The 72,089-nt window shown below is 46.3% G+C and overlaps 2 protein-coding genes across 4 annotated transcripts; one reads left to right on the top strand and one right to left on the bottom strand.

Annotated features, from left to right (window-relative positions):
* Positions 1-14,442: 14,442 nt before the first annotated feature.
* On the bottom strand, positions 14,443-15,886 carry LOC139056963 (uncharacterized). The gene has a single exon (XM_070534745.1). The coding sequence runs from the start codon at positions 15,819-15,821 to the stop codon at positions 14,580-14,582; it is 1,242 nt and encodes a 413-aa protein (XP_070390846.1). The 5' UTR covers positions 15,822-15,886; the 3' UTR covers positions 14,443-14,579.
* A 13,859-nt stretch (positions 15,887-29,745) lies between these two features.
* LOC135905366 (kunitz-type serine protease inhibitor bitisilin-3-like) lies at positions 29,746-68,903 on the top strand. Of its 3 annotated transcripts, none has more exons than XM_065436393.2 (8): positions 29,746-29,823; positions 29,909-29,924; positions 34,225-34,301; positions 38,132-38,236; positions 40,219-40,245; positions 53,236-53,436; positions 63,954-64,139; positions 68,330-68,651. In XM_065436393.2, the coding sequence occupies exons 1-8, from the start codon at positions 29,811-29,813 to the stop codon at positions 68,581-68,583; spliced, it is 879 nt and encodes a 292-aa protein (XP_065292465.1). In that variant the 5' UTR covers positions 29,746-29,810; the 3' UTR covers positions 68,584-68,651. The 3 variants fall into 3 exon arrangements, with proteins under 3 accessions (XP_065292465.1, XP_065292467.1, XP_065292466.1); XM_065436395.2 differs by lacking the exon at positions 68,330-68,651 and adding an exon at positions 68,809-68,903 and having other exon boundaries at positions 29,747-29,823; XM_065436394.2 differs by having other exon boundaries at positions 29,749-29,823; positions 68,378-68,651.
* The last annotated feature ends 3,186 nt before the right edge of the window (positions 68,904-72,089 follow it).

The raw sequence follows: 72,089 nt of genomic DNA, 5'->3' as shown, positions 1-72,089 counted from the left end.
GGTGGTTTATCAGTGACCACGTCTTTGCCGGATTTCGAACGGATAATTGAAACTGACGTTGAAAGTAGCGGCGTTTTGCGCATCGTATAAGGGCGACGACTTTATTCCTTGCGCTTCTGTAGCTAGCGCGAAGCTCAGCATTGTTAGGAGTTCGTTTAAGGCGTTTCCACAGCAAGTCTCGGTAGGCGATTGCATTCATTATATCCACGGTAAGCCAGTTATGATTTCTTCTCTGTTTAGTTAGAACAACTCGAGTGCAGGCTTCTTGAAAGCTGCGTATTTTCGAACTGAATTGTTCATAAATAAACACTGGCACTCCGGAAACAATCAGCGAAGGCCAGTCGAACCTGCCAATCATTTCATCCAATTTGCGTTGATCAACAACGATAACGCGCGTCCGCCTATCTGAGCTATTTACTTTCCAACGTTGAGGTGTGTTAAAAAGACGCCTCAAGCTGAAACGACAGACAGTGAAATAGTGGTCTGCTAAGCGTTGCGTAATCACGCATGAATGCAGATCATGATTAGGCGCCCGTGCGGCGATGTGGTCTAAACAAGAATGCGTTATTCGGCCATTCACAATTTCTTCACGTGTGAAGGTGGTGACCATGCTTTCGAGGCCAAAAGCAGAAAGGGCAGATAAATAGTCTGACACTTGAGCTTTACCTGGGCATAATACGTCAATATTTAAATCACCGGTGAGGCAAAACACCTCCTCATAACTGAAACGCTTCAAAACAGTCTCTAATTCTATTATAAAGCGACTAACGCTGTTTGCAGGAGGCCGATAGATCGCTAACAAAGTAAGAGTGGTCTGAAGAAAGCTTACATTTAAACACAGGCATTCAGCATGAGCCAGATCTACATCAATGCATGATACTGTGTACTTTTCATTCACAAAAACTGCAATTCCACCCCCTCGACGGTGTAAACGAGTGATAAATTTTTCACTATAACCTTTTATGGCAAAAAATTGTGTGCTTGATTCGGGAATATTTATTTCGGTTAGCACAAATACATCTACAAAATTTCTGGCATCTTCTGCAATATGTTTAAACTCATCCCAGTATTTACGTAGACTGCGAATATTTATATTGACCAAAGTAAAGTCTGATTCGGAATTCGGACCGAATTCGAAATAATAATAATAATAATAATACCTATATACACTATATACGCCAGTCCGATTGAGGTAAAACACATCACACCTTCGGTGCCAGTCCTTCACAGAATGAAAGAGCTGATGAATTTTTTCCTTTTTTTTGCTGCAGCCGGGCTTATTGGGCTCGCGGCGTATTGTTAAGTTCCTATTGCAATACGACATGACAACACGGCAGTATTGGACTACGGCATGGTAAGAAATTTTGTTTGACAATCTGCGACGCATTTAAAGCAATTTTAGCTTACGGATGGATCTGAGAGTTCTGGCGAATTAAGCGAAAAATGGCAACGCCGTCCTGGCGCAGTTAATTTGAGACCATGAATCATACTGGAGCATGTTTGCTGCCCTTTCTTTGGGGCCTAGCATTATTGTTACTTATTTCGGTAGTTTTTGCGCACGCTCGCTGCGCGCATCTTTGTGACACAGTTAGCGAAAAGCAGCTCGGCCGTGGGACGCAGTATATAGTTTCGCTTGTCCTGAATCTTACTAGGACCAGTTGTGGACATATTCTCTGGCCACACCGCATCATTGTAATTAATTTCTGTGCTCCTTAGAGCAATTTTGCGGCACTTTCACCAACCATTCCTAGCACAGAGTCTTGTTCCCCTCTACGATGCTGGGTGTCAGAATAAATCGTTCCATGCTGGATGCGATGCTCCAATTTAGGCACCAAATCATAGACAACTCAGGCAGATCCACTAGAGCCATCCTTGGCATAGACTCATAGAAAGCTTTTGATAGTTTAGCACAAATAATACTTACCAGCCTAGAAGAGCTGGGATTAGGAATTATGTTCGCGATTTCCTAGGCAGAAAGGCAAAGCTCACCGTGTGTGACCTCGTCTCGGAACAGATTGAGGTTGGTAGCGCAGGCGCACCAGAGGGAGCAGCGATATCACCGATGGTGTTTAATCTGGCATTAAACGGATAACGAGCGAAACTAGAAGAAATAGAGGGCCTCAACCACACTATATATGTCGATGGTATTACTATATGGATAAAGAATGGTAATGATGGGTAGATAGAACAAGCACTCCAAAGCGCGATTGAAACAGTGCAACAATCCTAGAAGAAGCCTAGAAACCTAGAGGTAACAATCTTAGAGGAAACCGGATTGATTCGCTCGGCTGAAAAATGAGAATTGTTATTGTACAGGCCGACACGGCGGGGCCGTAAACGAAACAGCTACAGAGGGGCAGGCAATCTAGAAACTGACATAGAATTGAAAACCGAGGATGATCAGTCCGTACCTAAGGTTGATGGTGTGGTAAAGCTTTATTGAAAGAGGGACGGCTCATCGGGCTATTAAAGGTAATGGAGCTAGGGAATTGGAAGATGAGGACAGAGCAGGCCACCGAGGAATGCTTCTCCCCATGGTTGCACCATACGGAGGATTCCCGATTCTGCAGCAAAGGCGAGCAGCATTCGGAGGACACTGTCGGCCTCCGCCGGGGGCCCGATCCACTCCTTGAAGCTGGCCACTTGCCCCCGGTGCTTTCGTCGGAGGGCTGCATACTGTGGGCACTCCCACAGCAAGTGCCTGGCGGTTGGTGCAGCTGCAGTTTTGCACGCTGCGCAACTTGTTTTTATAGGTGGTATCTCTTCCGTAGTCTTGCCTGGAAGGTGTCTTCTTTCATTGGGCAGACGCCGGCGTACAAGATCATCTGGTGTCAGTACGGTACCGGTTCGGGCCTTGTGCACGAGTACTTGACACGCGTGCGACAAGCCTGCATGCAGTGGATCTTCCTTCGGCGTATCTTGTTGTAAGCGTTCAAGGGGCTGTTGTCGCCTCTGCAGTTGTTATAGGAAGGATTTATCTTCATTTTCGTCATTTTGTAGTGGCACAAAAGTTACTGCGTCGCTGCGGCGGTATAAGGTTAGTATAGGCGTGAGCCGCTTCCTTCCCTGGTGTTCCGCAGTGGCCGGGAACCTACCATACCCGAGTTTCGACTGCGTGCACCCTATGTAGCCTGCTGGTTGCCTCTGATACCTTCCTTGCGACAGGGTCAGTGTGGGGAACTCGTAATACGCTCAACGCCGCCTGACTGTCGTTATATATGGTAATTTGTGAAGTAGCTGGAGGTTCTTAGAGGGCTTCGTGCAATGTATCACAAATAGCCAGCAGTTCAACCAGGAGTACGTCTTCTGATTCTGGGTTACCAAATACGTGCTCTTGGGCACGCATGGTACCAGCGTCGAGGCGGTGTATTCCAACTGCGGTTCGCGTACCCGTCGGGTGGCATGTGGAAGGCAGCGTCCACGTATAAAGGAGTGGCAAAGGAACTGGCTAGGCTCTCTATGTGGAGATGATTTGAGTAGCACTTTATGCGCTCTTGATGACGGCGCGGGTCCATGCCTTTTGCAAAGCTCGTGAGTCAACCAGTTGCGTAGGTGTCTCCCACGGTGACGTCAGTTGGGCGAGGTCTATCACCGAATCCGGGGTTTTGCATAGAGCACGTGTATAGCGTGGCCCCGGTGAGTTGAGTGGTGTCAAAGCTCGTCTGTATTGCGCCAATCTTCGATAGTGTGTTCAAGTGGTGGCAATTGCGCACAGTATCGTAGATCCTCCAGGCGTGCGTGGCGGGGCAGCCCAGTGACAACGCGGAGTGCTTTGTTGTACAACACCTCCAGCTGCTGGACGTGTTTTTTCGTCAGTCTGTACGCAAGTGCTTCGTATGTCGCACGGGACACCAACGCAGCCAAGACAAGCTGGTGGGTTGTCTTCGTTCCTGCCCCTGCGAGGCGCCACAATATTCGTCGTATCAAATGAAGGAACCAGCACCAAGTTGGACGTAACTGCAGGATCCATATCTCGGCTTGACTGCCTGTTGCTATTGGTACACCAAGGATTTTCACGTAGCCTTCGATCACTGGGTGGATGGGCGAGCCCGCGAAGTGTAAGGCCACTTTGTGCCGGCGTTCATCGTTGCCACCAGTGGTGATGTATGAGGTCTTTTCGGGTGATGGAGTCATCACCGTGTTTTCCAGGAATGCTGTGGTCATGTCCAGGGCTGCTTGCAGTGTTGCTACTTGATCGATGATTTCTTCCTCGCAAGACGTTGATGCAATCTCGAACGGGAAGAGGTGAGTCTTCACTGCAGGTATCAGAAAACGATGACGAAGCAGGGCATCGTGATGATGAAAAAGGCAGAAAAGATTGTATTCCCTTCAATGGTACATGGATGTGACTCTCATCTCAGTCTCGAGCGGTTCTTCTTCTATCCTTTTTTGTCAGCTCGTGGAAAAGTGTGACACCGTTTCGGGGAAGAGGGCAATAATGTTGGCGTGGGAAAGCCCATTTTAATGCTTCTCACACCGGACGAGTCAATCTTAACAGCCGGTCCACCGCCACAGGAGGTACCGAAGGGGACTGCAGTATCCGAACACCTCTAAGAGACTGGTAGACCCCGTGCTTCTTCCTTCGTTTCGCCGATCGTTCCAAGGCCCGCCTGGTGACACCTTCTGGAAATAAACTACGCCCAGCCCAAAGCACGGCAAACAGCGAGCACCCAACCAACCAAGAGAACTGCCAAGTTCACACTTTCTTTATATAAAATCCTATGATAACCGTACCTGTAGTCCTCGCTCGAGGTTTCCGAAAACTAACAACGGAGAAACTCAGATTTTTGTGCGTATTTAACCAGCCTAATGCCTAACGTTTCTGTGTTTCCTTTTTCCGAGAAAGCTACGTTTGTTAAAAGTCTGAGAATGTATTGAAACTCAGCAATAGTTGCAATAATTATAAATATTTACAACGGACAAACAAAACGTGTTCAAAGAAAAGCAAAGAAGGGAACGGAAGAGGACCTGTACAACATTGTGCTTCACATAGGGAAGCTATGGCTGAGGCCGTATACGTTGGCATTGTCGCATCCTTTCCTGTACCTGACATCAAAGCTATGCTCCTGCAGAGTAAGGCTCCAGTGAAGAATTCAGCCATTCTTTGGGGACATATTTCTAAGCCATGCCAAAGGGCAGTGGTCAGTTTCCACTAGAAACCGGGATCCGGCCAGATAAAATTGGAGCTTGTGTACTGCCCATACCAGGCAAACGTACTTCTTTTCTGAAGTACTATAGTCCTGTTCACGGACAGTCAGCGTCCGGCTTACGAACACTAACAGGTGTTCCTCCCCGTTTTCATCACTTGCAGTGCACTGGAGAATGAAAGGAAGATTATAAACAGGCGCTCTCAAGACCGCTTTATGGGGTAAAGCGGTTTTTAAGTGGAGAAAAGATTTGTCTTTTTGCTCGGTCAGCACAAGTTTCACGGGTTGATTCTTTTGTAAACTGCGCGTGAGGGGACTCAGAATTTCTGAAAAGTTACGGATGTAATATTGATAATAACCCATTATTCCTAAAAAGGAACGGATATCTGTTTTCGTTACACGTCTTGGGTAATCGTGTATGGTGGCTAATTTTATCTCAAGGGGGCGTCTGCAGCCACGCCCGACCTTGTGACCTAAGTAGCTAACTTTGGCTTTTCCTAGTTGACATTTTTCGCCTTTCAGGGTCAAACCAGCCGCGCGCAATCTCTCTAGCACTTTCTTAAGGTGGTGCAAATGATCCTCCCAAGTATGAGAGAAGACTGTGATTCCATCTAAGTAGGAAAATCGTAGTCTTGCATTCCTTTCAGAACCACGTCCATTAGTCGTCAGAAACAAAATGGAGCGTCTTTTAATCCGAAACTGAGGACAAGAGGCCGAAAGGTACCCAGTGGATACGTAAAGACTGCGTAATGGCTAGCTTGCTCGGTCAATGGTGCCTGCCAGTAACCCCTGATTAGGTCTAGCGTGGATACATATTCAGCCGAGCGGATGATTTCTACAGTCTAAGAAAAACGCCAGGGAAGACGGGAGTAAATGGACAGTTAGTCCTAAAACGAGCGCTTTCCTCCGTCAAGGGACGAACTGCAGTACTCGTGCCGTGTGCAAATTTTGGAGGGTAAATGCTTAGTCCATCATCGGTAAAAGAGCAACGGGAGGATGAACAGCCGCACTTATTCCCTTTGCCCCGCGAGGAAGTAAGAGTGAGATAGAGGAGGAAATTTGTTTCCACTACTACATGCATCTCTTTACTAGAAGCGATAAATTAAACACTGCTTGCTCATTCCTTGTAAATATATACATATATGAAATTATAAATAGCCAACATTTTATATATATTTATTCCATTCATTATGCCATTGTATAACAACAAAGAATGAAGACGGTTTCCAGAGAGATGATCTTTAACGAACACTGGAGGTGCGCTAAGTTTGCCTTACCGTATCTGCGTCCAGGTCGGTATACTGCATGATGCACGTGTATGACATGAAACGGAACCTTCAACTAGCGCAATAATACGTAAGCACACCAATGCGTGATCCGTATTCAACGCGTGATATGAGATTTGGGCTCGCTCTCGATCGATCAATCCGTGCCCGCTTTGTTTCCTTGCTTTCATTTTCACTTGCGCTGTAATTGCGTTATATCTGTTTGCTCCAATATTGTTTATAATTCATATCAAAAACCCTCCGAAATGCCGACTCGGCGGCTTTTTTGTGGCTCACGTACGGCCCTGTGGAACAAGATATACTACCCTCGCTTTACAAGTGGCCAGGGCTTCTCGTGTACTGTAATCATGTGTGCGATGCACGCCCTCGTGTCTGTGCTTAGGTGTGCGTGCCAAACGAACATACACACATCACGAATAGGCATCGTCTCTGTAATTCCAGTTGCATATAGGGTAAACACGCTATCCCTCTACTGGAAGCCTGCTGGCTTCCAACTTCATCAAAAGATGTCGTAAAGATCGAAGGTGTTATTGTCTGTCGAGTACAGGTTGTAATATGCCATAGGATCAGCAGTCTTGTAGCTACATATATTACTGTATTTTCCCTTCTGCTACAGTCAGTGTACCCATCTCGTTGACGCAAGGCGTGCTTTGCGTTGGGGAAGTCGTGCTGGTGAATCCCGGCGGCGGCCGCCACCACATTCCAATGGGGGCGGAATGCAAAAGAAAACTCGTGAACTTAAGTTTACGTGCACGTTCAGAACAGTAGGTGGTCAAAATTATTCTAAGGTCGCCCTCTGTGGTGTGCATCACAAAGAAAACGTGGTTAATTTTGACACATTATCTCTCTCCCTTTTTTTTTTTGACAGTCAGTCGTGCTATTGTCTTCAGCAATATGCCCATTGACGTCCCAGCAGTCTGCAAAGGCGTAGCCAGAGGAGAGATGGAAGACACGTGCTTCAATCACCCCCCCCCCCGTCCCTCGCTCTCAAGGGGGAAAAAATCATAGATTCATCCCAAGACCCTAGTAGAGCTTGATCCATCCAGCAAAGCCAATACCGCCTTCATGTTAATAGGAACTGCACACGCAGCATTCAGGACATTGTTGCAATAGGGGGTCCGAAGGCATAGAATTTACTTTCCCTGGGAGGAGTAAGGGAACACAGGCCTGGACCCGATATCCAGGACATTTTACAAACAAGTTTAAATTACATAATTACAAGAAAATTCAAAGTAGTACAGAAAAAGTTCATAAAGAAATTGCAGCAGCCGATCACTCCCGCCATCGGTTGCTCGATTTATGCCCTGCGTGGTCATTGTTCAGTCACTTCTCCCAATCCGGCGTCAGGAGACTGATGACATCACGTCCGACCAATCCGGAGGTCTGTTCCACTTCCCCTCCGAAGGGAGCTTTGTCGGAAACACACGCACGTCACTGGGCACAAACACAGGAAGGTGGATCGTACACTGACTCCGTCTCCGGCAGGGAAGTGCCTATTTCGGTGGCTGACAGGTGATGGACCGTATTCTTGTTTATGGCCCAAACCTCTCCTGACCGAGGCACTCCCTTGCTGGCCATAAATGAACCCTTTTGGCGAGGCCATTGGACCGCTCCCCATAATCGCGCTAGCCGTGACCGGAGGTTGTCGCGGGGTGAACGGCCAGTCACAACAACATACAAAGTAAACTTTTGCATGTACTTACCTCTTTAAGATTTTTTTTCTCTCCTGAAGGCCATAAATGGATAGAACTGCCTCACTTAATCGGATGATCAGACTTCGAATTACCATTATTTTGCTTAGATCGCTGTTTACTTTATTGTTTACTGATGTTTTATATTCATCTGTATTGTCCGCTCTGCGTGAACCATGAGTCTGTAGTATCTAATAAATAAAATACTCACAACAATCCATTTAACATTTGTAGAATTTGTAATGCGCAGTGGAAAATGGTCACAAAGAATATAGATACCATAAATGTAGCGAGGATAGAGCTCTGGGAGATTCCATGGTGATTTGATGAATACTAACTTCATCGTTCCAATTAATGCATTCAAAATATCTCAGGAGATTTACATTTAAAGACCAACAGCAAGATCTTGCAGTATTGCATTAGGCCTAGTTTGCAAGACGCTCTGTACAGGTCCACACACTGTTTCAGCATAGTGAGCCTTTATATAGAGAAGACAGTTCGTTATAGTTGACCATGACATATCCAGCAGGGTGCGTTGTTGAACCCCTGCTTGATATTGATACACTCCAAACAACCTAACACACAGTTGCCTTGGAGTGTGGCGATATCGTCATTTCCATTTATTTTATTGAAGTCAATTTCTGGGTTAATTTTCCTCCTGATTTATGTGTCTCGTTTAACAAGAGGGCGATGAATAAAACATGCCGGCCTCAATGCTTAAACAATAGACATGCTATTGCCAGATGACAACTAGCAGAATACGACACCTTGAGGCACTCCATCCAAGAGCTCACATAAGAATAGTGAAGACATCAGCCATTGTCATCTGATATACATTGCTGTTAACATGGTTTTCCGCCACCGACGCCCAGGTTGTCTAGGGTGTGTTTCTGATGGGGTGACGGGTCCTCTGTAGAAGAGGGGGCCGCTTTATTTTGGTATGAACAGGTCAGTTAAATTCAACATAAAAGGAGCCATGTATGTCATCTTTATGGCTAGCCATGTGAGAACCCTGGATCACCAATACATGACAAGTGCAAGGGGGAATGACTATGGAGACCAAAAGACATTCTACTTGCTGAAGTGCTGTTAAATTCACTTACTATTCACGGAACCAGATTTCCCTCTGTGCTTTTTAAGCATCACATGAGGGCCCTGTTTGTACGGGATGTATTTGCACTTCTACACGTTTGCTTGTCGAGCTGCCTCCAGTGCTTCGAGTCGGTTCTTGAAAGTACAGGTTACGTCAATGGTGATCGCCTCGTCTCCTTTGGCAAGGACCAGATCGCGGCGGAGTGTCGTGACACCGGCGGGCCGGTTCTCGCGTGTCACCGTGAACTTTGCGGCGGCAATCTTAGCACGGCCAACAATTTTTTGTTGTGGTGGTTCATGTAAGCAGAGCTGTGGCTCATGCAGTGATACAGGACATGCGGAAAGGTTTCTTTTGCTTACTCACATACACTGCGGCGCTGGTCCGGGGCACGTGCCCAGGGCCTAGCTGCATTCAAGGGCAGTAGGTTGAGGCGTGCCCTGGGCACGGAGCGCCAGTCGTTGAACTACATGAGCATTGACATTTGTTGAGCGTGTTGGTAAACTGAAAGCATATTTAGCGCCAACAAACAAGGACGGAAGGGATACGACACCACAATGCGCTAATGTGGTGCATTGTCATGTCATCTCCCTTCCGTCCTTGTTTGCTGGCGCTAAATATGCTTTCAGAACTACATGAAGTAGGAGCTGCTGGAGTCTATGGCGGCACACTCCATCAGCTTTCCTCTGTTAGTTTTCTCGTGTAGGGCGTGGTCCTGTGCGCGTGTCATGTTAGCCCGGAGCGTTCTCACCACTTTGGTGCGATGCTTTGGAGTCAGGGTCTCCTTGCCGCAGGTGATGACGGCACCATGATCCTGCACCTTCCAGGAGGTATCCAGACGGCGGGAGGCCTTCCGTGGTTCAATGCATACCGACTGTACCTGGCTTGCTCTAGCTCGGAAGTACCTTCTGTCACTCCGCTCTTCTGTATCTCCTGCGAGATCGCCCGTAAGTGCGGCCCTATCAAAAAGTTTAGAAGGGATTTTGGTTAGCGCCAACTCCCGGATTTCGAGGTCTGTTGAGGTTAAGAGCTTGAAGGCGTTGCCCATGCGACAGGTGTCACTGGTCTCAGCAGCAATAGAGATGCCCGATGATCTAGCCACGGAATTGTCATAAAGGGACTCGTTTGCCGAGTTTGCTGGCTGAAAAAGTGTCCATTTGATTAGCGACCGGGGGCGTCGTCGAGAGGAGCCCACTCTGCTTTCCCCACAAGCCCGCACCGCATGGCGAAAGTAAGTGCGGGAAAGACGAAAGTTTTGACCACATCAATCCTCAGTGAAGGCGTGAGCATGGAGTGCAGCAGGCTGCCTCCGATATCGACCACGGCGTTGATAGTGCTGCTGTGTGGTAACAGAGAGCAGCCGACAGGATGCTCTAGAAATTTCTGTTCCTCGCGTCTCGTTTGGATGGAATTGCCTCACCATTTACAATGAATTGCGTCGGCCGGGTGCCTACAGGGGTTTTGCCAGAGAGGTGCGGACTTTTACATTGCGCTGGGTTGAGCTGAAGTCCCAACCGAAAGGCCAGGCTTGCCCCTACGTTAGTGTACCTTGCTCTAAAGTTTTCATGGGTCGTCCACCAGCGGCGTCAAATCGTCGGCACAGAGAAGCACGTTGGGTTGCTTTTCGCCTCCCCGAACTGCCCACACGACGGGTCGATCGCCAGGTTAAACAATAGGCCACTCAGTGGGCAGCCCTGGTGAATTTTGGCGGAAAGGTTGATTGGTGTGTTCACGCCGACCTCAGCCATGATGCAGGATTCGTTGTCGCGGTAGAGGTCTGCAACAATGGCGCACAACTTCTCTCCGGCTCCTCCTCCGCGAAGTGCATCAACGAGAGCGTTGTGCGCGACAGAGCCAAAGGCCTTGGCAAAGTTGAGGGACGCCATGAAAAGGTCTTCACCGCCAGCCTTTGCGGCGTCCAGGAGCTCCTGCTGCATGAAGTTGTGTTCGAACACGCCGTCGTGTGACTGGAACTCTTTCTGACACCGCGAGAGCAATTGGTCGCACAGCCACAGATGTAGACGTGATGTGAGGCAACCTGCATACGGATTGCAAATTGTGCTTCCAAGGGCGATGGGTCTCCAGTTCCTGACGTCCTGGGCTCACCCGTCTGGAGGAGAAGCGTCCTTTCCTTCCAGGCATGAGGCACACGCCGGTACCTGAGGCAGAAAATAAATAGCGGTGTAAAAAAAAAGGCATCAGGGTCAGTTAAACCCCAGTGCCGGTATGTAATGCGGTCACTGCCGGCAGCTGTGTTTTCGCATCTGCGAAGGCGCGCAGCCGCTTCTTCGTCAGTGAATTTGGCTAGAAAGGGTACTGTCAAGTCAGTGCGACGCGGTTTGTTCAGGAGCAAACTGGTGTCTGCTTCCCTGGGTGGCCTCGATGTGGGGAAGTGTTCCTGCAGTTTAGCGAGGGCGATCAAGCACTGCTCTGATTCGCCTTGCACGCGCGGCCTGCGATGTGGTGGTACAAGCTCTGAATTCGCTCAGCGTTGTCCGGGTTGGTCGGGCGGCTTCGGTTGCCAGCGGCAGGCGCCGCTGGAATTTTAACCTCTTGGGCAACTTCTGAGGTGGCATCGATCAGAATGGACAGAAAACCGGACCAGCGCTAAGCAGAAACGGTTTGCCGAACCAAGTCCCGCAGTTTCCTCGTATTCTCACCCATTAAGCACGTGTCGTCGATTGGTCCTGAAAGGGAGACTTGGTCAGTGGGCTCATCCTGTGAAGCAGTGTCGTTGTTTGCAACACTTACTCCTCTCGTGTGGATGGCAGCATTAGGAGAGAGTTCCTGCGCGGGAGATCCTCTGCCGATTGAGGCTGCTCCTTGCGGTCGAGTTTAGTGTCTCCGATTCTGCTCCTTCTGGCTGCAAGGAGGCTGCACAGATGAGGGAAGCTTCCGATGTTCATACAGCGGGTGTTGTCAGGGCATCCGGCGTAGTTGGTGTGTGGGACATATTCAGGGGCGGCCGCGTGACAAGGTACATGGCGTGGAAGCAGGTGTGGGCTCCTTCGACGAAGCCGGTGTCGTGGTCGTGCGTGAGGGGAGCCGATGTTAGCATCGTCGCTGGTCGTTGGCGAAGGAGATTGGCTTGCAGACAAGGCTTGCCGCACTACCACTCTTCTCCTGTGTGCTAACGGGCGATTGTTGAGCCCCTTCCTATAAGGAAAGGAAGACGGGCATTCAGTGCACTTGTGCGGGTACGGAATCCGTGCGGTTACTTCTTGCTGGCCACCAATGAGGCATCTGTGCGACGTCGGCCGGTGTCCAAGAATTTTCCTGAAAAGAAAGCAAAAATATATAATCGTTAGCATCCTGATGTCATGCTGCTGCTCGAGGTGTCACTGAACAGACTGCCCTCGGGATGCCCAGAATGCCGGTGAATTGCTGGCTGAGCAATATTCTTCTGTCCATTTGAAGCAGCTGGGAAGAGGAAAAAACAGTATCAATTCCTGCTCGTGGTGCATCGGCTGCGACCGAGGGCTGGCGGGGTTGAAGTCAGGATGTGGCATCCTAGTGATCGGTTAGCGAACGGAGAGGGGCTTGAAGCTGGCGCCATCTCGTCCGGGTTCGCCTAAGTGGGCAGCGGGAAACGAGCGAAGGCAATAAAGAGTAGCACAGAAAAAGAAAAAAAAGCAAGCGCGTTCGTGAACTGCAAGCTAGCGTGTATCTCGCTATTATTGACAGCGAATTGGCAAGTCTATCGCATGCAGGCGCGTGCACACACAGTCAGAATGAGAATGAAAAGAAAAAAAATACGCCGCGGTGCGTACGCGTACCGGAAAGAAGAATAAGAAAAAAAGGGGGCGGCTTGGGCGCGAATCGGAACTCGCTGCGGCGCCGAAACAAAAACTTAAGGACGTACTAGAAGTTACGACACGCAAAAGGAACCTTCGAAAAAAAAGCTACAAAGTAATGCGCATAAGCGAGAAGAAAAATAAAGAGATAAAGAAAGGGGGCACTACATTTAAACAAGGCCAGCGGCGAAGCCGGCAACGCTGACTCTTAGCAACTAAGCAGTTTCTTTCAGGGGTCAAGTTAGATAATCACGCTATACTCAAATACATAATTACCAAACGGCAAATGCATGCAAATACTACTGTAGAACACAATCATGCGCGCTCATGTGACGGCATTACTTCTACAGAAGAGGCAAAGCTTTTTACTACCTCGCAGGGCGTATTTCAACTCTGGTTTTGGCCAAGAGGCCTAGAAGCGATAGCCGCATTAACGGCTAAAGCATGCAGCCAGCCCGCCACCGCGTGAGCCGGTCCCGGAGATCACGCAGTTGGGGTCCGAACGGGGATAGAAACCCACAAAGAGAAACCCACAAAGACTGAAAGCAGCAGCTGTAATCCGGCTGATACAGTAATTATAATTGCGCAGTGAATGGGCTTGTTCCACGTTATAGGCAAACTTGACGCTCAGGTTGCAGTTTAGTCATTATTGCATATCGCTACTTGAACAAATTGATTTACCGATTCAATTTTCGTCAAGGCCGTAGGTTATCATAAATCGACGTTTTTATTAGTCGTTATAACAAAGAGCTCAAAGATTTGATATTTTATGTATTGCTTACTTAACTGTGAATTGTTCTCATCAGGGCCGTGATAGTCCAATGCATATTGCACATTAGAGAGTTTTAGTATAGCGTAAAGCAGCAAACGCAAAGAGTTAGCGTCAGCGTTAGCGTTGCGTGCACCACACTGCGCATGCGCTATACGTAAACGCTGCTGGAGCTCTTACGTACGTACGCTATTTTCAGGATTTAGCGTTGAACCATAGCCTCCTATATTTTTTCATGCCCGCTCACTGAGTGGGGGAACAAAGCGCGCCGTCCGTACCGCCTAGTTCATGCGCCCGCCACCAGACCGCGCTGCCTTCCCATACCCTGTGCGCTCACATTTCGCCCCCATCGAAATGCGGCCGCCGTGGCCGGGATTCGATCCCGCGACCTCGTGCTCAGCCGCCTAACACCATAGCCACTGAGCAACCACGGCGGGTTCGCAATAGGGTATCAGAAAATTTGTACGTGGTAGTTCATAGTGTTTTTTTTTCTCATTGGTTAACCTAGGTAGGATATTAGGCAGCATAGTAGCAAGAGCTTGGTGGCGCAAGCCACCGCCCCGTTCCAAAGGGGACGCTCATAACATCCATCCATCCTGTCCCAGAGCAGACGACGCGACGCCGCCGCTTGCGCACGCGCTCGTGGAGACACGTTTGGCGTTCGTATTTGAGATGGAATTATAAAATATAATCGCACGTTAAATTGATGTTCGTACACAATGTACAGTGGAAGTAAGCAACACAAAACATGTTGTGGAGAGCCAGCCCTTCACCAAAAAGCGCCGAACTGTGAGATCAAAGCTCACAGTTTGAGGGTCTTTCGTGACAGCGGTTTTATTTCAAACACTTTAGCCATGTCGTGTTTGTCTGTCGCCTTCATTGCAAAATTTGTGAATATTGGGCGAAAAAACTTTGTCAGCAACAGTTCCAGCAGGTTCTCTTGGTGTCCTGGCGTCGAGCACATCAAAGTTTTGTGCTCGCGGAGTATTGCAGCGGAATTACTCACAGCCTCCTTCAAAGGCTGATTCATGTGCCTTCTTCTTGCGAGAAGAACGTCGATAAATTTCTCTAATGCGTAGATAACCGCTAAAAGTTGTCCAGATGGGTAGATGAGTCCACCGCGGTCTTGGTGCTTTATCAGCGAGTCCGAGGGCGCCGAGGCGTTTGGCTTTTTTAACAGGCGGACGCACTCCTCGCAATTTATATTTTCTTGTACAACTCTTGCCAAGTAGCCGCCGACCATAGCCAATGCTGCGACATCTGGAGTAGGAAGCAGAGGCTGTCCTCGCTTGAGTCGCTCTGTGAGCTCTCTACATGCATCTGCAGGGAATTCCTCGCTGGTTCCTTCCCTTGTGTTTTTCTGTTGCGGCATCGTTGACAAGTAATCGCTGCCTTCTGCTGCCATTACGTTGCTCGTACCAGCCGCCGACGCGATGCCAGTCTTCAGAGTCTTCTCAATACCTGACAGAACAGCTCGGGCATCCGTTTGATCATTTGACCTTGCTGACTTCCTCAGCCAGCCAAAAAACGACTCGATTGGGTCAGACGACATTTTTCTCGTTAAAACAAAGTGAAAGCGCATCTCTTCAAGAAGATATCGAACGCACTCAACATTTGAACGAGTCGTCATCACCAGGCCTTCGTAAGTCTCCTTGGTTAGAAAGTTCTTCGCCAGGCACTGGCTTTTGAGATCGGCCAGGTAGTCGAGGAAGCTTGTTTCAAGCCAGATTAACCGTTCATCGCTTGTAAATTCGAACTGCTTGCAATCGGCATTGTTCTGGTGTATGTGCTGGGTACAATTGCTCACATCCATGAGCATGAACCAGCGGTGCACGGTGTCCATAAATTCAACGGTCGGTCCGACACCCGCGAAACTTGCGTCGCATGTGTGGCCCGCTTGCTCTTGCAGGAGCTTCATTGCCGCTGTCACCGCAGGAGACAAAACTTGGATTGCTCTTTTTACGTTCATTTTTTCGATGTTTGTGGGGAACACGTGTTTTCTCGTTAGAAATCTAACTGGCTTTACAAGGCTGCCTTGCTGCATTTTGTAGAGGCTCTTCAAGTGGTTCGCCGTTATTTCGCCGCCTTTTCCAATGTCACGCGATAAAAACTGCGAGCGCACGTTTTTGACCTAGTGGCACTGATCGAATGCTAAGAAAAGCTTTCGATTCGGTGTTCCTGGGTGCTCAATGCAATGCGTGAGGCTTCCGTTGCATAGAAGTTGGAACGCTAAGACATTGATTTTGTGGTTGTCCGTGACAATGCGCACGATGAAAAATCCTATGTTTTCAACTTCATTCAGGACGTGTCGCATGAGCGTGTGCAGCTCGCGGCCAGTGCAATTTCTCGTGAAAAAGTATGCCACGGGTATTTTAAACGAAACTGAAAGGCCGTTGAGGACGAAGCACAGAAGTGAGTTGGCTAGCACAGGCTCATTTGTTGTTTCCTTAGGAAAGCTCCCACCATAGTCTACTTCACCGATGAAGGCGTCCCTTTGTTTATGGTAAAGTAGCTTCTGTTTCACGCGCATTTCGTCGACAATTAAAGAGCACGCTCTGGCTTGCGATGAGGGATGAGAAGCGAGCTCGGTTGACAGCCTTTGCTTCGCGAGTTCCGTCACGCCGACTTCGCCACGTGATGTGCCCATAAAACGCTCCAGGGTGCTTCGACTGGGCAGCCGGAGAATGCCTGTAGTCCTTATGTGCTCGTATGCGCGAGTCGAGAGGTTACGTAAAACTACAGCATGGCGCACTGTCAGATCAGACCACGTTGGTTTCGTTTTCCCGAAATTCTTAACTTGTTCTACTAATACTGACGCAGCCAAGTCTTTCTCCTTCGCTTTCTCGACAACTTGGAGGAATGCATGAACAAAGCACTCTTCCTTGAGCTTTTGTATTTCTTGTTTATAATTGTCGACGGTATTCTTGAGCCGCTCAATATGCGCGTTTAAGTCTCGTTCTTTGCGTCTCCACTTTCGTTTGTCCACTGTCGAAACCGAGAATTGTGAGGACACCTGCACTGCTCTGTCCATCCGCAAAGTCGCGGTGATGCAGCGCTCGCTAGCGCCGTTTTTCACGGGTGGCAACGGTTCGGTAGCGGTGCAGTCCACAGGTGACAAATCTTCAAAGACGACGTCGACAACCGGCAATTCGTAGAGCGGATGCGGACACGACTCCATTTGGTTGTCATCAATGACTGCTCGTCGCTTCCGCGGTGGTGGGTTGGCTAGCGCAGCAGCCTCGCGCTTTTTCACTGATGCGCAGCTTCTCTCTCTTTTTTTAGGAGGCTGCAAGTACGCAGGATATTCTTCGAAAATGCTGGGAATAGCATCTTTCTTATGTTTCCGAATTTTGCAACCTTCCTTAAAGTCAGAGGAACTGAAGTGTCGGCTGCATACAGTAGAATAGCACGACGTCGTATTCGGCACCCAGTTTTCACGAGAAATGACTTTCAGCCATTTTGCGCACAGTTCCGGATCGCTTGGTATTTCGTGGAAGGATATGCCCGGCGTCCGTTGTTTACTGGATGACTTGCAGCGTGGCACACAGCAGTACGGCATCTTGTCGGGCGCAGGACACCACAACCGATTCCACACTGCAGATAGAGAACTGATTGGGTATAAAAAAGAAAGTAACGCAAGGGAACGATAAGAACTGTGCATCGTAAATCACTGATCTTACACTAGTAAAGCAATACACGTTGCAACAACGCCAACAACTAACACGTGGTCGCGGAAAATCTAGTAAACAAACGGTCGCTTCATTTGTGTACACTGCTTACAAGTTCGGTCATGCATCCCTGATATTTCAAGAAAATATGTATATAAACATGCTGCTGTTGCAAAACGCATACGCTTACCTGCAACCAACACGACGGAAATCGCCCAACTCTTGCTTGACGGATCGGTTAGGGTGCTTCGATGGGCCTCGACGCGTAGCTCGGTCTGGCATGTGAGGGCAGCATTTTAGGTAGTATTAAAGCCCCTTGATAATTTGAAAGTAGCGACACTCTCCTCCACTCCCGCGCTTTCCTCCTCGATTCTCCTCGCCCGCCGGCTGTGCGCGCTGCGCACGGCACGCTTCGCAGGCCATCGCGCGCTCGCCGGCCCGATGCATTAGCTGGCACCCGTGATCGCACCTAACTTCGGGATTTTTTTCTCGCTCTATTATTAAACGAAAGCACTAGAAAGGGATGCAGTGTGCTTGACTCTACCATGACCCACATTTATCACCTTCTCGTTTGAACAATGAGAGCGCTAAACGTGCGCGTTTGCGGCATGAATTAACAATCGCAGCGTACTGTATATAGCCCACATTGGCTTTGATATCTTTATACTGGTCACTTCAACAGGGCAGAGCTTTAATTAGCACAGTATTTAATTTAAATTTGTACATTCTTTAATATTTTTCGACGCAGTGACGCTCCGTTAAATCCAATTTCAACTAGCGCTGCATTTTCGCGGAAGTACTTTTTATGACACTATCTTTTTGCAGTCGAGCCAGGCAGAGATTGCGGTAATTTAGTTGGACGTCATTGCGTGCGTGAAGCTTCAGAAGCAGGGCAGTGGCCGCAAAAATGATGCGAAATTTACTTTAACGTGATTATGGATTTTTTTAGGGGGGGGGGCATGGGGGGAGGGGTTCAGTCCTAAATGGCTTGGGGCCTCGGTGTAATGCATATGCCGCGCATTTAATACCTGGGCTATAGAAATTTCATTCCTGCTTGAAAGAGAATTTTTTTCTAGTTTTTCGTGCTCTCAAGAGAGATATAATTTTATTGACTACTGTAGAAGTGAGCGTAGCGAAGCGTTGGCTTGAAATTTATGAATGATTGCTGACGGCAACGGACGACTAGATTAAGAGATGGGAATGTGATGCTGTCTTTGTGACTTATTCAGTGTAGCCCATCGAATGCATTCAATTAGCGCTTCAGACGCCCGTGGTGATGCAATATTCAGCGCTGTAAAGGACGATAAGAAAGGATTTAGCCATTCTGTGGCTGGGTCGGTTTCAAGGAAACAATTCGTACTATTTTAGAAACACAGAGCTTAAGAATCTGACGTTATTTTGATAGCATAACTAAATATAAATTGTAAAGATTGCACCTATGGCGAATCTGCTGACTCGCTCCTCACGTGCCGCTAGACCTCGGTATCGCGGTAGACTTTCACAGTCGCGGCGGTCACACGAAGGCCTTCAACGCTCTAAAGATCCATAGCAGGCAAGAAGATGCTCAAAGCTTATTTGCGCGAAGTTTTGGTCCTCCTTTGCATATTATTCTTCCAATCTGTGGCATTAATGACTCTCCCAGATGTCATTCCTTTTGCAATTTGCCAATAAAGCTGTTTCGTAAGAGCTGGAAAAGCTGCCAGCCGCAGCCATTACCATAGATCTGAGAGGGGGGCAGGGTTTTGCCAGTTTTTTCAGCTACTTACTGAAAACATCGCGCCACCCCAACACAAATTTCAGACGCAGAGTACAGGTCTGGAGCATAGAATACACAGCCGCTGTGACACACCAGCACATATCTGGCCAGATGCAATTTTTATTGCAGGTGACTCTTGAAACGTTACACGGAAAACGCACAAAACATCCAGGATAGCACACACTTCGGAAAATATAAATATTCATATAAACCGTCGGTTACAAGTAGCATAAGCTCGAACCCAGTAACATGAAACATTGCATGGTGTTAGCCTCCAGACGATATGCGTGAAAAAGGAACAAATATTATTCAGAGCAGCGCACCAGATGCAACTAAAATTTTACAACATAACATAACTGAAGGAAACGAAGCAGCTGGTTTGTATGCTCACAAAGTTTTGGGCAGGTGGTACAACAAAAAGCCGCGCGATAACACTCATGTACAGCAAGAATTAAGCAAGATTGTCAGCCTCTTGACGAGCTCGCAAGAAGTTTCAAGTATACAGACTAGTTTATGTACCAATCAATGCACAGTACCTCGCAGAGGACGGTGTGATTCGTCGGAGTGAACTCCTTACGTCCGATGTTGTGAATGCACTTTTTTCTGCGACTGATGTCGTTCTTCCCTCGAAGAATCGTGAAAAGCATGAAGCCATTTTCACGCCGGCTTGTGCACTGAAACGCGCAGCAACCCGGCATAACGCGGTGCGAAATGCAGAGTTCGAATTAGATGAATAAAGCTCGACCCGCGACAGAGGAACACGGCCTGCCCATGGCGCTGAAGAAAAACAACAACACAAGCAAAGCGACGCTTTCGCGCGCGTTTCCAAGGCGACGGCTGGGGCCGGCCGCAGCGGCCAATCATCGGTCAGAAAAGCGCCGAGTAGAGAGCCGGGCGAGGAGGATGTGCGAGGGTTGGCGGCGCGGCGGCAAAGTTCACAGAATGGCGCTACTTTCAAATTATCAAGGGGCTTTAGGTAGTATTAAAGCCCCTCAATCTCCCAAAGTAGCGCCATTCACTTCTCTCCTCCTCCGCTCGGCGCGGCCTCGACGGTGGCGCCGCCGGCAGTGGGCCTGCCGTAGCAGACGACGGCTAACACGCTACGGGAGGAAATCTGCGGAAAAGTTCGTTCGAGTCCTGCGGAGCAGTTTTTTCAATCTAGATCTTGCTTTGTCAGTCGGTAACTGGCCTTAAGAATGTCGTGTCGGATTTGCGGAAGAAATAGAGAAAAGCACCATTATTCAAGGCGTATTTAAGGCGTAAAGCGCGCGCACGTTGAAAGTTCGTGTTGCTGAAACACGACACAAGCACGCGGTGTGCTCAGACACGCGAGTAATTACCAGAGTTTCAGGTTTTGACAGCGCGAAAGTATGTGCACGTGGTTTCGTAGGTTAATTTACGTACCTGCAGGATGCTTTTGTTCGGCCGGCGCGTGAGAGATTCCGACTGTGTGCGGTCAGCAATGCCTGGCAGCAGGGCCGTTTCTGTACCGCGCCTTTTACAGATGTACGTAGCTCATGCACAGGTTGTGGTGGCCATGAGCAACGTTTTCACATATAGGCGGTATAGATAATTTTAACAACTTACCAGCATATGAAATCGTTATTTATTTATTACAGTGCAAATGGTTAGAATTTGATAGAAAAGAAAGAAGGAACTTGATGGGACAACTGGAAAGAGGTTCAGAAAATAATTATCCCCCTCCCTCATTGGCACCAGCAACACTTTTGTTGAAGTGCTAATTTTATCTCTGTATACTACGTGCGTCTGTATTCTTTTGCGTTGTAAGTTTTCACAAGGAAGCAGTGTTGCGTTAACTGGAACAGTCAAGGCACACAAGACAGAAGAAAAGTTGATTCTTGGGTTTTACATCCCAACACCACGATCTCATAAGGCACGCCATAATGGGGGCTCTGGATTAATTTTTTTTGCAGCTGGGGTTCTTTAACGCACCCCCAATGCACTGGACACGGGCCCGTTTAGACACGGGCGTCAAAAGAAGAGGTTGGAGGAGCCGTGTCACTTAACAAAGCCGCGCGTTCTTTGCCACTTGCTCGAAGTCAGCCCGCCCGATCTTGTGAATCCACACTTTTCTTCGTTTTGCGTTGCGCCCGGCGGATGGTAAAACAAAAAGCTTTTTGCCGTCACTGGGTCTGTTGTGGCAACCGTAGGCGCAGCAGCACGGCATCGCAATTAAGCACTCGGCCCTAACACATTGTATAAAACTACCGCGCTCCTTCAAACCGCCTGCCGTACTTCGTCGCGGAGGCCCAAAAATGGGGGTCGCAGGCCCAAGATTGGGGGTCGCAGCGCGCTGGAAATAAAAGATATACAAAAGCGCGGCGCCTGCTCTGCGCCGGAAAGAAAAAAATATACAAAAGCGCGGGGCCCGCTTTCACGTGACACAGATTGGCCAATGGGGGAGCGGAGGAGGCTGGGGCGACAGGAGGAGTGGAGGAGGAAGCGCCTGGGTGAGCGGGGTGGCGGAAAGATCTAAGAATGGCGCTACTTTTGGAAAATTGAGGGGCTTTAGGTAGTATGGGGTGTGAGCGCCTCTCGCGGAGAGCCGAGGCGTAAATCGAGGAGGAAAGGAGAGGGCAATGGACGGTCTCCGCGGCACCATTGCGCTATGGTGGCTCTAGCCACCATAATTGCGCGGGCATGAAAAATATAGGAGGCTATGGTTGAACGCTAACGCACGCAAGGGGAGCCTTACGTACGGCAAGATGGCGGCGCCAGTCGAAGTGAGAGCAGCCCGCTTCGGATCTATCGAGTCGTCTGCCTGCACTGCTAGGCTCTATCCTTCCCCACTAATGCTCTTGTTCGCCTTAGATTTGTGTGATGATGCTTCGGCAGCGGCGCACAGGTGACAAATGGGCGTTGTTTGCGGTATACGTCCTCGATTAGCCGGGCAGTAGGCTTAACTAGAGGGTTTGCTCATAGAGTTAGTAGAACAACTCTATGGGTTTGCTAAATGTGTTTGCTGTATCCACCTCGAGATGGCGCCCAAGTGTATTTCGCTCGTTCGCTTGGTGTAAAGCCGCATGTGGAGCCGATGCATGTCATGTTTTCCGCGGCAAAACACAGTAGTGTGGTCGGTGCTGTGGTCACAATGCGTGTGCGTTTTACCAACGACGACGATATGAACCTCGTGAAGGAGGTTTTCGCCTTGAACCCATTCGGATGGACGTCAAGGTGGGCGTCCGTTGGAAAAAATTGGAAAGAAGTGGGAAATACGCTTTCTGGAAGCGAAATTGCCGGCGAAACGTCCCCTCCGGTATAGCTTCGACGCTGAGTGGATCTTGGAACACGTAGAACCTGCGCGGTCGCTCTCATTACCGAAGCATGAGGGCGTCTATGTCATCCCAACTTAAATAGGACACGTAATATGGGTCCCACAGAACACTCAATCGCGGCATGCCAAGATTAATCGGTGTGTTTCGCGACTCTCGACAAAACAACGCTCAAACCGAACACCTACATGCGTGATTAACGCAGCGACTGTGGCTTTCAATAAGCTTGACTTAGGGACACACTTGCGGATTCGGCATTGGATAAGCTCGACATTTCGTGTGGATTTGGCTTTCCAGTACTTTGTGTCTTTACAGCTAGATGGCGTTGTATTGGTTTGCGTTAACGTTAACGCTTTTCTCCGTTCCGCTATTCTAAAACACTACTTTGTGCCGCGCAGTGCAGTCTTTCTTTGCGTTAGCGTTGCGTCGCACGCTAACGCTAACGCAAGGATTTTACGCTATACTAAAACTCTCTATTGTGTCATTTGCACCACGATAGGGCAGTACCACTGATTTCCACTAACATCAGTGGGCCGTGCACACTAAGCAATATTTCGGTCAAATGCAGCTCCTTTTATACTTTTTCAGCTACCTTAGACTTTACTTTAATGAAGTGCAAGCAGCCGTTTCCTTTTTCGCTAAAAAGCTCAATACTTATTAAAAATGTCATGAGTTGTAATTCTAGAGGAGCCCGACAATGCAAACGCTTTTCCGCTTTGCGCCACTGGTAAAAGGACTCTCCGATTATTATTGTTATTATTGTTGTTGTGATTGTTATTGTTGTGGTTGTTGCCGTCGTTGTCGTCGTCGTCGTCATCGTCGTCGTTGTTATTGTTGTCGTTGTTGTTGTTTTATTAAGGCGTGTACACTTGGCGACTCACGGGGTGGCATTTTTGAAACCTTTCCACCGTAGGTAAAAATGTGCTCCGTAAAATGCCCCACAAGTGAAATAGCAGTAATAGACAAATATAGTTTTTATAAGCATGCGATCATTGCGCATATTGTTAAAAAAACATTATGACGTCGTAAAATTGCGACGACAAACGTAAACATCCCTGGCAGAGAGGTGCGCTTCGGGAAGGGCATCCGGCTGGTGCGTAAATCTTTTCCTCTTAAATGTACATTCAGCCAAAATTTAATTTGCATCTGTGGCTGCCCCAGGCTCTCTTGCCTTGCTCTAGCGACCACAAGCAAGTGATATTTAAAACGTATAATGCAGGAAATGCGGTCAGAAAAGCAGCTGCAGCCAAACAATACTTCGTTTGCAAGCATTGATAAGGGCAGTAGAAGCAGGCTTCCGGGACAAGCGTCGCAACTTCCAGCGGCTTCACAACCTCCCGCCTAAAGAATACACGAGGAGGGAGCGTCAGGTGACAGTCTTGAAGCCTAGCCATAAGAAGTACAGAAGACAAGTAAGCCCTAGTCACGTGATAGGCAAGCGGTATATTCTAGTCAGATCGCTTTGGTTTCATCTGCTGCGGGGGTCTCCGATATGCGCACGTGATAGACATTACAAATCGCACTCCAATGCTAGTGAAAGTTCAAGCTTGTAACGCGGTCGAGTCAATGTTATGCCAGTTCGGTAACGTGCCGCACCATCACACGCTGCGTAGACGTGGCTCACCGCTTAAGCAGAAGACAGGCGCCAAGGCTATAGCGAACGAAGGCGTCGGGTAACCGGGATGGTGCCCAACAACCTCAAAAACGACAGGTCACGTTTCGGATCGGTTTCAGGGAAGCGAGAAAGCCTTCCCCCCTGCAAACGTATGCAGCCAACCAAACCGCCCTTCCGGCGCAGTTTCGTTTTGTTTGTGTACGTCTTTTCGGAAACAATGACGCCTTTCGCCCCCGCAAACGGGTAGGTGAGCAAGCGAGCGTCCAGGGTCCGCAGCGACTGCATTTCTATGGCAACAAAATTCGTCTCTTCTTGTGCCCGAGAATGCACTGGCGAGCCGGGGACCCTGTGCATATTTACTGCCCTGCCGGCCTATCGCAATGGCAGACGGTCCTAGTCGACGCTGTCGTTGTGCTCAAAGTCGTCAGCCTCTCAGCAGACCGGCGAGAGCTCAACAGGCGCGTCTCCAACAGCATAACTACGTCACATCCCACAATCTTGCAGAATAATGCATGTAAATCTGAAGGAAACAGGGAGACTTCGGCGTTTAGAGTGCAGGTTTATGCTATTCATTTCTCTCACAACAAAATACGCACAACTGAACCTTTTACTAAGCGAAAACGGGACAGAAAAGTATTTTGCAAAACATCTCGTCTCTTCCTAGGCGGTAGACAGCGGGGTAAAAATTAGCAAGAAAATAAGCAGCGCACTGTAAGGCAATTAAACCATAAGAAATCTTGTTCTTTCAGAATGCGCATACATTCGCATACATGCGCATAGCTCCAAACAAAAGCAGAGCAGAAGCGATGACATAGCCCATCCTTCTATTACTGATAAAAGCCTCATCAGAACGTAGAGAAAACCGGTGACTCGTTGAGCTATTAGCATAACATGTTCTGACACCTTTGAGGAGCCCATATCCAATATTTATATCTTCTAGCACAGTAAGCTGGGATGAGTGATTCACGGTGTCGAACGCCTTAGCCAAATCTAAGTGAACCATTGCTACTTGCCCAGTCCCCTCAGCTACACACCCAAGCACCGATCTCGCAACATGAATGTGACTCTGAATAGACTGGCCTCTTATTCGGCATGTTTGATGATAACCTACCACACATCTTATCACGACTGGCAAACGGTTAGCTATTACCTTGGCAAAACATTTATAACCCACATTGCATAAGGAAATAGGCAGATATCCATACACTTGGTACAGTCCTTTGCATCGTGCACCACCAGGTCGGCCTTATCAGGATGTGCATCCATGAGTAAAAGTATACGGGCCACAATGTCACCGAAGAAACTGAATTTCTTCGTAATTAACAAACATAAACTGGAATTGACAAACACACTGAGCAATTCACAATGCCAATTTGTACTGCAGTCCTCAATTTCAAGTTGCGTTCACAGGCGAAAGAAGAAAACGGCTTTATCGCGCAATCCCTGGTCCGTGTACTTTGGCTCACTGGTGCACTTATAGGTGAATCCGTAAAATGTGGGACCTCCAGAAGTTAAAACATATTTTTGTAAATTGCATTCAGAAACACATCTTGTTAAAACCTTGTTAAACTCTAGGGAAAGCTTTGTGCCTTGTTCAACGAAGCGTCTGCTCTGTTCAAGTGCCGAGGTCATAGATTACCGTTTCATAGTCTCTATAGATGCTAAATTTTTTGGGACATTCTCGAACGGACGCTTAGAAAGAGTATTGACGTTGCGCCATACTGAATTATGGTTGTACCCTTTAAAGATACTGGTGGTGCGCCCTATGAGACGTTCATAGTACTGGGTTTATACAACCTGTGGAGATCGAGACTGTGCGATCGCTATGCCGCAAGCCCTCGATGTACAACACGTTCTATCGTGAAAGTGCAGCTTGTGTGAGATGTATGTATGCTGCGCAGGATATTTCGCCTGACTGGGTGCACTGTTTGGACGCCTATGTGTGTGTTACACAAGTAGGTTAAAGAAAAACTGCTGGAGGGGAGGGAGTGCCCGTCAATTGAAGCCGCCACGTCGACATCTTGCGGGGGACAAAAGCACACCAGTCGACGCAGCGTATCTGTTTCTGGTCGTCGCAGCTTGCCGTGCGTGAACGCACTCGAGTTTCTTTAGGAAAGTTGACGTACATACATTGCATTCACAGGTAAGCGTTATCCTTGTGATTTAAGTATAATTTTGCAGATTAGCATCGCCTAGCTCTAGAATAAAGAAAAAATTTATATTTGGCTTAGAGGAAACGGTCGCCACCAAAGTTCTCAGACCCTGCATGCAATGATGGTGCTAATTTAAAGCACCACCAACACGTGGTAATAATGAAGATAGTAATGAATACTTATGTTTGTTGCGTGTACTGCTAGTTCTCATGCGACATTTTCAGTTTTTAGTGACTTTTTGTTCTGACAGCTTTTATGAGTTATCGACTTCTACACTGCATTTAAGAAGGTGAGTAAACCGTAATTATAGCACGAAACTTTTTCTACTTCATGGCAGCAGCATATTCATGCCAATGAACTGGCAAAATAATGGCAAAATGCCCCAGTACTCTGATATATGTGATCCGGAGACATCCAATGTCGCTCGCCGCATAGCCCAAAGTGCTGCATAAGAACTTAAAAATACGTTGAGCGATTGAAAACCGCTGGAAAAGCTGGCGAAGAGCGCTGCGAAGCTCTTGGTAGGCCGCTTCTTGGCCACCGCAAGATGAGGCCCACCGGCTTCACCCAAACCCATAAGCCAGTATAGGCGACTTCCACTCCAGCAGTTTCTTTTTAACCTCCTTGCGGCTACCCGAGTTTTGATGCCAAAGCATGAAATGGCCTATTGAGCGAAAAAGCCGGCGCCTGTTGTCTGGACAAGCGAAAACCGGCACCTCAATTCATATTGCCTTCCACGCCACGTCACGAGCGCCCCTCGATGGAACAGAGCAGGCGAAATGGAACATGCGGTGCTGCGATAGCGCACGAGGTGTTTCGTGAGGAAAGCGGGCATCGTCACGACGCCACGTCAGCCTTGATCGCAGAAGCCTGTGTTATCCGCGCCTTCCCTGCCCGCGCACGCTCTCTTCTGCGTTCTTTCTGCGTCTAGGTAACGCTAAGTCTAGGTAACGCTAAGTCAAAACGCGCCAAGCAACGCCTCCTACATAGCAGGCCTGTGCACTCTCCCTTATGACGTCATGATACTTCGATAGAAATTTCCATTGCGAAGCCCGGTGCGACAGAAGCAGTAACGTCGAGACCACCGCGGCTTACGCGGGAGCGCCCCCATCAGATTCTATGCAGATTGGCAAGGTAGCATAACGTGGCAGCTTAAAGTGCACCGGCCTTGTGCTTACAAGGAGGCGTTGGTTAAGCATATTGTCAGGTGGTAGTAACTGTGAAGAAAGCAGCCAAACTAAGAAAGATGAAACTAGCGTTTTATTGGGCGAACTTGTGCCCTCAAGAACAGGCTACATTCAAAGAACGGCGTCAGCGGCGAACGCAGTCGGCGGTCGGCGAAAATCTGATCAACGGGTCAAGCGCGTCGGCTTATATACACCAATCGTCGAATGTTCCAGGCTAATTGCTGGGACCCGCGTGTCTTCCACAAAGTGCTACACTATTCGCGTCGCGCATACATGCAATCAGCTCACACAAGGTTCGGCGACAACAGAAAGCGGATGGAACCATCGATAGCATTCCAGAAACTTCCGACACATGCAAGCGCATCCTGCGCTGTGTGATTACATTTGTTAGGCGGTGAAACGTGTCGCACGAGAAAGACAATTGCACACGTGTCAATATCAACGCGCTTGCTTAACCGCTAGGAGTTCGTAACTGGCAATACTTCACAATAGCGTTCAATTGAACATTGATGTATTCGCATTCAGGACTCATTAGAAGTGCTTGGGTGTCCGCATATATTAGTCTGTAGCGATGTTCGCTCTCTCGTATATTGTTTTTTGTTTTCCAGGGAAGAAAGAAAAAAGAAGCGTCGGTAGTCGTATTGTGGAATACTCACCAGCCGCAAGCTTAGCCCGGGTTCCATTCCCGGCCAACGCATGATTTCTTTTTGCTCAGAAGTTTAGCTATTTTAGCAATTTCGTATCACACACGACGATATCTTTATGACGTTTATATATCCAACAAAGAATAATGTCCTGCTTCAAGCAGATAACTTCAATTTTTAGCGCAGTATATCATTATTCACTTTTTGAACATTGTAAATTGCTTAAAAGCTTATTCCTTCCGATTATCTTATCTGTTTTAGCGACCCACGTATATCACGGTCTCACTAATTTACGCGAAATTAACAATAGAGGAGTTACTAGTTATGCAATAACAAAGGATCCTGCTTATTTCTGGTACTGCATGAGCCTTACGTGTGAGATGACAACATGTCAAAGCGTACATGCAACCTTGCTTGTTGTACTACCGTGTAGCTGATCAACTTGTCGTTCAAGACAAGTAGTACCTCCGATACGAGGAGTTGGAGATCCTTGTTAAATGTAGGCTAAAAGAAATAATTCCCGCCGTAAATATATTGCTGGATTGCTACGCACCACTGATAGAAGTGACATAATCTTAAATGAGCTCCTTAGCCTACCAGCCTTATTTGTAAACTTTATCAGAATTTAACGAATTACCTAGGTTGCATTGCACAATTTTACCCCATGAGCGGGATTACTCCGAGGCGCAAGTTACTTGCACTTGAAATCGGAATGCGAAGTTTATTAGTACAAAAGTTTTTTAATAAACAATCAAGCAGCATCTTGAGGGCACACATTCTTATTTAAGAACTACAATTCTCAAATGTGGGGAATTACCACTGAAATTATTTGCAATCTCTCAACCAGTACGAGCTTAGACATCCAGTTGACATCATGAAGCCATAACAAGCCGATGCCTTGGCAGTCTCAGAAGCCCTGTTACGTAGCCACGCTGTAGAGCTTGCCGCAAACATCGATAATAAAAGAGGAAAATTAAGTCCGAAATGAATTGTTGCTTTCTGGGACGCACATGATGAAAAATAATATATGGTTGACAAAATGTACCATATTCTTGAAAAAGTAGGGAGATTGGTGGGTCTTTTCGTTATTGTTAAAAAAAAAGAAATGCTTCTTTTTTTCACAAACGTAACCGCTCATTCTCATCGTTCTGAGAAGAAGAGGAGGCCGAAGAGTAGGCAAACCTGTGGTTTTGGACACAGGCGCATCAGTAACAGTATTGGGAGCAACAGTATTGGGATATAGCCACAGGAACGTTTGCCTAGCCATTTATAATTACCTATGTGGCACAAGAAGAATGCCTTGTTAAAAGTTCTTAGTTTCAAGAATATATTTATTTTTACTGCAGTTTAGAAAATTCAAAAAGTAAAAGCACAAATTCACAGTTCAAATCTTACTATTATTATTCATAATTTACCTTACTCAAGTTTAAGTATATCCTTTTTTTTAACATTCATATCAACGCAAGGCTTAGTATAGTATTGATTTATACTTCATCTCATGTATTCATAGTTTATTTTACATCTTGGATTATTTGTCTTCCTTTCTGTTTTTCGTGTTATTTATTTAATAACCAATTTATTTTATTTTATTTATTCAGTCATATTACCATCTGATTCGTGGCCTATCCTCCTCAGTGGGTTTGTGCCATTACCTGAGCCTTCATCATCACCATCATCACATCGGTGGAACGGGTGGCAGTGTGAAGGACAGCGAAAAATGTCAGGCCAAGGTGAGGCAAACGCCCGTCACATGACCGAATTTCCATTTCACAAACTGGTGCCGACTAGCAGTTCACCTCTTCTTTTTATCTGCAGGTCCCAGTGAGCGGGAGTAAGTATTGGTGCTTATCGTCTCGAACAAAGTTCATTGCGCGGAGAAGGTGCTGGGTCGCAACCTAAGTTATCAGGAGCATGTTTGACATTGCGTTATCTGCTGTAAATAAATGGCTTAGACTGGTTATAGCATTAAGAAGGATAAGGCAGGCAATGCACCATGTTTCTTGTGTATAATACCCGTTTCGAATTCGCAGCAAGTATATTTAGCAAGTGCACATTTTCGAAATTTCGGATACGAATCCAATTGACTCTGTTTGTCTACTTGAATTCAACACAATATTTTGCTAGTGCTAAGTGTTATTGGGCCTCATGGCACCAAGTCAATGCCTGTAAGCGTATATCCTTTGTTTAGGCTACTTAGAGATTCAGCCGATAGACTTGGTGACTCATGAATGCGCTGTTTAAAATGATTCCTAATGATACTTCTTCTAAAGGCATTCTAACTGAGCGGGAGCATAGCTTACTGAGCCATATTGAGAAGTAGTTATTTGTCCACTTAGAATTGTTCTTGGCTGGGTTACACGCAAAGCTATATTTTGGAATATACGTTGTAATTATGGGCTTTTGAACGTTTATAGGCTAATGATCAGGGAACAGCAAATAATATTCGTAATTTTAAGGACGGGGTATAACCAGGCGAAATTATACCAAGTGTTTACTCGACTTCTTGGAACTGACATTGTGGTTTGCTTTTTGCAGTTCTTATATTCCGACGTTTCCCTCATAAACAATGCTGACATATCTTACTGTTAATTTCTGTTTTTATTCGTTTCAACAAAAAGACGCTATTTAATCTGCCCTGCACCTTGGTTAGGCAATCTGCACCACTGTTGCTTTTTATTTTTACACTGTCAGTGACGTCATGAGAATGGTTATCATGCATGTAGCTACTGCAGTCAACGGCGTCAATTCATTGATAAAGCAAGGTAACACTGCTTTTATTCACTGGCCCTGCACAACCGAAGCGTTCATTGCAATCACCAAGCTGATTCTGTAAGATCACCCATGCGAATCAATCCTGGGAATTCTATGGCGCGCATTTAGTGGATCGTACGGGGAATACTCAGTAACTGTCAGAATTATGCATTGTGCACATTTTTCTTCGCTTTATGCTGTCTGAATGCTTTAACTTCCTAGGTGCTCGCATCAAGCGCTCTTGCTTTTTACGAAATTGTGGTAAACGGTGCAAGAAACACAACTACGTAGTTAGAGAAATGTTATAAGGGTAGTGTTTTAGTTTGACCTAATTCAGGCATTGCTTCGGTTTTGAGATTTTATTCGATGCTCGTTATGTGTATTTCTAATATTTGTTCTTATGATGTGAGGAAAAATGCTCGTTTCTTTCTATGTAGGAAAAATTCTTTTGAAATAGGGCTCTCGAGAGTGTTATCTGTGAAAATTCTTTTATATAGATAAACGCAAACTGTAATTTGAACCTTACTTGTGTATGCCGTTTATAATTATGTGTTGATTTAGTGTACTTTCGGGAACACTGCATGACTGCTCGTTAACCTGCAGTCGAAGGCGTTATGAAGTTTTTCACACATTGCGCCTTTAGTCTTAGCTTCTCCATCCATGAACTGCCGAAGAACTACGTTTAACTAGCAGGGGACTTCGGAAAGCTAACTGCCTTATTGTACAGTTCTTTAATGCAATTTCTTGTTGAGCTTATGGAGCCATCAAATCGGGTGTACTTAATGGTTTGTCGGCAGATAGATTAGTTCTTTTGATGAATCCAAAAGGATTTTGCATTTGCATTTTTGCATTTTTGCAAGAACATTTGCATTGCAGGATAAACTTAACGCTGACCTAACGAATGTTCATTCATGGTGTGTAAAAAACAAGCTAACCATTAACCCATCTAAGACAACATTTATGGTATTCCATTCTTCAAAATCTTTGCACATTGATTCTATTGTAGTGTCTCTAAATAATAATGTATTTGCAAGATCCACGTCTACTAAATTTCTTGGTGTAGTACTAGATGAAAACCTAAAGTTCCAGTGTCATATTCAATCACTTATTCAAAAAATCTCATTTGGTATTCACATCATAATAAAAACTCGCTCTTTTTTCCAGCAAACCATTCTCATGTCTTTATATTACGCGTATATACACAGTCATCTCTCATACTGCCTGTCATCTTGGGGTAATACATATACCACACATCTTCATCAGTTAGAAGTTTTGCAAAAGCAGGCATTACGATTAATTGCATTCCAATCGCATACATCTCCCTCTGCTCCAATATTCCGTTCCCTAAATGTTTTACCTTTGCGCATGTTATTCAATCATAAGCTCTCGCTACTTATGTTTCGTCTTATAAATACCCAGTTTAATATTCCAGGTTTTAGTCGCTCTAGCCTCATCAATTATAACAACACAAGATTTTCAGCTCAACTCAATCTTCTTCTTCCAAAAGCAAGAACTAACTATGGGAAATTTACCGTCGCGTTTTCAGGCGTTTCTGTTTGGAATTCTATACCATCTGACATGAAGACATCTACATTATTATCATTCAAACGTAGAACGAAGGAGCATTTCATGAACACTTTATCTGACGCGTAGCATAATTTAACAAACCTAGAATTAATTAGTATGTTGTTCACTTTACCATTACGCAATGTACTTTTCAATTACCGAGTTACTCAATTTTGCCTTAAATGATACATCTCCTCGTTGTTAGCTTTACGTGCCATTTATCCTCGTTTTAATTGTTGCATGTTATTTTTAAGATTTCTTCAATTATTTTTTCTTCTTAACTCTGTGAATATACCTGTGATATGGTTAACAGATTTTTTTTCTATCTTATCGTTTATTTCCAATGTAGAAACTGTATAATATATCACATGACTCACTGTTTGCCTCGATCCTACTATCCCCTTTTCATGTTTTGTTAGGAGGTCCCCCCGACAGTTGTTACTTCGGGACCTCCAAATGTTGTACTTATACCCATCTTGTATTTCTTTTGTCAAAAATAAATATTGATTGATTGATTGACATTTTACTTTATTACTGTGTCATGTTTAGGTCACAGGAATGGTATTTAAGGTTGGCAAGTTAGCTGATTTTTAATGATGTCCACAGTCAGTTTAACTTCACTATCTTCATAAAAACTCGAACTATTGGCGTGCTTTATAGTGGGGCGTAGTCCCTGCATTTCTTTCTTGTCGTAGATACAACCGCCCAAGGTGCAAACACTTCTAAATAAATTTTCGCTCTTGCTCCTTTAATTCATAAAATGCATGAATGCCACCCGCTTATAAAAGTATGGAGTGGCATCCAGTGTGATAAGGCCTGCGATTATCATTTGCATTTCTTCGACTACACCTGCTATGCATACGTAATCTTCAACTTTGGAAGTAAGAAGAAAATGTACTAAAATATTTTTTATTGAACGATGCTTATACGCCCTACTATTTATATTAGATTTAATACAGAAACTTCGTTGTTCGAACAGTCATTAGTACGCGTTAACAGAGCATACTCTTGGGCTAGTCTATTCATAGTCAAAGCAATAAGCGTATGACATTAACAAGACATGCACATGAAAGGTGATAGGGCATCGGTGTCCTTGCGCACACTTGTGTTAAATTAATTAATTAAATCCTAGGGTTTTACGTACCAAAACCGCGTTCTGATTATGAGGCACGCCGTAGTAGGGGACTCCGAATTAATTTCGATCACCTGGGGTTCTTTTTAACTTGCACTAAACACGATTGTGTTGCGGACACCTTTCTTTTGTCCATTGTGTTACCGCTACGGTTATAACTTTAAGAAATAACTAATTTTGCAAACAGTTTGAGACCGCTAAATGCGTGATGGACAAGTATACGCCGCAGAGCAAACGTATACAGGAACGAATAACACACAAAAAAAGCATCGCGAACACCTAACGCTAGCGCCTTGTTTGGCTTCCTTGTGCTCGTTTATACGGCAGTTTTATCGCGGACCTTGTATTAGGTTATAGCTTCGCCTGTGAATATTTTCAACACGAGTCCTCTATACTGGAACACGTAATGACATTTTTTCTATGAATAAAAAATGGTTTAGACCGCCTCATCGATTATTAGACGGATATAGCAAAAGAAATTTGTTGGAGAGATTAGCGTCCCCAAACAGCACGTTGGTTTATGAAGGACACCATAATGGAGGACAGTTTTCTGCATCTTCACTACGTGACATTATCGACTAACCAGGTTAGCGTGAAGGCTGTATTGTTGCTGTATTGTATTGAAGGCTGTAGTTTAGCGCGCGAATTACTCAGTGCCACGCCCACCTCATGGTCATTTCAGAAAGTCCCCTAACGTCGCTCAGCCCTCTCGCGCCTCGCCGAAGAAGCGTCGCCGTCAAAGCGACAGCGGAACCAACGGTGAGCACTACGCCAGCAGCAATCTGTGCAATTAGGGGTAAACTACTGTTTCAGGTATTGCCGGATAATTTTAGAGAAACAAGTGAAACACTGTGTGAAAAGGTGCCGAAATAGGCAGCGTCTTAGGTATTGCCGGATAATATTAGAGAAACAAGTGAAACACTGTCTCAAAAGATGCCGAAATATGAAGCGTCATTCACGCGTGTCGAGCCCATAATGGAGCGGAGTATTTTGTCATAATATTATATAAAAATAATGCCCAATTTAACTTTGATGCAGTTACGCATGTTCCGTGCATTTCGTGTATATTTCTTATATTTTCTGTATTTCGTGTTGGTGTATTTTAACTCATGCTCGAGTTTCTTCAACTCAACTGCACGAGAGCAGTGGGTATTTTGAAAGAGAGGAAGAAAATTATTGGGCGCAAGGGCTGCTAATGGAAGCGCTGACGCTGCTGTCGTTCTTATGTCGAAAGTTGGATCACGTGACACCACTTCGCCTCGTTTCAGTAGCGCCGCAACGGCTTGCAGTTAGCCGTCTTTTCGTGCAGTTTAGGAGGCGAGCGTTCATATCTTTGTCGAAGAACTTTGTTCCTGACTGTCGACAACCACCGACTATCGTATTAGATGCGAAAACGTCGCAATGGAACCCCACCCCAGAGGCTTGTGGTGTCCCCACTAAGTTAGCGAGACACGCTTGTTTCGGTTTGCGTTCGGTTATTTGGTGTGAAAACGCACTGTGCTGTACTAATTACATCTGGCGAACGTTCTCATTTGTCGTTGTGGACGTGTTATTCTAGCAATTCCTCGGCGCGGTGTCCTAACGTAACTTTTTGCGAAAGACATGCAGTCCACACTGGCAGGTTTTGGTATTGTGAATAAGGGGGGGAAAGGCTGTTCGCATGCGTTACGTTTCTTTTTTACGGAGAATTTAGTAAGCTTTCAAAAGAAGAAGCGCCGACAGAGACACCACACCAATGAAGAAACAACATTGAAAGGACAGGCGCCTTGTCCTGCCAATGTTGTTTCTTCATTGGTGTGCTGTCTCTGCTGGCGCTTCATCTTTTGAAAGCTATGAACCAACTAGCCCTACAACGTGGTCTACTGTAATCTAGTCAGGAATGCTAACGATGGTGGAGTACCAACACCTCATGAATATATTAGCCAGTTTCTAGTGAAATGCGCACAAATATGACCCATATGCAGCCATCACAGCTTTAAGATATATACTTTTTTTGTTTCTTGACGTTCAATACACTAAAAATTACATTATGGCGTTTTACGTGCCAAAACCAAAATGATTATGAGGCACGATGTAATGGAGGGCTCCGGATTGATTTTGACCACCTGGGACTCTTTAGAGTGCACTTAAATTTAAGTATACGCGAGCGTTGTCCCATTTTGTCCCTATCGAAATGCGGCCGCAGCTAGCGGTGTCTAATCAGCGACCTCGAGCTTAGCAGCGCAATGCCGTAGCCACTGGGCTACCACGTCGTGTGGCGATATGGAAGAAATCACCGCTCAAGCGCTTTGTACAGATGGTTAACCGGCGAAGCTCAAACGTGCAGCCCCGGTTCTTATCACTGGGTTAATCCCGACGGTTCATTAAACGACTGCTTGTTAGGCTGGCGGTTCCCAGGTACGCAGTTGCTGCTTGCGTTCGGCTGCACGAGTCTGTTCTTGTTCCCGTGCTGCAGCTTCGGTGCAGCGTAGAAGAGTTCGTTCCCAATTCTGCACGCGGCGTTGCTCATCGAAAGCTGCCTGCTCCTCAGGAGTGCGTATGACGCGTGGCCTACCCATTCCGGAGCCGGAGAGAAACTGCTGCGCGCGCGCTCGGCTGCGACGGAGAATAACGACGTCACTTCTGGGGCAGCTAATCCAACACCACCTAGACAACACAAGGCCTTTTCACTCCAATTCATCACGTCATGTTCCCTGGCCTGACGGCCATAAAAGCTAATGGAGATGATCCCGAGTATAGACAACGGTGACGTCACTGCTTTCATCATGCCAGTCTTGTCAATGGAAATTTCGGGCCAGGTAGCGTGACGTCATGGACCTGAGTAAACAGGTCTTGTTTGGTCTAGGTGGTGTTGGCTAAACAAGCGCCTCTATTTCTTTTTCTTTTTCTTGTGCGCATACGCATGGCGTTGCACCGGGGGAGTTTTCGGCGCACTGCCGACTGACAGACAGACGGACGAATCGGCAAGCCATACATTGCTCCGCTGTAAAACAACACCTACAAATTGACGCCCCTACTCTGTGTCATTCAGTGCTAAACAATTTAGGCACGTCATTTCCCGCCGTTGTCCGCTGCCTATCCATCAGAAATAATTGAGACTCTCATGCTGTGGAAATATTTGACACTCACGCCGAAATTTAACCGAATTTGAGACTCTCTACGTCTGACAAAAGTCGTTTTTGAACATTTTAGTACTAATTAGGTCGTGCCTATGGGTCAAATAGGAAGACGATAGATGCTTACATCACAGAGTCAAGCTGATATGAACCAGTTAGCGTGGACAGTAAATGGGCAAATACGATGTCTCGACTGAACCAACAGATTAACGGATGTATGCCGATGTGGTTAAAGAGAAGCCGTACCCACAAAGAGAGGTTAAACATTGTACGAAGGACAATCCTTTGTGTTCAAGCCATCTAAGCGCTAGCAATTTACACGACACGTTAAGATACCGCGCGCACTGCTTCCCGCGTAAACGGTGGCGTGAGTTCTTCCCCTGGGGCACAAAAGCTACAGTACTTGCAATGAATGGTGTTTATACTTCAATGTAGCACGAAAGACAAGGGACAGTACTAAAAGCAGGTCATATAGACCAGCTCTGCGCAGGTACCAGACCGCTCGTTTTGTGTATTTTGTGTGTGCGTATGTTCCCGTAAATTTCCGCGCTAATTTCAAGTATGCATTCTCTGCCGAATCTGCATGCCTCTTGGTCGAGTGTCGTGTCGCGTGATCTTGCGTAAACGTATATGTTTGCTCTGAAAGCGCGCCACCAAGTTTTAGCGATTGCTGCAGGTTACACAAAAGCAAGCGCATCTGTCCATTACAGCAGGGCATAGATGTCATGCAGACTGTACACGCAGGAAGGTTTATAAAATGGGCAAGAAAAACAGATCTATCAAAACAAAATACTCTATCGGGTAAACGTAATCGCAGCAAATGGCCAAAACTGCGTGCCCTTACATTGCAACACGTTGTGCGTCCGGCGCCGCCAGAGCTGACGTTCCGCACGCGATCCGGCTTAACACGTCCCTTGAGCGCTGGCGGTAGACGGCAGCTCGGTATGCCTCGCGCCCTATCGGACTAAGCGGAGTTTGCAAGCCTGCAGGCGTGCACTGTGGGCGGTTTTCACGGTGGGGAAGGAGCTGCCAGCTGGTGCTGCCCTGTAGGAAACATGGCTGAGCACTTAAGCAAGGGGGTATGGTTGGGGAGAAAGGGTAGGAATGTTGGGATGGCTTCGCGCTGCCGAGGTCGCTGGTTCAATCACGGCCATAGTGTCACATCTCTACAGCGGTGAATTGAGACAACGCTCGTTGTGCTTACGTATTGGTAAACGTTAATGAACCACAGCTGGTAAAAATAATTGTGGAGGCGCTCGCTATGGCGTGCCTCAGAATGACATCGTGGTTTTGATACGTAGAACCACTAAACCTAATTTTAGCTTCCACATAATAAATAACACACTTTTGCACATACAAACTCAGTGGAACGTATGGAGGACGAGTTTAGGATTGCGTCGGACTAATTTATTCTGTAGGCACCTAGTGCGCATGCAATCATTTTCTATCATTGTGCATTTCGCTCTGCTGCAGGGGAAGGCGGTCGAAACCCGTGCTTCCTGTGCATGGGCACCTGTTTCCTGCTGACCGCCATGTTGGTCGTGCTCGCCGGCGTTGTCTTGCACTTCGTCAGGCCCAGTAAGTGCGTGCGTGCAGAGAAATGTGCAGCCTGATGCCACTGCGTATACGCAAGGAAGGTGTCGATGCCTATAGATCAAAAAGAAATGATGTAACTATGTGCGATAATCTAGGCTTTTCTTGTCTACTTAGTTTTATTTAAGGGTTAGAAATGCGCGCGCAAACGTCCATCCCAGCAGGCACTATAACGGTATAGTTTTAAGCGCCCCAACCTAGTGGAGCGTGTGCCTTTTTTTTTCGGAAGTTAAAGCTTGAGCAATAAGTCACGTCAAGAACACGTCGTACAACAAATGCGTGAGACCAATGATGGGTTCCCCCACCAAACGTCAACGGAGAGAAAATGTACTGAACCGATCGCGTGCTAAATTTGAAATGTTCTACGCTATAGTACTTTCCGAAGCACCATATTAAACGGATCTCAAGTGCACACAGCATCGTGCGCGCTAACGTTCACCTGTCAGAATAAAACGCACACCGATGCTCGCGCATGAGCGTATGTTTCCTGGTATTAGTCCACGCCCCTAGGAACTGCTTTACTGTTCAATATATGCAGCTTGTATTTCCAACCCAACTTTAGCGATACATGCGCAAATCTGAGCACTTCTGTTTCTTTACAGTGTGTTAGTCAACTGCTGTATGCCGCAATGCAACATTGAGTGGATGAAGAACTGCTGAAAACCATACAATATCCTATCTTTTTTTCCCACATTGCACACAAGGTGGCTATCTGTTGCACTCGTTGCGTTCTACAGCAACATTTTCCCTTCTGGACCCACCACGCTAGCTCAGTGGCTGTGGCGTTGACCTTACCCTGACAGGACCTTGCCCCGGCGCTGGCTCAGGGCGAGGTCACGTAGCCGATCTCGCGACCACGGCGGCCGCATTTCGATGGGGGAGAAGCTCAAAAATGCCAGTCTAGTTAGCTTTAGGTGCAATCCGGAAGTTTCGTACTGCGGCGTGCCTCAAAATGAGATTGTGGTTCTGACACGTACTACAAGGGCTTTTTTTCTGGTTTGTTTTGGACTGGGACAATCGAAGGATTATGCTCGAATTATTGTCCTTTTCGCGCTAGGTAAGTGTTCAAAGCGATGCCCCACCCACGATATCAGCAGGATCAGCCGGCTGTGGGCTGGGGGCTATAAGACGGCAATATAATCTAGTATAAGGAATCGCTGCATTATGCCACCAGCCCTGTGTTCGTTTAATGATAACGAGCTCTGACTGGCACGTCACTTGCATCCAGTAAAATATGGTGAAAACACAGGATCGTTAACACTCATGACAAAGAAATATCTATGGCCACACCTAAGCAATTCTTGTAGCGTGCAAATGCGAGAGCACTACTTGTCGCTGAGTTATGTCCTTGAGTTTAGTGTTGCCGCGAAATGATGCTGCGTTTAGCGATGCTGCGTTGAACATGCGTCCTGACTAAAGCCTCCTATTACGAGCATCGACCTGCCGCAGCGTAGAGCCGAAGGCCGATTAGTGCACACGAACACGTCCGCATTCGTTAGAGAGTGATTTGGCGCCACTCATACGCACGGGCAACCACGAGTCCCGTTTCGACAAACTATGCGGAGAACATTTTTTTCTTTTGTCACCGAAACAGTCTCCGAGCTCGACGGGTCGTACATGATCTCCTGGCTTGCCGTTTAGAAGGCGACGCCTGCAGCACCACTGCATGTCGGTTCGCTGACCGACGCACACGAACGGGTATCACGTAATATGTCTCTTGTCATTCGGGCTCATCCGTGTTTCCGTGAGGCAAATTATGTCACCTCTGTTAACTTTCACATAGTGCGCCACGTCATGCATGTGTTGCGGTAGAAAACGCACTGTTTAGATAAAGGAAGGTAACGTAATTTGTGTACCGTTGTTCTGCCACGGCTTTCTGGTTAGGGCGGGGTCGCGAAAGGTACCTAGTAATGCTCTAGCATTAAAGATTCTAAATACAGCTTTCAATTTCTTTTTCCTCTCTCTAGGTCTGCGGATCAATGGCACGGCCGCTGGTAAGCACCACGGAAAGTGTGGGTGACTGGGCGACATATTTCTGTAGGCCGCATAAACTTACAAGTACAGCACAGGAGGGCGCACGCAAGCACCATATGATGATTCCCACGTTCACTGCTAGAGAGAGAAGCGTCTTGGTAACAGCGAGCTTTTCGTATGATGTTAACGTACACTGCAATAAGTGTACTGTAGAATCCCAATTTATGGTCTTCCTCTCGTGTGTAAATCGTAAAGCGTCAGCTGCTACCTCACTAATATGCAAGAATCTAACATGAACTATAAATGGGCTGCGCAAGTTGCGCAAGAAAAGAAAGAAATGGAGGACAGGACACAGCACAGACTCCCAACCTTAGTTCATGAAACGACATCTAGGAAGCTTATAGAGGTAACCTAATCACGCACGCCACTGGGACAACCCATATGCGCAAAACCTGGACAATCAAATTACCACCACAGATAAGGATTGTGCACACGATATTCCACGAGCTAAAATACGGCAGAAAAAAAGCTCATCCTCAAGGCTTTTTGAGAGATATCAACAGCAAAACCGAAAAAAAAAATATTAACAAAGACAACAGAGTACGCAGTAAAATCCAAAAAAGAGGTTCAAGGCCTTTTAAAAACGCCTTGAGCATAGCTTTTTTTCTGCTGTACTACATTTTTTTTTGTCACTGAAAGATAGTCTGCACACTCCGTGTTTGTGGTGGCCATTTCATCGTCCAGGTTGTGCGCGTCCGGGTGGCGCATCTGATTAGGTTGTTTTTTATACAATTTCTATCGGTCATTTCATGAAATGAAGTTGTGCGTAATCTGCGCTCAGTCGTGTTGTCTTTTTTTTTACTTCTCTTGTACAACTTGCGCAGCATGTTTAAAATTCACGTATAAACAAGCTGGTCCGAAACAAAGTATTATTGTTAATATATGAGCAGTCTCGTTTTGTATAGTGTTCTCATGAGATCATATGATGCCATAGCTTCATGCAGACCCTTGCTTTCTATTTGCCCGACCGTAAGCCGCAAACAGTCACGCCCCTCGCGGGCGTCTTCAAGACGCGTGACAGTTACGCTCCTCAGGGGCAATGTTTCGGTTTTTATGCGAAGCATACTAGCCGCACAACCACGCTCTTCCTTGCTGCGCCGCGCGCGGCCGCGTAGCTACCATATGACGTCATAACAGCTGCAAAAGCGGAGGCTCAACTCGTGCGCTCGCTTGCGGCCGCGTTGCTACAAAGCCGGGTCTCAGCTCGTGCGCTCGCCTGCATGAGTTGTTTCTTCGTCTAGCCGAACCAAGTATAGCCAAGCAACAGCAGTTCACCAGGCTAAACAGTGGTTCAACAACTAAAATAAAGGCTAGTATGTCCTGGGCTTAACCTTATCTAAGCCACAGCCATTTTTTTAGGTGAAATTGGGTGGAATTTATGACGCTGCGCAAATCGGCAATGTCGCCTTCTACCACGTCTAGAGCCGGCTCTAAGCTCATCGCATGACATTTCGTGCACGAGTCCTTATCTAGACCTGAGGTTGAACAGCGCGAATAAAACAGGGACACGAGGAAACAAATACCACACACAAGCGCTGACTGCCAACTGGAAGTTTACTTGAAATTCTCCAGCCATGTTATACCATCTTCAGCATAGGCACGTGTACACCAGTCGCAAAACCATCTGCAGATCAGCAACATCATAATCATTCATCCGAAAAAGCTATTTCTTTTCCCGGCAAGGCAAGAAAAGCAGCACTTACACATTTATCTCCTTCCTTTATAATGTAGTAAGCCTCTATTATTTCTCTTTCCCTCTTACCTTTTCCTTTTCGTCTGACTTTCAATTAAAAAAGATTCCCTATATTTCATAAATACTTCCGTAATGGTTACATCGAAGCGTTCTAAAGTATATGTATCCGTGACAAATGCGAAATCAAGGAAGTCCCTTTGTTACGACATTTATTTTGCTCTAGAATGCGTTCGAGAGAAATTTGGAATAAATTTACAAAAAGTACCGCGTGTATAGACGAAGAAACAGCCATCGCCGCAGCTTAGTCGCCAGAGTACTGCCTGTGCTATGTGCTGGTGCCTAGTTGAATTATGAAAAATCACGTGTTTAAAGTTTCAGAATAAAAGGAAGCCTTACCTTTGGTACCATTCGGATCCCTATATTACAAGTCAAGTGAAACGCAGGAACGCTGAATTCTATACCCGCCTTGGTTGATTTGTGGCTGTGGTGTTGGGCTGCTAAGCACGACGTCGCGAGATCGAATTCCAGCTGCGGTGGCCGCATTTCGATTGAGGCGAAATGCGAAAACGGCAGTGTACTTAGATTTAGGTGCACGGTAAAGTACCCCAAGTGGTCCAAATTTCGGCCGTCCCCTATATATTTTTTTCTAACTGCGTTTTCTGCAGATGTGTTAAAGAAAGAAAGCGGATTTCTACTCACTCTGGGACGCACAATCTTTGCTTAGGCCCTCAATACATTCATAAAAAGTGCCGAAGCTTGCCACACTTAAAAGAGTAGCAGTTTCGCCCCGAAGGCGACGCATTGATTGCGATAGCAAATTATTAGACAGTTCTACGAAGTAAGGATAATAGTTTTATGGGCACTATAAGCTTGTAAACATTCGCTAACTAAATTAACAAGCATGGTGTAAAGCAATGAAGGGGGCTAGTTGGTGAACGTTCACGATTATCTTGCGCTTAGTGTTACACTGATGATTTTAAGTAAAGGACAGGACGTGGACGTACGTAGCGCAACGCACGTACGTCCACGTCCTGTCTTTCACCTAAATTAAAAAAAAAATGAATTATGGGGTTTTACGTGTCAAAACCACTTTCTGATTATGAGGCACGCCGTGGTGGAGGACTCCGAAAATTTCGACCAACTGGGGTTCTTTAACGTGCACCCCAATCTAAGCACACGTTTGTTTCCGCATTTCGCCCCCATCGAAATGCGGCCGCCGTGGCCGGGATTCGATCCCGCGACCTCGTGCTCAGCAGCCCAACACAATAGCCACTGAGCAACCACGGTGGGTTCCACTTCAGGTCGTCAGTGTAACACTAAGCGCAATATAATCACGATGCATGGTGTGGCGAGCGAATACGCGCTCATAAGCACATGTTATAAGATGATCGTGGACACACGCTGTGAAAAAGCTGGTCTAAGGAAACGCAGAAACAGCATGGTAAGGTTCGTAATAGCGCACCCAAGACAAGGACAACAGAAGGAATAAAATGACGACACTGTAGTCGTTGTCTTGGGTGCGCTGTTACAAACCTTACCATGAATCCTAACCAACTGGCCCAACTTCCCGTTCTGGAGCAGAAACAGCAGCGAGCGAATCTCCTTTCGTGCTGCCTTTCGTTTCAACGCGAACTAGGCGGCGAGAACACGGCGCACACGACGTCATTGGCACTCGGCTACCTATGCTCTGAACCCACCGCAGATTTCTTTAAAGTAGGGCCCACGTGGCCGCGCTCAGCTGCGCCATACGCAGCTGCAGCCAGGGTAGAGCGCTCCCCCCCCTTCCTCCTTTCCGGCTGCCTTGCGAGCGATGGAACATGGGACGCTTCCTGCTCTTTAGCGCGCACTAGGTCAAGCCACGAGCCTTCTCGTCTCACCCTCGTAGGCTCTCACTCAGACCCACAGCATGCGACGTGCGGCGGCGATGTTATCGCACTTGGAATTGTTAAGGAACATCACGGCGACGGAGACGGCGAGAATGTGCCTGGAGTGTACTATCGCAATAAAAATTGCCAAAGTTTCCAAATCACGAACTCCTGCAACTCTAGCAGATCTCGATGTAACATACATTCCATAAACTGCTCCGCCTGCTAAAGCATCTCAAGTAGACGAATACTTGTATATGGGATAGCAGCCTACGTGAAATCACCATAGTGTTAACGAAACTTTTGATGAGGTCTTTCTCAAGAATGTTGCTTGTTTCATAGTTTTTCGGCTTTAGAAGCCCCAGTAGGGGTGGTTTGGGAAATTTGAATATCGTACTTTACTGCAAGGCTAAAAAAAAAAGGGTTTAACTTACTGTTTCAACATGAGAAATAGGATTGAGATATTTACCGATTCTTGTAAAAAACTGCTGACCTGAAAAAAAAGAGTCCTGCTTTCAGTTAGTAGATTTTAGAGTTCTTTAACTGCAACAACACTCATGAAATTCAATGTAGTGGTTGCTGAGCAATCCGACGTCACCGTTCTCGCGCATATAGGTGCACGTGAGGTAGAGCTTCATGCTAAACTTTTCGTTTTATTGTTAGTCGGCTTCATGTCGTTATTAAGCTGCTACTTTGAGTGCGGTAAACTCGCTCCCGCCATTCCTATACGCTAAACCAATGCTCGTGAAATTACCGCGGCGGTGGTGCGTAAAAGATATGTTGTAATTACACTGTTAAAGTAGTTGACACTGAAATTGCACACGAATAAAGCAGATGGATAGTTTGGAAGGCGAGTTGATATTCCATTTAAAGGAAAGTAGCATGAAAACATTCTATTACGAAGGCTAGGACGATGGACGCAGCGCTGACTATCAACGGAAGTTTTACTGAAATCAAACAAGTAAATATGCACTGAAGAAGCGCTTAGCCAAAAAATAAAGAAAGGAAAAAGGAATAATAAACGAAAGGCAAAAGGAACAAGCCTTCGGACACGACTGCATGCCAGCGCGTCTATTGGCAACTCCAGAATCCGTTACTTAGGCTTACAACACTACAAATAGATATGGCTACGACATCCAGGTTCACGGCGGTTCTTTCGCTTGTGCTGTGTTCAAGTTTCCTGCTTGTGGCGTAGAATCAAGGTGTTTCGTCGAAACCGAAGGGGTTCTTGTTGCCTAATACCTTAATTTGATTGGTCTAAAATTTTCAGTGACGAAACGGCGGAAGTTTTTTACCTGTGCTTGCAAACGTCTGGCGTGCCTAACTAGTTGCATCAGTATGGTGTTTTTTATAGACAAAGAGCCTTTCAAGCTAGCCGGAGGTAAAAAAAAAGGAAAGAGTTTATTCTTAATCTGTGTCCGAAAGGTGCAATGACTTGTTAGCGGGGTTTCTCCACTGCTAAATGTAAGATATTGACTGTTTTCAATGTTCATGGGCAACTCCAGACTATGAGTCGCGTTGCAGTACATCAACATCCGGTAATATATAGGCATTAACGTTTGTCGTGCTTTCAGCAGGTAAATAGGGATATTGTGCACGGCTAGAACGAGGCTATAAACTTCAGTGTGGCTTCGGATAAAAACAAATGAGAGTTCCTTTTGAGAGTCGGGTCGCATCTTTTGCTCCGTATAGCTGATTCGTGTGATAAGGTAGTCTGCGTCTGATCTCTGGCACTTGTCCATGTTCGCAGTATGCAGTGTTTCAGGAAGGGTTCATGCTTGGGAACACAGCAGACAACCGCCGCCCGAAGGAATTCTCGAACCCCGGTGAAACGTGAAAAGTAAATTGCATCGAATCGGACCACGTTGTGTTTCTTCTAATATGCTTCCGAAATTTATCGATGGTTTTCCTTTGAGCAATGTCGCTTGTATTGTATTAGTGTAACTGCGTGGCTTAGAAACGAATCTAAGGAGTTGTAATGAAAGTTGGCTTTGTTAGCAAATTTTTTTGCTACCAAAATTGGCAAACTAGCGGCCCGTGTGGCCACGCCGAATGCTCCAAATTTGGAACGAGCGCTTGTTTCAATTGCTTCTAAATTTCTTGCGAGAAAATAAACTAATAACTCACAGCGCTGAATGAGAAAACAGCACCCTTTACTTACACCAGTAAATTAAACCATGATATGTGTCATGATCAACTTCAGACCTTCCGAGGTAGTTATAGTTCCTGCTGCTGGTACCTGAGGACAAAAGTACGTTATCGAGGCTATTCCTGCTACTTAAGCCATTACTGGCTCTAACGCAGGGATAAAAACTAAACTATATACGCCAAATGGAGCTTAAGCGTACATCATCAACTTGTTAAAGCGCCTGCCTAAACAAGATACACTCCAGGATTTTAAATAATAGCGACATACTTAAAATATATAAAAACAAAGCAATTATCTACTTGCCGAGAATAAATAAATGCTCCAGAGTGACGTGTTTCGAACAAGCCACCATAGTGTCAGACACCTTTTACAGCGTCAACTGTGATTGGCTCATTCCAGTCGCCGTTTTAGGTTGTCAATGTAGCCCACCGCCGCCGCTGGTGCCTGTTGCAGTTATCGCCGAGAACGAGAAAAAAAAATCCCACCGGGGTCAAACCTGGGCCTGCTGCGCGTGAGTCAGCTGCTCTACCACTGAGCCACGCCAGCGCTTGCTAGCTTGCAGCAGAAACATGCCCTATAAATGCGTCCTAGCGCGCGAGGAGACACGTGATGTGACATGCGTGCCGCTTATCGTCGATGCGCGCACCATTTGCGTTTCATTAGCATATTATTAGACGAGGTGGCGCACCATGTAGCAGTTGCATCATTAGCACCGTATCGTGCCACTTTTCCTGCGATGTGAGAAGTGCGCCGCGTAGCGTCTGTGCGTGCGTCATTTGTATTACAGCTGCATATTATTGCACCAGGTGGTACCCATGTAGCAGTTGTATAGGTAGCGGTACAGGGTAGATGGAAAAGTCTTGAGGAAGAGAAAGAAGGTTATGGAGATATATATAGTTGCTTTAACGAAAAACATGTACACTTGATTAAATCAAGCAGGCTAGGTGAATGCCTTTCACCGCCCTGTTTGAAAGGGGATGCTAATAAATGACCATCATCTTCTGCTACTTCTTCAGTATTGCATCGTGTTACTAGTTCTGGACACGCGATACGACATGCGCGCCGCGTAGCTTCGACACATGCACACGTTGTATTGTAGTCGCGTGTTATTGCACCAGGTGGCATGCCATATTGCATTTGAACAGGTAGTGGTACAAGGTGGATAGAGAAGGCTTGAAGAAGAAAAACAAGATTAAGCAGATGTATTAAAAATGCTAGAATGAAAGGCATGTATAGCATACCTGATTAAATCAGGCAGGCTGGGTGGTTCTTCCTCACTATCCTGCTTCATAGGGAACGACAATAAAATCCTGATTAGCATTGTATCATGCCATTTGTCACACAATGTGATATACGCACCGCGTAGCGTTGATACATGCAAACCTTGGATTGAATTAGCGTTGTATTCCACCAGGTGTCCCGAGGTTCGCAGTTGCTTGTAGCAGTTGCATGTGCATCTAACTGTACCACTTAACTAATGCAGAGAGGTGACTATTTGTCACCGCCCCTTTCAAGTGGGACGCCAGTAAATCTTCATCAACAGCGTCGTATCGTACCACGGGCCAAGGGATGTGACATGAGTGCCACCTAATATCGTTGCCTTTGTTTACTCTGGTGGCGCCTCCTTATGGCGCCTCCTTTCAATGTACAAAAGAAGCCAATCGTAGAGCCACGCGCGTGGCTGCAAACAAGCAAAGTCGGGCACAGCATACCGCTGTGCAGAGAGAAGTACAAGCCGCAGCTCACCGCCGATGCTGGTTGGGCAGTTCAGATGGTTCTAGGGAACGAGCGCGAAGATACTTCGTCGCGAAGTCCCTCTAGTGCCTCCTGCCGAAAATGTAGCTACTATAGAGCAATCCTCCAGCTTACGCTGCGGCTGCTGCATGTGCCGCGCAGGCCTTTTATTTTTTCCCAATGCGTAAGTTTCTTATCGATGTCACTCTCCATTGCGCATTGTCTGCTTCTTTCAAGAAACGATGAAATCACGAAGTGCTCTCTTTACACAGCCATGGCACGCCCATAATAGAGCACAGCAAAATTCTTTCTACACATTCGTTTTCATATGCTTTTCGGGCTTGTGCGTGGTGGCATCGCGTAGGATTTGAGAAATACGAGGCAACGTTGAGAATACGAGGCAATGTGAGAACCTGCGGCTGAACCTGGATCGGCTGGTTCTCAGCACGGCCACTAAAGGGCGGGCGTTCACTTGGTGGCGCGACTTTCAGTAGAGATGAACCATGTTGGCATGTCGATGGTGGTAGAAGTGTCAACACTTTCGTCGTGGCTAACGCACTCACCAGAAAGCACTGTGAAGAGATATTTCAACTGGTTGCAGACGAATAGTCGGGTGACGCCATTGCGAACTTCTAGGAGGGCCAAGGGCCAAGGGGAACATTTGCGGCTATTTAACATGGCAAAAACGTGAAAAGTGCGCTTGTATGAGTAAGTGTTGCAGGACTGCGTGGAAAGGGCAGATGAGTGCTGTTTAATTGATATTACTTCCTCAATGAATACTTTATGACCACCTTTCTCAGCATCAAGAAATGGGGTATCGCAAAGTGCAGCAAATTCCGCTACAGCACAGAAACAACTGATGTTGGCGGTTTAGGGGATAGGAAGTCCCAACCTATAATAAGGCCGTGGGATTAAAACACAACACCTAAAACTAAACGACGTACAGTAGAACAATGAAAACACTGGCACTGCACGTGCCTGCAGGCGTGATACAGTCTGCGGAGGCAGTGTGTACTGAAACTTTCGACAATTGTGCCCTAACGTTTTGTAGGAAGCGGCAACGCTTGGCTGCAATGACAGAAACTGCTGTACCAGAGTAGACAACAGCGAGAGCAGCATCGGCGTTCACGTGTACCACGGTCACATTAATCGTAGAGAACAGGGGCCTTGGTCTTTTCATGGACCACGCAGTTGGTGCCTCGGTAACAGCGGTGATGAGTTTTCTGGCTGGAGCATAGAATGACGGTGAAGCATTCTACGAAATCGAGCGGCGGTCAGCAGGGGGTTGGCGGTCTGAGTACGGGGATCTATGGCCAAGGTCCAGGGCTGCATAGGACAATAGGTACGGTGAAACACGCAGATTAGGCTGAAAACTTTGCCAATAGGACGTCACGCTACGACGGCAGCATCATGCGACGTGGACATGTAAACCGCATGCGAAACAGATTAGTTGGTTTTCGGGATTGCGCCATTGTCCTCTGGCAGGTGGGCACCTTGGCTGAATGAAGCGGGGAGCTCGACGTTGAGGTGAAACTGTCGCGAACAGCAAGAAAATCTGAGGTGATGGCCGTGCAGTATTCCCGGCATAGGCGTGTGGCACACAGGATGGGTGCGCATTTACCTCCGTGTCGGCGGAGGCTCGCGGGGACAAGACAGAGCTTCGCAAGCTTGCTCCTGTATCACCTGACGAAGGTGTGGAATCTACTGACAAAACAAGACGAACCCTTATGTGAGAAATGTAGAGATGAACTCACTGTAAATCACAATTTATTCTCGTGCACACAACTCGAACCGCTAAGAAAAAACTATTTGACTGTATTTTACAATGTCCGCAGTCACTTCCATCCCAGTCTACTTTTAGGAGATAACCCGTAGGAACTTCATCTGTTTTTAGTTTTTTGAAAGACGCAGCGATCCTAAACGAAATATAATATATCACAGAACTACTAATTCTAAAAACTCTTAGCAAGTTTTTTCACGCATCTTATGATGCACCTCACCCATATTCTCAGTCCTGAGAAGAAGGCTGAGGTCTCCATTTAACTGGTTGGGCTCCCCAGAGTCCTTGTCCGCACAAGGACTTTCGCTGAGGATACCCAATTTTTGAAATAAATTATACCATGTTTTTGGCGCATGATAGCCTGAGTTGCTTATGCGCCATAAAACCCAATACAATACAATACAATGCAAAGAGGGTGGCAGCTGCCCGGAAGAGGAAAGTGGCAAGGTGCCGACAGACCTCCATGCGGACGAACTCTTTTTTTTTTCGGGCTAGTGAAGGACCCAAAGTCAGGAGCGGACGCGATGCCCGATTGGGCTTTGACACAGATGGGAGTGGCGTATAAAGATGCTGACTGCGGAGCTCGTCAAAGCTTTGACAAAGCTAGATGGCCTCAGCAAAACTGACAGAGTTCCAGACAAGTATATGAAGGACATCCCGTACAATCTCTTTCATGGTCTGGCGTACCTTGTCCGCCCGCGTGAACGTCGAGTTAACGCGTCTACAGAGGTCGAAGATGACCTTTATGTAGCTGGTGAACATGTAGCTAGAACAATGGTGTTGTTCTGCGCGAAGCTTGCGCACGGCAGGTCGCACACCTACTTTAGTGCAGCTTGACTTCAAGCCAGCCCACGTGCGAAGATGGCATTCGTGGTTCTGAAGCCGCAAGTTGCCGACAACCGGTCAATGAACGATGGCGTTGTTGAGTTTCATGGTGTCGTCCCGATTGGTGTGGGTGCTGGCTCTTTCATATTGTCCCGTTGTAGGGAAGCTCATGAAGACATTATGGAAAACTACAAATCTTGAAACTAACACCTTATGGGGCAGACCTGTGCTCAGAAAAACAACTAAGGATTGCCCAATGAACCTTCCTGCGTAATCGCTGGTTTTCGCCAGCACGGGTAAAGAAAAGTTTTTCTTTCGCCTCCTCGGTGCTCGCGTAATTTCTCGAATGCGCACTAATACTGGCGTCGCGCACATAATTTGATTACACCAGAGTTGGAGTCAACCCTGGTGTCAACCCCTCGCCGCTGAACAGCACCATGCCGAGACATTCCGCTATCGGACCAGATGCCCCAACGGGGCATGGAAGTGTTTTCTTCGGGGGAGTGTGTCATGCGAGTTTGTGAGGCGAGAGACTCGATGCACTGCAAAGCATTTGTGGCAACGGCCTTGACGTATTGAAAATCCCGATAGTGTCACCCTGGAGGCCCGTTGTGTGCACACTGCGCGCACCGCAGTGTGATTGGACGAACTATGGGACGAGGAGGGTGTTGGGAATGCCTTTAGATACGTGCAGGGCCGTAGGAGGGGGATTCGGTGGAGATTCGTCTAAGAGAAAGAAGACCGAAATTCTAACTTCCGACTCGTAGTTTGGTGTCCGTGTAAATAAATATTTTCCATTCTTCGCTTGCCTATTCTGTCTTAAAGGGACCCTGAAACGATTTTGGCGATTTTCTACAAACGTACTGAGTCGTTAGAGTAGGTCCTTCTGATCATTAATTGACACATCTAAGTGCTCTGCGTAAAGCGTGTAATTTATTATAAGGTTTTAAAAATGCACATCGCTGTCGATCGCAGCGCACTGCTCGGCGGAATTTTAAGCCGCCCCTACCCATATGATGCAAATAACCCATATGACGTCACATGGGCGAGCTATTTGATTGGCTGGTCAGGGCGCGTGGTCGATAATTTTTCCAACTTTATGGTGAACAAATGATGCTCGTAATAGTTGGAATGTTAGTTACTTTGTTTTTGTAAAAAGAAAATAACTTAAAGAGAATATACAATAATAGTTTTTTAGTACACTTGAGCACTTCCGGCGTACAGCAAGTGTCGTCTGCTTGTGTTACAACGTGCGCAGTCTTTGACGAGAGCTCCGCCGTCAGTGTCGATCAGTCTTTTCGTGAGCACGATGAATCACCCTTGTTGCGTTGTGGGCTGCAGACGTAGCGACTGGAAAGATGTGAAGTTGCGAAATCGTGTCTCTCTGCAAGGCAGCATACGAGCGAACTGGCTGCTGCGCATCGGACTGCGGCTATCCGATAGGCGCCAGGATTTGCGCGTTTGTGGCCGTCACTTTACAGCGGAAGATTACTAACGCAGTAGCATTTCGCAAGTCCGGTATTAGGGCAAACACAAGCGCAAGGGGACAGGGTCTGGCCGCTTGACTGCGCCGGGATGAGCCATGAGATGAGCAGAAAGGTAAATGTGAATGGTCTGCACGGTGCAGCCATCTGGTGGCACACAGCTCAACCATACACAGTAGCAGCAACGAAGTGCATTCTTCTTTGCTGCTGGTGTGTATTTTTCGCAGGAGTGTAATCATCAACACGTTGTTCTTATAAATGTTTAAAATGTTTTACACTTGGTTAGGGCAATATTAGCGCTTCGTTTGACTGGTTAAGCGCTGCGCCAACAAGTGTCTGGACAGTGCAGACCGATCAGGCTGCTCACGTACGTCTACTCTGAAGTTCCTTCATCAGCTTGAGTTTATGCCTCCAGTCATTTGCCGAAATGACCAGCTTGCCTGTGGTTACCGGAATACCGGCCACCTTCGGCGCTACGACAGAATGCTCGCAACGCACGCTGCTTCGATGGCTCTCGGTCGACGGCCAAGCGGCCAGCGGAGAGGTCTCGCGCGGGAGGAGGCGTGCTCCAACAACCGGAAGTGGACGATGTGACGTCGCATCGTGACGCAGGACCAGTGAAGGCGGAGCTTAGCGCCGCTCGCTCGGCGAGCGAGTTGAGGAGGAAAGGCATGGCTAGGGAGGAGGGTAACTTCTAATCGCTTGTAACTCCATTAATACGTAACGCTTCACTTAAATTGTGGTGCGAATGTTCTACTTAAGCTGTACCCTATGCGCCTAGAAAATTTGTCCGAACCGTTTCAGGGGCCCTTTAATAAATAGTGAACCCCTTTGTAATCCGCATCACTGTCTTGTCTGCTGTAATGTGACTTCGCGACATCCACAACATCCTTAAGTTTCCCTCACTGACATCGAGGCGAACATCAGCCGTGTGTAAATAAAAAAAATAATAATAATATTAATAATCGCATAGATCATTTACCAGTGGTATGGAGCCAAAAAGTGTATGTATTGGCGGGCTCCTTTTGAATTACAGCGCATGAAATTTATAATAAACATTAAGGTTTTAGCGCGAAAGCGAACACCTGCTTACACTTCATTTCCAGAAAGCCGAGGAGAGCTAACTAAATATACAAAGAGCTGCATTTAAAAGAAATATGCCATTGCAGAGGATTCAACATACATTTGCTTTCAAGCTCCTTTCTTCTGCTGAGCCATTTAGACAAGCGGTGTACATCCGCAGGTATACGCTTGTGGCACCTATCCCTGTTGTTGCCTTTGAAGCATTTCAGTGTTAATTTGTGCTTGGTGTTGTTTTTCATTATGTTTCTTTTACTCGGTAAATTGGATATAAAAAGGCATTACCGATCATCCCGACGTGCGGCAAAGCTTCAGCGTAATACTGATACATTTGATACAGATGCCCCTATATGCAAGGGGGCACTCGAGCTGACATCCTGCGACAACGAGACGGACCGGTACTTCTTTCACCACGACCCCGACAAGCACGTCTGCTTGGTGCGCTGGCAACTCGATCCCGGCTGCCTCGGGGGAAAGAACCGCTTCACCAGCGCCACCGAGTGTCGGAAGCGCTGCGTCGCGGACCCATCCGGGAAGTACGGTGAGTGTCAGCTGTGATCCCTGCAAAAAATTACGCCTTTCAAGAATGAAGAAGCCGGCGAGAAGATGGACAAGAAGACGGCACATGAATCGCAGCACTCGCACCGTTACCTGTTGCGCGGTTGAATTAGGCCCAGCTTTCTACCGCCTTCATTTTTCACCAGATCGTCGAATAAAATACACAAAAGGCAGGCGAGAAATTCTGGCTGTCGCTCTAGTCGGCTACATCTCACGTGAGAATTAAGCGTGCAAGGCTAGTGGGCGCCATACCTGTCCATGCGCCATTGGCCGTTTTTTTACCTTTGCAGTCGGGGAGTAATAGGAGTAAGAACACGGCAGGTAACGACCTCAACTTGTCCTCGATAAAGCTTTCCAAACGACTTTAATCTTAATTGAAAGTCAGCCAAAAATGAAACAAAAAAACGACGAATGCTGGTAGCTGCGGACTTTCTATGTCGATGTTATTCGGGGGAAACTACTACAAAGTGTGTTTGCACTGATGTACGAAAACTTTGTTCTGGCTGCTCTTTCGCCCTACGCTCGTTCACTTGGCTTTAAACATAGCGCTGCGGTAACACTACAGGGGCCCCAGTCAAATCAAGTATATTTATATTCTTCAGCCGAACTTTCGCTTATGCTCAGAAAAAACAAACCAAGATATAGTTGAAAATGGGCGTCAGTGGTTGCGAAGTGGTACGGTGCACTGTTCACTAAAATAGCCTCAGTTACGTTATTAAATACTGCGCGGCACTGTATGCCAAGATCATTGTTTTACTTTCTTTACAGGCCACAGGGAAAGCCCAACAGTTATCATGTAATCTGGCCTATGTTTTCCATGTGCGACCTTGTAGAACAAGAGAAATTATTGAACACTTTTGTGTTGCTGTCCTCGGCACGACGTGGAGCGTGAACGTCTCCGGACATCATTAAACGGGTTGGAGTACAGGCCATGTTCGGAAATGATGATTCTTGCACCATCACCATGGACTTTAACGGCACAGAAACCACGAAAGCACCATCGTAGTGTCTCAAGTCGACAGGTCTTCGCGACCGTTTGTAGACTCGATGCGCACCTCCAAATGTCCGCGGAACTCTGCTCTCTCTCTTTTCCCATCTTTATCCTCCACTCCCCCAGTTCAGCATAGCAAACCGTACTGGCGTATGGTTAACCTGTCGGCCTTTGCCATCTTGTATTTCTCTCTCTATTTTGGGCAATGTTTATTAGGTGTTTTCATCAAACCTACTGAGACACTTCCTGTAAAGTTCGTATCATTCTATTCTGTATTTTTTGCAATTTTACTGAAGCAACACGATAACATTGCTGCAAAATTTTCACAGCTGTTTCTCTTAAAGCTAAGCATTTATAATATTCTTATAGCTTAAGAGGGTTATAAAAACCATCTGCGAATCTCCACATTTCAAGTTTAGTGTGATTCTTTTGCTTAGATACAGCACACCCAACAAAAAAAAAAGAAACGTGTTGGTGGTCTAACATCGTCGAAACAATGTGTACAGCATGAGAAAAAGCAAATGGGCTTACGATACTTAACTGTAAGGTCCAGATACATGCCTACTTCATGTTCAGTGCAGAAATGCCGTGCTTTAAATATTCACTTAGTAGCAACCAGCCAAATATTTACTGCAACAACAACATTTCTTCCCTTGTCTGATTTGCGCTTTGCTCTCCAATTCGGCCAGCTACTTACGTTCGACAGTGATCAGACTCCAACGACAGCATAGCGTCCTGGGGAATATTTCAAATGCCTCTGAGACGTACGTGAAGACCTGCAGTGCTGCCACCGCTGTAAGTGAAAAAAATATAGAATACGTTAAAATAAAGGTTATGTAATTCTGACAACACAGGGAAAAAAGTTGTTAAAGCACGCGCACAGAATATTTCCTTAAACGCTCAGCCGTCTTTTCCACCACCTCCACATGTCCAACACATAGTTCGAAGTCGCAGCTTCCTATGTTTGCACTCCTAAATTGCCCACGTACATCAACGCAGGGCCACTACGGCGAAACACTACAAAACAATTTCATTGTGGCTTTTCTATCGGGATTTAGCATGGCGAGATCACTTACACAGACGCTTGAGGTGCATCCACGCCGTAAGCGCCGGCGCCGCTGTTGTCGTGCTCTCCCACAGATGGCGCATGCGCAGCTCACGCGCGCAGCCTTAGAGGGCCTCCAGCAACGCGGAGTGCTAAAACCCCTTAAACTTCGTAAATCAGTGCCACGCTTTGAAGAATGCCGCCTCCTCCTCGCGTGCTCTGTCCGAGGCCGACGCCGCGTCGCTATTGGCCTAATAGCACCACGTGTGCCATCGTGCCGTGCATCAGCGCCATTTTTGCTCGAGAAGCATCTACGGAGTGGCGAGGAGCGCATGTTGGCGCCGTTGCTACGCTCGAGCAGTGTAGGCGGCGTGACGGTCGAGGAGGGAGTAAAACCCCTCAATCTCCCAAAGTAGCGCCATTCGCTTCCCTCCTCCTGCGCTCGGCGCGGCCTCGACGGTGGCGCCGCTGGTGGTGGGCCTGCCGTAGCAGACGACGGCTAACATGCTACGGGAGTAAATCCGCTGAAAAGTTCGTTCGAGCCCTGCGGAGCAGTTTTTTCAATCGAGATCTTTCTTCGTCAGTCGGTAACTGGCCTTTAGAATTTCGTCTTGGAATTGCGGAAGAAATAGAGAAAGTGGCCATTATTCAAGGCGTATTTAAGGCGTAAAGCGCGCAACGTGGAGAATTCGTGTTGCTGAAACACGACGCAAGCACGCGGTGTACTCAAACACGCGCGTAATTACCAAAGTTTCAGGTGTTCACAGCATGAAAGTATGTGTACGTGGTTTCGTAGGTTCATTCACGTACCTGCAGGACACTTTTGTTCGGTCGGCGCGTGAGAGATTCCGACTGTGTGCAGTCAGCAGTGCCTTTCAACAGGGCCGTTTTTTTCATTGAGGGGTGCTTTGGTAATTGTGACGATATATTGTTTTTTTTTACAATCACTGCTCCAGGAGGGCACATGTAATGGCTAACGGAGGCCTCTGAAGAGCACGTAACATTACACTAATGCAGGTGTCGCAGGGCGTGTTCGCATACAAAATTGGCTGACCGCGATCTTATACCCCCTTGGCATGCACAGGCTTCGGCGAGCCCCATCCAGCCCTCGTTCTAGCTTTGGTGTTCCGTTGCCGCTTTGGTGCTCTGGAGGCACCGTCAATAATACGAAATAATGACAACTTCTTACAAGTAGTAAATAAAATTTATTATGAAATACAATCGCGCCGAGGCGCCAACTTCTAAAGCAGCGCTAGCGCACGAGTATTATGAAACGCCAACGAGGAATTTACCGGCCCACGTATGACTCTACGATCAAAGTGCACGTTAAACATCCCCAGGCGAGCTAGATAAAGTTATCCGGAGCCATCCAATACGACATCCTAGCTTTAGTCGCTTAGGAGCGTTAAAAACGTTAATCACCACAAACCAAATCAATACATGCGGGCGTACATTCGAAGCAAAAAGACTGCATCGTAAGTCATAGTGAGCCTTGCAAAAGCGTCGAGAATGTGCTAACTTCTGGTGGAGCTCAAAACACACCCTGAATAAAGTCGCTTTTATGTCAGCTGCAGATGCGTGCATTTCACCGCAAGACGAAACTACATGAAACAAAGAGAGCACATTCAAAAAAAAGAAAGTCATACAACGCGCTAAAAACCACGCAGAGCATGAACACACACTTTTTCGAAGCGGAAGGCATGAACTAGGCTCAAAATGAGCGGTTGTGAGTAGCCGTGGCCCTTACTTCACAAAGCCGTGCGTTCTTTGCCACTTCCTCGAAGTCAGCCCGCCCGATCCTGCGACTCCACACTTCTTTTTGCGTGTCGCCCGCCGGACGGCAAAGCAAAAAGCTTTTTGCCCTCGCTTTGTCTGTTGCGGCAATCGAAGGCGCAGCAGCATGGCATCGCAATTATGTTCTCGGCCCTGGACATTCTTTTACGCTAACACACTCCGTCAGTCCGCCTGCCGTACTTTCGTCGCGTAGGCCCAACAATGGAGGTCGGCGCGCGCTGTAAAGAAAAAAATATACAAAAGCGCGGCGCCTGCTCCGCGCTGGAAAGAAAAAATATAAAAAGCGCAACGCCTGCTTCCACGTGACACAGATTGGCCAATGGGGGAACGGAGGAGGTTGGTTAGACAGGAAGCGTGGAGGAGGACGCGCCAGGGTGAGCGGGGTGGCGGAAAGATCTAAGAATGGCGCTACTTTTGGAAAATTGAAGGGTTTTAGGAGGGAGCGTAAAAGAGATGAGAAACGAGGAGCAGTGAAGACGGAGGGGAAGTGTCGCTACTTTATGAAGTTTAAGGGGCTTTAGGGAGTGAGTTTTGCTGCAAAAATGACGAAGCAAAAAATGAGCGTACCGTCAACGCAGCGCTCAATCGTCGCGTTGCCGAAGGCAGGGCGCGGTTCTGCCTTGAGTGAGTGAGTGAGTGAATAAACTTTTATTTGGTCCAGCAAAGCGCGATAAAACGCGCACCTGGCTAATCCCACGATGGGACTGACAGATCTAGTCTGCCGGCCCGATCGCGGGCGCGCTGGACGGCCAGGATTTGATCCTCAAAGACGGGACTTCGCAGGAGGGCGTCCCACTCTTCCTTGGTGAACTTCGGGCCCAGCGACCCGCACTCCCAGAGCATATGAGGCAACGTAGCTACCTCACCACAGGCCACGCAAGAACAATTGGTATAAACCTCTGGATATATGCTATTAATGGTCGCCGGATTTGGGTACGAGTTCGTTTGCAGAAGTCTTAGTGTGACCGCCTGCGGCCTGCTTAACTTGGAGTGAGGCGGGGGAAAACCCTTCTCTCTAAGTAGAAGAATTTAGTTATTTCGTTGTGTGTGAGAGGAGCGTCTCGGTGTCCGGGGAGAGAGTCACCAGACCCGACGGCAGCGCGGTCGGTAAAGCCACGCGCAGCCTGGTGGGCAGACTCGTTGAGGTTCAGAGGAACCCCCTCAATCGCCCCCACGTGTGCAGGGAACCAAAAAATCGAGTGCATGGAGGTGTTGCCGTGTTTGGCGCCTTTCAGAATTTGAACTACCTGCCGGGCTACCCGGCCCGGCACTGCCTTCCACTGCTCGAATGTGCATTGTGGGCACGCACACAGCGTTTCTGCAGCGCTGCTGTGCCTATGCGGGGTGTGCGCTCTGGACTGGGCAGTAAACGTCAAGCTGACGTTATAGTATAATATTTGGGTGGGCGCTGACTAAGACCAAATGTTTCTCGTCGGTTCCATCTGATGGCAGCTGCCAGGTAGCTGCTAGGAGGCTGTCCCTTCTGCATGGCAGGGGTTAGCTCGCGTGTGGCATCGTGCGAACGTGTCGCTCCCGCACATGCGTGGAACACCGTCCGAGGAGTTGAAGGCTTCAAGCCCGATGATGAACTTTGCCATCGCTTTCAGTGTCTTACCCTTCGGGCGAAACAGCCAAATTTTATTGTGATAATAAATACAGGGACGCTCGACGACGCAGGAGGAAAAGCTGCTTTAGATGGGCCGGCGACGACGTTGACAATATTTCTGTACGCTGTGAAAAAGCTTCGTATCTGTTGAAGCTGCTGTTAGTTCCTGCTTGCTCGCAAGTAATTGTTCTGCACGTTGATCCCCTAATAACAGTTTCTTCATTATCTGCTTTGCATAAAGATTCCGTACAAAGGACACTTTTGTCCTTGGTTTGTAAGCTAGGGATAACGAGACAGGAATACGCAAAAAGCCATAAAAATAATATTTTCACTCAAGGGTGGCAGTAAAAAGGGAAGATGACGAATTTTATTTATTTTCATGCAACAACGCTGCCGGTCACAGTAAATGCTACTAATGCAGTGATTGCTCCTCGTGCCTATGCGTTACGCTTCCTCATTCAGACGAAAGCACTTGAAGTTTGACTCGAATGAAGTGGTTTCAGTCCAGAGCAGCTCAATTACCCTGTAGACTCGTGTAAGGGCCGCACTCTTTTTTTCACTATTTTGATGATGGTCGGCCCTCACAAGGGACTGATCTTTTTGTTGAAAACTGTGCCGGTGCAGCCGGTGGCTTGTGCACACTCCGGATCGCCGTATGTACCCTTGAATCCGAGGCCAACGCGCAGTTCTCGCCACAAACCCCCACACTTAGGTACGCAACGCGCGAAAATTTGCTGATGTGCGCACGTGGCATCGGGCCACAGAACGCGATTCCTTCTTCGTTGGAATTTGCTTTTCAAAATTTTCGACTGCCAAGCTGGCGGTGCGGCCCTTACACGGGTGTCGCCCATATACGCGTCTATACAGTAGATCTTCGTCTGTAAGTTTGGTACACTGTTATGACTTCGCCACCTACATTGTTTAAAAGAGTGCCTCACAGCACTGCGTGGATCCAAACATTGACAGTAGTTTCTGTCTCACATGCTTGACGTGGGGATACATTGTTTCTGCCACTTGCCACCAGAATTGAGCCGTCTCCGCTGATCGTATGATCATATTCACTCCTTTGTCGTATTGGAGCTTGAAGAGCTCCACTTTGAACCCTCCAGCATCACATACAAAGCTTTACACTACTGTAGGGTTGCCACTGAACACATCGCGAGCAGGGATAAATTGGTTAGATACATGGCATGATTTCATTAATATTTTTGAAGCGAGGTTTGAAGCCACTCTGAAGTTCCTCAAGCTTGGCAAATATTCACCAAGTTTAGCTTCGGTCAGCTCACATTCAGTACTAGTATTCAGCGTGATCTTCAGTGTCGGAAAGTGGACCAGATGGCTTGCTTGTAGATCATTTCCGAAAAGTGTTAAATTCTTTTGAATCATGGACACGATTTGAGCAAATTGCGGTATCATGTTGTTTGCGCTTGCAACTGCATATTCAGTTTTAAGGTGTTTCAGTACGTCAATGAGGTAGCCAAGATAGACTAAATAACGTGCATCGTGAAGTTCGGGACATGACCCCTCTTTCGCTTTCAGAAAAGATTGAATCAGTTCCAGAAGGTTCACAAACCATTACATCATGGTGCTCACGGGCTACTAACGTACTTCACAAAGAAAAAAAAAAGACGAACCGTTGGGGGAATCATGAAGTTCCAGCTCGTCGACGAAGCTAAGGGATTGCTGATTGGTTTTTGCATTTCATCGTTTGTAGTCGATGACTCGAAGGATCGGCTTCATAGGAGCTTCGTAGCTGAAGTTCTTCGCCACCATATGCCCACTAGGTATAATGCAGCGCATTAGAAGAAAATCCGGAAATCAGGGGTCGCTCTGTAGATAATCTAGCAAGTCTTCATTCTTTCCAACCATGGCATCTCCAATTGTGACAAATCGCTGGAGAGGAACGCCAAACCTTTTTAATGTTGTTATCAAAGTGACATTGATGTCAACACCACTAGTGGTTTCTTCGTGGACAACCATACCCAAAAGCCCTTTTCTCGCGATTTTTTCGGTTGGAACATAAGAGACGTAAAGGGCACCCCTTTGCCATATTTGGAACAAAACGCGCCGTTTTGTGGCATCTCCGCCAAATGCGGGACAGCTCGTAATGGCTCGTAATAGTTTCTTCCAGAAAATAAGGGAGCCTATGCATAGAGGCTGAAATTTAAAAGACGAGGGAGAGTGGGGGTGGGCACCAGGTGCCAGAGAATATCGAGCCACACTTGAAGATGGTGGACTAAGTGAAGGATGGTGAAGATGGTGGACTAAATTGTGCGCAATTCGTAAAATACAGTAATTGCTGTGTTGAGTGCCTATATAAGTACTAAAATATGCCATAATTAATGGAAACACTCTGGACATTGCCAATTTCCATGAAATCTGAGCAACGTGTCACCGAGTTCAACAAGCAAGGAGCGGGTGCCCCCTATGATGTACACATCTAGAAAAAAATACACGGTTTAGTTCCCTGCAAAACTTTTAATTAGGTTGACCTTGTAAACACATTACACATATCATTCTAAGAATGTTCGCAAAGATGAAATCTGCGTGGCGTAGTTTTATCTCGGGCATTTGGAAATGAATGCGTAACGGCCGCTTTCTATCACTTAGTAAATGTTTTTTTTTTCAACGTTTAATTACCTGCACAGGCATTGAACTTCACAAGAACATGGGGAATATATACATTCTTTCCATAGTCAGAAAATTTTATCGCGGTGACATGTATAGTACTTTAAGGACAGCAGCCGAAATACTGCCGTAGTGGTAAAAACACGTCTATATAACACTCCGGGTAGCTTGAATACGTAATTTATAGCAAAGGTTGAATTATTCCGCACACTTTGTACTTTGTCTACACACTATAACTGACGTCCTGTTATCAGTTAGCGCGCATGAACGCGAAAACGTTGTAGCCGTGGTTTGAGCGCGCAGCCGACGAGTTGCGGAGAAGCGCTGCACCAGCTGCCGACTGACCCTGTTGCTTGTACATATTGTGTAAACACACCCTTTCTAGCTGTTCACATACGCGTTTTCCTCGTGTTAATAAAAATGAGACACCTCGTTTAGTTTGCCGGTTACACCATAGAAACTTCCATATACGAACCTTCTATATATTGAAATTAGGGAGAAAATAATGGTTTAGTAAGTTTTGTCACGTTTGCATTCATGTCGCGCAAAGGGAGTAGTTTGCAGTGCTTTTTAACCGGTGCCCGATATAAACGGAATATAAACTTGACACGAGGTGGTTATCTGTCGGGACACTGGGAAACCTGGCTGGCAATGGCAGCTTGATGTTTTCTAACACTCGCCTAAGCTGTTTTCTCAAAATGTGCAAATATTTGACGATCATCAAACGTCGCTGGAGCATTACGCACACTATGTCCCCTTTATGAGAGCGTCATTTTTCTGGCACGTAGACCTCCTTCAGAATATTGGGCAAAATTTTTGCGATGTAAAATACGCTTGTGAAGCTCTGGAAAGCTTGCATAAGCAATTATTTGAAATGGCTGGCATTCACCTGTAGGCTTCAAACCTTCCGCCCTAACCATTCATAACCTAGCTGTCAATCTCTGTAAATGTAGAATTCCTGCCAATTTATATCTTCCCAGAGAAGTGGAAAAACTTTGAAAGTTCTTTATAGAGTGCTTTTAAGCGCGCAATAATGAAGGTTCAGCAATTTTTCTTTACCTTTGTTTAAGCAAGGCACTTGAAAAGATGTCTGCACATCGCATTTAATTACCCCCCTGCATTCCTGGGTAATTTCTCGATCCATCTTAATATTGCCCTAATCTCATGAAGTTAAGATCACTGGTTTGTAAATATAATATACTCACATCATTCACTAGCATCAAAGTTTCCTTTGTTCATTCGGCAAGGGTATGTTTCAGGAGAAAAGCCTAACAAAGGCCTTCACTGCGCGGGTGCTGTTTTTATGCACCGTGTGTTTCTGCAAATACACAGTGATGTAGAGAACGAAATAAAAGTAGGCCATGTTTTCTGTAAAAATTGAATAGCTGAGAGAGTTAGCTATAGGGCGGTTTGAGACTTACATAAGAAAGAGGTGTATCTGAAAAATTCCGAATAGACGATCATTCTCAAATGCCACTTCAAAATACAACACCTGTGAATTATCTGGCTTTCTCAGGAGATCGCAGCATCGATGTAAAAACAGAATAGAAAAATGTGTCAATTTTTTTCATAGAATATGATATTTTAACTTGAACCGTTCGTTAGCACGAAGCACTGAAAACAAATGCAGCATAATTTGTAAATATATACCGAATCTGGTGAACCAGCACATTATTTCAAAGGGAATGCTCATGAAATCCATCTATTCATGTCGCAGGAAAAATCGCTCTTGTTGCTGCAGTATTCCTGCTGAGGAAAACTGCTAAAATTCTAAGTAAAAAGTGCTGAAACAATTGTGTGCGCCAATGAAAGAGGGCCAGATGACCACAGGTAACTCTCAGACGCCACCATGACTTGTCTCACACTTTATACGGTGCAGAACTGGAAGTAAATTTAAGCTCGACGTTTAACAAATACTTATTTGGAATTGAAATGGTTTGCCGCAGTACGTAAAAAGAACTCAGGAATTGGATACGGGTGAAACAGATCGAAGAGAGCAAAGCATCATTTCTCTCTACTTTAACTTTTCGGCTGCCCGTTGGCTGCTCCTTTACTCCACGGAGTTTGTAAACAAGGAGCTTTGAATTATTGGACTGTTTGACATCTTCATGCAGCCTTGAGTTATACTTGTGTCCCCTGGAGGTAGCACGCCCATTCGTCGTTGCTTAGAGGCTATGGTGTCGGACTGCTAAGCACGAGTTCACCGAATCAAATATCAGAAGGCGCAGAAGTGTGAAAACACCCATGTACTTAGCATTTAGGTGCCCGTTAAAGAACTCCTGGTGTTCGAAATTATTGTGGAGTCCCCCACTACGGCGCGCCTCATTAGAAAATTGTGGTTTTGGCACGCAAAACCCAATAGTGTAAAACTTCAAGCAGCACAAAAACAAACCATTAGGACGAGCCCATAACGTGATTTTGGGTACGCGGGCGCAGGAGTGCCGGCAGATTGCGTGGAGCCCATCAAAGCTACGCCATGCACACACGAGGATATTACGCAGCGCGAACATAACTATTTCTTCGAGAACGACAACTGTACCTTCCAGACGGGATCCAAATGCCTACATGGTCCCAACCGGTTTGTCTCTACAGATGAATGTCACGAGACCTGCATCGATGGAGGTGAGCGGAATTATTTCAGTGGTTCTTCGTTTTAAAAACGCTGGAAACTGGCAGCGCTGTGAACAGTCAAAGAAGACAAGCGACCGAATCTGAAGAAAATAGGAAGGCTTTTAAAAATCGCCGCATGGCATCATATTTCATGCAAAGGTCGCCTCTCAAGCCAGAGAAATGGAATTTTGTATGCTTCTGCATTGGGACACCGTTATCATTTCATTTCATATATTTCTCCTTAAAGTTGCGAGGGCATAGATGTGGAGAGGCTTGGGTGCATATGTATGCCACTCATGTGAGAATACACACAACTGAGAAATCTAGAAAAAGAAAATAACTTTAATAAAAGCAATACTAGGAAAGCAAAATACAGGGTGTTTCTACAGCTGCACCAATTTTTTTTAATATTGCCTGTGGTAGCAAGCGCTAGTCGAACCTTTGATCTAATTTGCCCGATCAGGCCGATATTACTTCTACGAGAAATCAAAATGCACATGAAATAATTACTATAACTACATTAATCAGTTTTTACTTATTTACTTTATGGCACGTATATGAATCTACGTATTGTAGTGAGTGGAGTTGCAAGCCATATGGATTGGAACGAATTCTGAAGATGACACTGGTTTCGAGATACTTGAGTCTGTCTTGTAGTAAAAATGCGCTGCTATTCCGCTTACCTTTTAATCAAAACTCCGTTTTGTGCATTGAAGCGCAAAAGTAACTGGAACGCCGATGCTAGTTCCTGGAAACCTGGAAAATACCTCGAAAGAGGTAAAATTATGAGAATTATTTCCAAGTATGTACACCTTGAGCACTCACCGGCTACAATGCGTAGTTAGAAGTGTGTGCCATCAAGAGTTATTTAAAAAGTTAATTAGTGCATGCAAGCATATTAATTGTACGATCAAGCAGTTCGATTTATTATAGAACTAATGGCTGTCGCGTCGAGTAATTTAGTTCAACGTTTGGAATTCTGCTATTTGGCACAGAGAAATTTTAACAAATTTGGCAAATATAGTTGCATACGAATGCTCGGTAGCTTTCAGAATGTGGGTACGAGTATTCTTACGAGTAAACGCTCTACACAATATTACAGAATACAGTGGATCACCTCAAGCAGAGAGAAAGCCGTTATGTTATTTAAGTTAACAGTTTAGTTAATCACGCAAGGAATTTCGATCGCAGCATGTGAGAATGTTATCAGAAAGGGAATCGCATAAGACTAGGGCTTGTGAAAATAACGAATTTGACGTTGCCACTGTTCAACCAAGCGCAGACCAAGCTTGTTCGTCAACAGCTGCTTCGCGGCCCGACTATTATGTTATACCATTGTTTAAGGCGGAACGTTAACCAGGAGTCACGTGCTGGAAGGCACACGGACAGCAGGATCTCATTTGGTGCTTGTGCGCCACACCTTGGTCGCCGATGTAACTCATTCGACTCATTTCAAATGTGCAGCAGTTCAATCCATCTGAAATATCCTGTAGCATTGCAGATTTGTCAGAAAAGCCTCTGGCCTTTTGCAGTAACATCGGTGTCGATAAACGTAGCGCGCCTGGAGTATTATCGTCATTATGCAAAGATGAGCACAACGATATCAGACGAACATCGAGAAGCTCGACCAAAGTAGTCTGCCTTGACATGGATGCAGGGTCCCTGGCTTTGCCTATAGATACAGCGCAACGCGCGGGAAATTTTGTTTTCGTGTTTGTATATTGAATCAAAACATCTGTTCTCTAAACAGTGACCCATCTTCAAGAGGTCGTCAAAAACATGTTTTTATTTTTACATAAACCATCAAGCTTTAACAACACTGCTAGCCTTCATCGCCTACAACACTTACTCTGCTGCCGATAAAAGTCACAATACCTGCGTTTTTTTTTCCTGTTCTTCTGCCACTCACTTCAAGGGCCTTTGTAGCTTTCTTTTGCATTTCCTGCAAAGCGGCAGGTAAACGAATTTGCGCTAGCTAAGTACTCTACATTTCTTAAATAAAAAGTGTTTTCTCTTTCCCTTTTTCTCCTGCATGCATAGATAAAACGTGCAAGCCTTTTCAAATGCACCGCGTCCTGGTTAGCTGCCACATTTGCTGCGCTGACGTAAGCCTTGTGATGCAATGCGCACGCTAGGTGCACTGCGGCACCAAATGCCTCGATGTAACCTTTTGTTGAAACCTTGCTCTACGCAAAGAAAATGCGTAGGAAAATATTTGGGCAAGGCTGGCATTTGGTGAATAATATAGGAAGCCATATGGTGTGGAAGAAAGTTGCTGGTGCTGTCACAGCGTAAATATGTAGTTTTCACAGCGTAAAAAGGTAGTTTTCGCAGAGTGTCTGTCCTTCTACGTCACTATTTCTTTCTTGTTCGTTCTCTATTACTCTCGGGTGTGAAGAGCTTGAATAAGCGGCTCGGTCACAAGAAACAGTGGCGAAACACTGCGAAAGTTGATCAAAATTAAATTTTCAGAATAAAGGCCGAACAGCCGAGTGCGTTATGAAAGACGCCACAGTTGAGTGCTATGGATCACCTGTGACCACCTGCACTTTTTTAATGTGCACCGAAGGCGCCTCTAGTACATGAGAGTCCTTGCTGCGGTCTCAGCGGTATGGTACAGAACATGCAACCTGAAGTTAGCAGCACAGCTACGTAGCCACCATCAACAGCAGCGGATATTTTCCTTCGAGAGATCATAGTGATATATCTTTCAAATAGCGCAAGGGGTAGAAACAATCAAACGAAAACGTGTGCAAGCCTGCCAGTTATATATTCTGATTAAGGGTGGGCGAACATCGGGATATTCCAATAAGAATGGAATATTAAACAGTAACTATCATCAGCGACTAAGCGTAAATTACTACCATGATTTTTGCTTGTAGTGTCATGTGGTCTTTTTCAAAGTCTAGTCACGTAGCAATTTTATCTTTTACGCTACAACCAGTGACGTTTTCCGTGACACAGGCTCGTTCACTAGAGTTTACGGCACACAAGTCCTCCCGTAAATTCCTTTTTCTTTTTCCACAACTCCTGATCTTTTAAACGAAACAATTTCTATAAAGTAATTAGTAAAGAACGCATACAACAGCATTCATTCTTGGAAAGCTTGTTTGTAACCAGGCTGTAAATAAGCTTGCAGGTTATCTCTGCAGTTTTCCTAACGATGATCTTGAATGATAAAATTGATCTTTTTTCCCTGTTAACTGTCTTTTTCGCAGTAGTTAGCACAGGCGTAGTACCTATATATACCGAAATAAATATTCCTGCTATATATATAGGCGCCTGCGTTACAGTATTCGATAATAAATGCAATGTTCTATATTTACTATTCCTATTCGAAAACGTTGATATTCTCCCGTCTCTAATTCTGACACATTCGCTATGAAGCACTACTTGCCCACATTCTTAGCAGAGAATGCTAATAAGCTGGGCTCATTCTCGTGTACAGCTATTTTGTGACAAGGAAGGGAAAGCTACAGGCGCAGAGCATTTACAAATCTGCGAATGCGCCAAGTATTCCGGCAGAGCCTGACAGCGTTTTCCATTTTCTAGAGCATATGCTGAGGCAGCGTTGCTTTCACTTGCGACGATTTCTAGTTTGCCAAAACGCTTGAGAGAAAAGTGATGTACATTGTTTCGTTTTCTTGTTACAAATGCGATGTTCATGCTTTCGCTTCCCCAACTTGAGCTAACGCGAATGAGAGTGTGGGAATTATTTTAGGAGCGCTCTTACTTGTTCGTGCTTTACCTTTGTGGCGCCTTCTTTTCCACACACTTACACGCTGCTATGGATGATATTCTCTCTTACCCGCCGTGGTTGCTGAGTGGCTATGGTGTTGGGCTGCTGAGCACGAGGTCGCGGGATCGAATCCCCGCCACGGCGGCCACATTTCGATGGGGGCGAAATGCCAAAACACCCGTGCACTTAGATTTAGGTGCACGTTAAGGAACCCCAGGTGGTCGAAATTTGCGGAGTCCTCCACTACGGCGTGCCTCATAATCAGAAAGTGGTTTTGGCACGTTAAACCCCATAATATTTTTACTGATATTCTCGACTTCACGCAAAGGGTGAAAAAACATGCATACTATAGAGGACAAATGCATACATAAAAATGCATACATATAGAGGACACAGTTGCTCCCCCGTGCTCCCTTCATGTCCATGCACCATACGTTACTTACGCTGTGCTTCATTCGCGCAGATTGTGCGCGTCTTTGCAAAACACAGACCCGCTATCATTCACCTGCAGAGGAGCCTGCGTGTCGCGTTCCCCGGTTCCAGGCCGCTTGCCGGCTGAGGGAGAAGCGGTTCACCCACTACTACGACCGCTCGGTGTCGGCTTGCGTCTCCTGGCGCACTGCCTGCCTTGGTGGACCCAACCGCCACGAGTCGCTCGCCGCTTGCGTGCAGACCTGCAAGCGGAACTTCTTCGATAACCTTCTTTTGGGGTTATGACTAGCCTTGTTTCATTGCTTCTTGTGTTTTCAGTTGTGCGCCACGAAATAAAGCACACTTTTGTTGTAGATTTGAAATCACTAAAACTCAGCATGATGGCCTGAGGAAAGACCATGCCGGGAAGAGGAAGAATGAAATGAACGGTTGCGATTTCGACACGGAATAAGTTTATTCGCCAGTTGACGTAACTTTTTTTAATGAAGGTAACTCCGTCTTCTTTTCCAGAAAATTTCAACAGTCCCATGATTTCAGTACCTGGAAGAGGACCCACTAATGATTCTTGACAAGCCTCTGGATAAAAGCCTTGTATCAGCACGAGACACTTTTTCTGAGTGGCTGTGGTCTTCACACAATACATTCTCGCAATATCTTATACCTGGAGAGGTGATTACATCTCCAATATACTGCCCGCGTTTTCTGGTTTCAATTTCGTTGAAAAATTATTTTTCCTTCTTGCTTTTATTATAGTAGCAGAGCATCGCCGATCTCACTGCGCACGTGGCCTTGTTTATGCACATGTAGAACCAATCCAAGTACAAAATTTTGTTGTTTTTTTCTTGTGTCCTTGTTTTGCTTCACTACACTACATGCCCTTCCATGATTCCATGATGATCCACCAAGAAGTTCACGCTACTATGCAGCTCCAAATTTCTTCTCATGTTGAGGCTTTCGATATGCCTGACAAAAGTGGACGGGAAACCGTTTCGTTGAGTAACTGTGGTCAATAAGAAAGCCTACTGTGGTAGACATGTGGTTGAAGTTGAGGCAGCGTGAGGTGCGGTGAATCTTGAAGAGGCAAATTTCTGAAAGTAAGAAGCGCGCGTTTTGTTAGTGAACGCAATGCGGAGAAAAAGAGAATGGTGCATGTGATGCCAGACTAAGAACATAGGGCGAAATGCCTTTAACTTGTCCTGCTCCCTGCTATTTATGATGTGTTGACAATTGCGTTCTGGAACTGCGCACAAGTGCTCACGGAGTGAATGCTATGTTGCAAAGCGTGGTAAAGCTTTAAAAGTTAGTGACTGCACGTGTTTAGCATATTAAATGAGAATAAGAAACCTGCAGATGAGAGCAATTGCAAACATATATATATATATATATATATATATATATGTATATATATATATATATATATATATATATATATATATATATATATATATAATAGTTACCAGCCGCGTTACACTTGTCATGGATAATCTGTGAGCAGGAAATGGAGCACGCAATGGAGCAAACGAAATCAACGAAAGGCACGCTGGTATACAAACATAATGGATATTAACCCAAAGATTGCGCATTCATAGGGAGTAAGAAATGCCACTAAGCACACAACTATGTCAGATATATTTCGTTTTTATGGTTGTGCGCAATACCTACGTCCCCGGTATTTATTTCACCGAATTTCACCATCTGAGCTCTCATACATATGTAAGTACTGTGATGTCCCAGACACCCTATGTCATATGTTATGGGGTTGTGTGCGAAAATACGGCGCAGTACACATCCTAACACTAACTGAGGCGCAGTGGGAGGCCGAGCTAACAGACCTGGACCCGAAGAAACAGCGCAGCCTGATCGAACGGGCACGGGAGATGGCGATGGCCCGCGGATACCTGCAATGAGGAGGCCGCCCAACTAGGGCGCAACCTGCGCTTGCTCGGAATAAAAGTTTATTCCCTCTCTCTGTACGGCTGTGCAAAACACATCCTGCGAATGGCTGATAGCAATGAATGGTTTAAGATTATTTCATTCTCTTCTTTCTAAAGAAGAAAAAAAATCGGCAGCATCTTACACTCCTGTAACACGCGAAGGGGAAAGCCTGAATATGCATAAGTTATATGATTGGAGGGGTCAGACTTCTTCACAACGAGCCACGCTGTTAAGTACACGTGTGGCACGCTCTTGTCTGCGAGATTCGGCCTCTTCACTACGTTGCCGTCTCACATCGTGGCGCTGCTGCTTTCGCAGTTCGGCTTCTTCGGCTCGTTTTCGACGCTGCGGCTTCGCACGTTCATATAGCTGGGTCAGACTCACGCCAACGACGTTTCTCTTCTACTTCACACTGTACCCTCTCAACAGGGAAAAGCATCACTCGCAGTCTAACGCCTTCCTCCCACCGCTTCGCACATCACACCTCTTTTCTCGCTTGGCGAGAATCCTCAGCCGTAGCGTACTTCCGAGGGGGGTATGCAATGCTTTATTGATGGTCCGGATGCTTGTTACCGCTATAGCGTTCAACAGCCCCGTATTGAAGAAAATCTGACCTCCGGCGTCCCGGGCCCGACGTCCAGCGTTGGACGTCACTTCAGCGTATACAATTTCGGACCACGCATACCCAAGCATGCAGGCCCTCGATGTGGTGCAAGGAAATTACTGACATAATTGAATTTCTCAAGGTAACATAAGTAGAAAGATCGTAAAGTACGACTTGCATACAACCTACAGACATGATAGCGTCCGATTCCAATTTGAATATATTAGAAAACATAATTCTGTTATGTAAAAACTAAACAAAAAAAGCACAAACCCATCGCAGATTTGCGGGCGCAAATCTCGAAGGCCGTAAAGTGGCGTGCCCGGTTTCTTGCAACACCTCCAGATGGCGCTCGCCTCCGCCGCATCGCATCCCACGCAAGAGTCCGCATTTCTACCAGAAAGCTCGCCTTCGTGCATAGCGTTCGGCGCTAGCGTTTTCCGGTAAACATTACGATGACATATAAGCTGCAGTTGCCGGGAAGCGTGAGAAGCCCTCAGAGATGTTTGAGTGCTATCGCGTTCCACGCCTAGATGCGAAGCTTAAGAGGAAGCTTTAGCTCGGGCCCAACTCCGGCGCGGCCTATTCAAATACATGTAAAACGCAAAAACGTTTTTATGAGATAACCCCTGGACCGATTTTGATTAAAGTTGTTGCATTTGAAAGAGAAAGTTAAATTCTAGAGACTGTTGGAAGTGGAATTTCGATTTAGGGCTTGGAGTTCCTTAAAACGATTTTCAAATATTTGACCGTTTGAAAAAAATAGAAGCACGAAGTTTACAAATTCATAGCTCTGCATCAAGAACTGATATCGCGGTTCTGTAAACCGCGATATAATTCAGATCATTCAAAGCGGACAAATTCAATATGTCATTTTACATCTTACGTGAATTTGTTCCATTGGTTACAATCGTTTTGCAAAAGTTGTATTTCCCTATGATTAAATTTTTTTTATTCATGTGTAACATCTCAATTTTGTCCGCTTTAGATGTACTATTAGGTGCAATTCACATAATTGTATTGTCATTTTTAGTGGTTGAGTTACAGAGTTGTAAACTTGATAGTTTCGTTTTTTGAAAGTTTTCGATTTTCGCCAATTTTTAATAAAAAATTGACGACCTAACTCAAAAATTCGAAACCAACAGTCACTAGATTTTGAGTTTTTCTTGTAAATGCAACAAACCTCGTCAAATTCGGTGCGGTGGTTGCTGAGAAAAACAAATTCTCCTTTTACATGTATTTAGATAGGAAC

Source organism: Dermacentor albipictus, chromosome 3, assembly GCF_038994185.2.
Source record: "Dermacentor albipictus isolate Rhodes 1998 colony chromosome 3, USDA_Dalb.pri_finalv2, whole genome shotgun sequence".
Taxonomy (NCBI): Eukaryota; Metazoa; Arthropoda; class Arachnida; order Ixodida; family Ixodidae; genus Dermacentor; species Dermacentor albipictus.
Note: the sequence above shows the minus strand (reverse complement) of the source record. Positions and strands in the feature narration are given on the sequence as shown.

What these genes read in the sequence shown, in the direction of transcription:
- LOC135905366 (XM_065436393.2), top strand. An exon ending in CTTGCACTTCGTCAGGCCCA is followed by an intron (nt 38,237 to 40,218) that starts GTAAGTGCGTGC and finishes TCCTCTCTCTAG; the next exon opens with GTCTGCGGATCAATGGCACG. An exon ending in GATCAATGGCACGGCCGCTG is followed by an intron (nt 40,246 to 53,235) that starts GTAAGCACCACG and finishes CATTTGATACAG; the next exon opens with ATGCCCCTATATGCAAGGGG.
- LOC139056963 (XM_070534745.1), bottom strand. Translation starts at nt 15,821, where the DNA reads ATGCAGCAAGGCAGCCTTGTAAAGCCAGTTAGATTTCTAACGAGAAAA.